At 46.9% G+C, this 72,089-nt stretch overlaps 1 protein-coding gene and 1 long non-coding RNA gene across 5 annotated transcripts; one reads left to right on the top strand and one right to left on the bottom strand.

Moving 5' to 3' along the window:
- Positions 1–15,416: 15,416 nt before the first annotated feature.
- Positions 15,417–21,715, bottom strand: LOC132834527 (endogenous retrovirus group 3 member 1 Env polyprotein-like). The gene is made up of 2 exons (XM_060853446.1): positions 20,876–21,715; positions 15,417–18,633 (listed from the first exon to the last, which is right to left on the bottom strand). The coding sequence occupies exon 2, from the start codon at positions 17,292–17,294 to the stop codon at positions 16,071–16,073; it is 1,224 nt and encodes a 407-aa protein (XP_060709429.1). The 5' UTR covers positions 17,295–18,633; positions 20,876–21,715; the 3' UTR covers positions 15,417–16,070.
- Positions 21,716–29,512: 7,797 nt separating this feature from the next.
- LOC132834528 (uncharacterized) lies at positions 29,513–61,022 on the top strand. 4 transcript variants are annotated; one of them, XR_009647196.1, is made up of 7 exons: positions 29,513–29,716; positions 44,442–45,416; positions 48,631–48,725; positions 53,027–53,197; positions 53,989–54,146; positions 54,269–54,354; positions 59,769–61,022. It is a non-coding gene; the product is annotated as an uncharacterized LOC132834528 (long non-coding RNA). The 4 variants fall into 4 exon arrangements; XR_009647195.1 differs by having other exon boundaries at positions 45,234–45,416; positions 54,269–61,022; XR_009647194.1 differs by having other exon boundaries at positions 54,269–61,022.
- Positions 61,023–72,089: the final 11,067 nt, after the last annotated feature.

Genomic DNA, 72,089 nt, shown 5'->3' with positions numbered 1-72,089 from the left:
ACTTTGAGCTGAGAAAGCTTTACTTTCATTTTTATCATTTTTGTCATTTCTTTTAGTTCCTGTAAGACCCTGGAACTGAGTGGATGTATAAAGCTGTGCTCATGCGAAGGAAGTAAGAGTTTCAGTAAACTACATCGCCTTGGAATGAAAATGTTGTGTTGGTCCCAGACAGAGGTGTTGGGACAAAATAAAATCTCTGAAGAGATTGTTTAAAGCTTAGGTATGTGGTAGCTGCAGGAGGAAATTGACTGCAGTTCCAGTTCAGAAGTGGCAGTCACAAGTCATTTTCCCAAGTGTTCGAGTCAGGGATTCTGGGGTGAATATTATATGAGAGTTATTTCGTTTTGAATGGCACTTGGAGTCGGGTGTTATATTATGTATAAAAGTTGTGTCCTTTCATTTCATTTATGCATTGTTTTGAGGTTAATGAGATTTATACATTTTCTGTGTGTTCATTGCCTGTGAAGCTGCAGTATAAGTATGGAGTTTGGTTTATTCTATTGTATCATTTCTTTTGCAATAAACTTCTGTTTTGTTGTGGAAGCAATATTTGCAGGGATTTGCTTTGTTAAATCAAAACAAATAAGGTTATGATCCATCAAGCTGGATTTCTGTCCAGTATCTGGCTTGTTCAGTAATTAATCAGCCTGTGTCAACAGACGTGTGGCTATTAAACATTTAGACTGACTCCTGAAACTGATAAAGTAACCCCCCACTTCAAACAGATTGCACCCCAACTACATCCGTCCAGATCCATTAGATGCCCTAGACCCTGATCAGCCATCCACACTGAGATGTAATTCCATATTACCTCTCCCAAAGTTACTACTCTATCACTCTGCACCCCAGCCAATGACAAACAAATTCCCTCATCCCTTGCCAGACCTGTAACACTGGAACTACATGAGACACTGTGTGGCTCACAGCTACGGTTTTATATACAGACCTGGTTATCACCTGATCGTGAAGACAGACTTGCACTGAGGAAAGTATAGAAGAGAATAACACGAATGGAGTTAGTATGTGGAAATTACTGCAACATTGAGGGAAGTTTCCCTAGAACAGAGGTGATTGAGAGTTGACGTGATCGAGATGTACAAAATAATCAGGGTCTTAGATGGAAACCTGTCTCCCCAAATGCAGGACCATTCACCAGGAGACACAGAGTGAGAAAAACTGATGGAAGGATTATCGAGGACATGAGGCCTACCCTTTCATTCAGAAGGTGATGGTGTGTCTGGAATTCACTGTCCAGTTGGGGTGGGTGTCTTCAGGTGGCAGCCCTCAACTCATTTAAAGGGAACTTGGATCTGCACCTGAGGTAGAGAAACCTTCAACTCTGTGGACCAGGTGCTGGAAAGTGGGTTCAGAGCAGATAGCTAGTTTATTCAGTTGTTGCTGACATGAATGACCTCGTTCAGAGTCATAACCTTCCTGCGGTTCATTGGGCTTGTAGAACAACTGAGGAACGTTAAGGTGAATTCACTTGGTGGGCGGAATGGCCTGTTTCTGTGTTGTCTGTTTCCAACATTGGAACACTGTGGATTTTAAAAGTAAATTCCAGAGGGCTGTGGCTACCTTCCAGTTGTTCCCTGAAGAAGTGTTTGTAGCTTCATAGTTTTACAATGCATAAAAATATTTAAATGGGGAGGAATAATGTTGACTAAGTTTAGAACATAAGAACTTATCAATTCATTAGGTTAATATTGCTTGCCTTGTTTAGCTGTTCTCTTCACAAAATATAGTGTTTATTTTAAAAAAGAAGGATTGAGGAACCTTGTACTGCCTATGAACTGCTGAGTATTCGGATTATCGCTTTAAACGTCAATTGCCCCAACATGATCAGAACACAACAGAGAGTCAGACAGACCTGATTTTTATCATATCACCTTTTGTTAACAATGGATTGGAGCTGTCACATTCAGTAATTGCAGTAGTGAACTGCATGTTTTACTTTGCAGGGTGTAGCTTATTCATAAAATACCATCAAGCACATTCTAGAATCATTTCAGTCAGAGAATGCAGAGAATGTGAGAAAAAAAAGTCACATCGCATTTTGCATTATTTGTTGACTGAATGTACAAGCAAAATTAAAACATGGCAAGGAATTGTTCACTTTCCAAAATAAACTATGTGGAGTTCAGTGAGTTAACAGATCATCAGTTTACCTTCACAGAGAAGGCTTAGATCATGTTTTAATGAGGAAACAAAGCTCTCACAGCTCCGTTAACATTCTCCATCAAATAATTACATTTTCTCAAATGCAACAACTCATGCTTTTATAATATAGTGCGCAAGCGATTCTCAATAATCCTAATTGGAAGATCAGAAAAGATTGTAGCTGCTAGAGCTGATTTTGCAGTATTTTAGGTATCAGAGTTGATTTCCATTAATTCCTGGAAGAGTAATCATTGTTTTATAAACTGTGCATCGTTTTGGAAATTTGGGGAAAAGAAAGATCAAAGCAACAACAGTTTAAAAAGGAGGAAGAGAGAATGTTAGAGAACACATGGTCAGTGAGACAGAGAGAAGAGAAAGAAACTGACACTGCTGTCGGACACACCCATGAATCTGCACAGCCACTGCTTTTGCTGTTTGAGTTCATGTATTTCTGGGCATCGGTGTGCACCTGAGAAAAACTAACAAACAGCAAAAATCACAGCTGACCCTGGAGGAACCTGTGTGGGAGAGTCCACAGCACAGAGCAGATAAGTGCATGGTTTTTTAAGTATAACCTTGCTCACATGTTTTGTGTAAATCTACAATAGTGAGTAGAGTGAGTCCTTTTTGGTTATAGGTTTTATTGAGATCTGTCTCTTGATTAAAATGTAAAAATATAAAGCGCAGGCACTACATTAGCCTGGAGCTGTGTCTTTTAGAGCAGTAAAACAATGGTATTTTCTGTGCCTGTAGATAATTCATGCGCAAAAATAGCCTTCAGTAGAGTGATGTCCTCTTCCAGTCGGATGTGGGAGATTAGTGAGAGCTTCCATGTTACTGATGATTATGTTTGCAGTAAGTCTGTTTGGCTGCAAATCCTATCACATTGCATGGATCAGTTGGAGCAACAGTGACAGGCAATGAGGGATTTACAGGAGCTGGAGGGTGTGATGGATACCAGCTATAGTAAGAGAGAAAAATCTCAGATATGGTTAGGTTACCTCCAAGAAAGGCTGATACTGAAGGAGTCTCTTGTGGCTATTCCCATCTCAAACAAATATGCTGGTTTGGAAAATGTAAGGGGTGATGGACTCTCAGGGGAACATGGCAGGAACAGCCAAGTTTCTGGTACCAGGTTTTGCTTGAATGCATTGAGGTTATGTCAGGCTCCGAATGATCAGTTCTGATACAGGACTTTCTTGTCAAAGGCACAGGCAGGTGTGTCTGCGGCCAACAGCAAGAAATCAGAATGAGGTGTTGCCTCCATGGTGACAGGATCAAGGATATCTCAGACAGAGTGTAGAATATTCTCAAAGGGGTGTGGGACCAGCAGGAAGTCATAGTACATATCTGAATGAACAACATTGAAAGGGAAAAGAATGAGATTCTAAAGGGAGGAAGCAGGGAGTTAGATAGAAAAGTAAGAGGAGGTCCTCGAGGATAGTAATATCTGGATTACTCCAGGAGCTCCGAGCTAGTCAGGATAGGGATAGGAAGATAGAGCAGATGAATGCATGGCCTAGGAGCTGATGCAGGGCAGAATGATTCACATTTTTGGATCATTGGAATCCAAACGTGAAAGCAGCAGGTCAAACAGTCAGGAGAGTCAGGAACAAAGCAGAGAATGAGTCAAGAGTGACAATTTAGATTGCATTTATTCTATTTTAAGAGGACTAACAGGGAAGGCAGATAAACTGAGGGCATAGTTAGGAACATGGGACTGGCATATCATGGCAATTACACAGATGTGGCTCAGGGAATAGACAGGACTGGCAGCTTAAAGTTGCAGGATTGAAATGCTGTTGGGAGGAAAGAAAGGGGACGAGAGAAGAGGGGGAGTTGAGTTTTTGATCAGGGAAAAAAATTATGGCTAAACGTAGGGAGGATATTCCTGGGAATAGATCCAGGGAAGTCATTTGGGTGGAACTGAGAATTAAGAAAGGGATGATTACCTCACTGGGATTGCACTCTCGACCTCTCAATAGTCAGTGGGAAATTGAGAAACAAGTTTGTCAGGGGATCTCAGTTATTTGTAAGATTAATAGGGTGGTAATGGTAGGGGATTTTAACTTTCCAAGCACAAACAGGGTCTGCCACATTATGAAGGGTTTAGATGGAGAGGAATTTGTTAAATGTGCATGTGGTAATTTTCTGATTCAGTATGTGGATACACCTACAATAGCACGTGCAAAACATGACTTCATCTTAGGAAATAATGCAGGACAACTGACTGAGGTGGAGGTGGGAGCCAGAGATGAGAATACTGCTAGTTTAAAATAGTGACGAAAAAGTAGAGACTGACCTAAATGTTAAAGATCTAAATTGGATGAAGTCCAATTTTGATAATATGAGCAAGAACGTTCAAGAGTTGATTGGGGGGGCAGATGTTTACAGGGAAAGTGACAGCTGGAACGGGTTCAGAAAAGACTTACAAGGACCTTGCCAGGGTTGGAGGGTTTGAGCTATAGGGACAGGCTAAACCGGCTGGGTCTGGTTTTAGGCAGAAGTGGGAACTGCAGACTCTGGGTCTGTTTTTAATGGAGCGTTGGAGACTGAGGGGGTGACATTACGGAGGTTATAAAATCATGAGGGGCATGGACAGGATAAATAAACAAGGTTTTTGCCCTGGGTGGTGGTGGAGCCCAGCAATAGAGAGCATAAGCTTACAGTGAGAGGGGAAAGTTTTAAAAGGGACCTAAGGTAATACTTTATTCACACAAAGGATGGCGAATGTTAGGAATGAACGGCCAGAGGAAATGATGGAGCCTCATACAATTACAACATTTAAAAGGCATCTGGATGGATAAATGAAGAGTAAAGGTTTGGAGGGATATGGGAACAAATGGGAAGAGATTAGGTTAGAATATCTGGTCATTTGGATGATTTGGATCAATGGGTCTGTTTCTGTGCTCTACATCTCTATGACTAACTACTCCCATTATGCTAAGAGCAGTCGAACAAATGTTCCATTGTCGGGTAATATCAACATTTTCAATCTCAATTCCCTTTTAGAAGTCAATCCCTGTCCTTTGTTTTCAATGACAGGGCCATGTGCAAGGTGAAAACTGAGTTAATGTTTTGAGTTCCTTGACAAGTGTTCATACAAAGGTGGTCTGATGAAGAATGGTTGCATTAACTCTGTTTCTCTTTCCACAGATACTACGATACCTGTTGAATTTCACCAGCTATTTCTGTTTCTGTTTCATATTTCCAGTATCCCCAGCCTTTGATGTATCACATGAAAATGTTTCACTTCCCAACCTACCTCCCAGAAGTAATTCATAGAAGCATGGAACCTGAATGTCCAGAAGAGGACTTTCGGTCCATCAAACTTGTGCTGTCAAGACTAGACAAAATCTAATCTCTTCCCAAGTATTTTTTAAAGGTTGTGAGGTTTCCTGCCTCAACTACTGTCCCAAGCACTGAATTAGCAGAACCCCCACCACACTCTGGGTGAAAGCCTTTTCCTCAAATCCCCTCCAAACTTCTAACCTTCCACCTTAAAAAGTATGCCTCCTTGCCATCTGTCAATTCCAGGCCCAATGTGAATATGAAGATCTTCCATTGCTGTATGGGCAGATTCAGAGAATGTTTGATCAGTAATTTCTGATTTGTATTTTACCTCCTGTCTCTTTCAGTTAATTTCCTGATGATTTTGGTTCTCTCACGGGGAAAGTGCGGCCTCTCTAACTGCACAACGCGCTGCCTATTGGCTATGGCAGTGGCGGATGTACTGTTCTTTATCATGCACATCATGCTGTGGCGACTCAAAGACCTTTACTACCAATGGAATTATCTGGACCGAACCCCTGCATGCAGTGCTATTTTTGTCGTGGTTAGTGCAGCCACTGACTGTTCCGTCTGGTTCACTGTCCTTTTCTCCTTTGATCGTTTTGTGGCCATTTGCTGCCTGAAAGTGAAGAGAAAATATTGGACAGAGAAGACCTTGGCTGTGACTCTGGCTACAACTGGCATTCTGCTCTGTTCAAAAAACATTCCTTTCTATTTTCGGTTTGAACCGAGGAGGATAATTGGCAATATTCGGTGGTTCTGCCAAATAAGGTCAAGTTATTTTACTGATCCCAGGTGGCTCGGGTTTAAATGGTTTGGTATCATTTTAACCCCTTTCATCCCATTCGTGTTAATCCTGTTGATGAACACTCTGACGGTCAGGTACATTTTAGTGAGCAGCCGAGTCCTCAAGAGCCTGAGGGGTCAGAGGAAAGGAGAGAGTCACAAAGACGCAAAGATGGAGAGCCGGAAGAAGTCGGTAATTTCCCTCTTCACTATATCCATCAGCTTTATACTTCTGTGGATAATGCACGGTGCAAACATCTTGTATTTTAGCATTAAGGGAGCAGATCGTTGGAGGAGCTGGTCGCTAACCCAATTTACATGGGCCGGAGAAATGCTCAAGGATTTCAGCTGCAGCACAAATACAGTATTTTATGCAGTAACTCTGTCAAAATTCAGAGCGAAGGTGAAGAGTGCGGTGCACCAACTGGTCATGTAAATTCTTCACTTAATGACTCAGCAAAACAACTGAGAGAGCACCAGAGGCAGCCGCGGTGTTCCCAGTGCAGGGATTGCACATGTACGGCCAGGATTCCATCAGCACAATCCCATGGATCTGAGGATAACACCCAGTGATGGATGGGGAGGTGGGAACAGGATGGGTCACCATTCACCAAGCTCAGGAACACACTGCTATCCCTGATTGAGTGATGGATTGAGACACACGGGGACACACAGACAATAAGCAGCCGGAGGCCATTCAGCCCTTCGAGTCTGGCCCTCCTGCCAGCCCAGATGATCGCAGCTCATCTAACTGTAACACCAAACCCGCATTTCTGTGTGCACTTGAGGACCATCTACATGCAACTCACACACCCACTACCAAAAATCTGAAAAAGAATTTATCCAGCTCCACTTTCAACAATACTGAAGGACGTGACAAAGGGACAGCGGGTAAGGGAGAAAGAGGTCAGGATGGCAGGGCAGGATGGAAAGAGGCTGCAGGAGTGATTCGAAATGACAGATTGGCTGTGAGTGATGGGTTCAGCTGGAACATTGGGACTTCACTGACTGCCCTGTGGATGAGTGTTAAAGTCCGGCAGGAGGGGTCCCTGCATTTCCCCTGCAGCGGAGGAGGGGGACGGTCAGAAACAGTCCCTCCTGAACCATGATGATTGTCAGACTCTCTCTGTTCAGCTCACAATAAACACTTTATTCCAACAAGAGAAAGTCTCTCGGTGCTGGTGATCCCCTCATCTGAGTTGGTTATTATTCCGTTCACTTTCCTTTATTTTTGAGAGAGTTTCTTGAGCCCAGCTCCTGGCTCCTCCCACCACAAGGATGTTGCCCTCTCTCTATTCCTCTGCCTCTTTCTGTGTGTCTTTGTCTCTGTCCCTCCCTTCCTCTCTTTCTCTGTCTCTGTATCTCTCTCTCTCCCCATCTCTGATTTTTTGTCTCTTTGTGTGCCTCACTATCTCTTTCTCTCTCACTCTGTCCCTCTCTCATTCACTTTGTCTGCCTGTCTTTCTCTTGCTCTCCTCTTCCTCTGTCTCTTTCTTTCTCTCTGTCTACCTCTGTCTCTCTCTCTCTATGTCTCTGTGCCTCTCTATGGGTGTGTCTCTGTGTTTGTTGAAGTGTGTTGCTCTCATCCACTATGTCAGACACTTGTATATGTTCATGTGCATTGGTTCAAATCCATTCCTGATCCTTACATTCACTAATTTTTACCCCAGGATGTAATTTTGCTAAAAAACACAAAATGCTCGGACCCTGCCAGCAATATCTTGTCACAATACTCATTACAGTTCTGTGAGTGCACTGTCCCTCCATCTCCTGCACTTTGATTGTTTACATCTGTGTGTGTGTGTGTGTGTGTGTGTGTGTGTGTGTGTGTGTGTGTGTGTGTGTGTGTGTGTGTGTGTCTGTGCATTTCTCTTTCATTGTGTGAGGGTGTGTGTGTCTGTCTGTGTGTGGGTATGTTTCATTGCCTTTGTGGGGATGTCACTTTGTGTGCATGTTCCTCAGTTTTTTATCTTCAGTTATGTTGTTGTGTGTATTATGTGTGTTTTGCATATGGTGTATGTTGCATTTCTACCTGTGCACAGTATCTGCTGTATTTGCTTGTGTGTGTCAGAGTGTCATACTGGTTCGCTTCCTCGATGTGTGCCTGTCGTTGAGTGCAGGTGCATTATTGCGTGAACGCAGGGTGTGTGTCTGCCTGGCTGTGCACCTGTTTCTGTAGGTACATGTATTTTTCAGACTGTATTTGGCTTTTGCTTTGCATGTCAAGACCTTTTTGTGCCTCTGGCAGGATCACTCTGTGCCTCTCTGTGGGGGTGCCTCTGTGTTTGTTTAAAAGTGTTGCTGTCTGTCTGTATCTGACAGTGTGTATGATTCTGTGACTGTGTCTGTGTGCTCATGTGTGCGTACAGGAATGCTTCTGTGAGTTATTGCAGGTAGGTGTGTCATGTATCGTAGTATATATGTTTTATATGTGAGTGAGGATCTGTGTGTGATTCAGTGTCTGTGAATAAATGTGCTCCTATAATAGAGGATGACTGTCTTTTATGTGTGAGTGTGTGTGTGTGGGTGTGTTACCAGTCTGTGTGCACATCTGTTCCTATATCTCAGTATAACTGTGTTTCTCTGTATGTGAGTGTGAAGGTGTGGGTGCGTTAATGTGTGTCTGTGTGTTGTTGTGTTCGCATTCTGCAGTATGTTTGTATTCCTCTGTGTGTCTGTGGGAGCGTGGGGCGTGTTTCTATGTTAGTGTGTTCCCATATCTGTGTGTGTGTGGGGGGGGGGAGGTGGGGTGGTGGTTGGGTGGCTTCCTGTTTCATGGTATATTCCTATGTCTCAATCTGATTGTATTTCTGTGTGTGGGTGTGTTTCTGTGTCTGTTTGAATCCATATCTCAGTTTGTCTGTGTGTGTGTGTGCTCGCATGCAAGTGTGGGGATGGAAGGGGGTAGTTTCGGAGGGGTGTGTTTTTTTATGAGTTTGTGTAGGTTTGGGGGGGGGAATGGCACGCACGTTTGGGGGTATTTCTGTTGTCAGTATGTTCCTATATCTCAGTCTGAGTGTATTTCTCTGTGTGGGTGTGTTTCTATGCCCTTCAGGCTGTGGCTATGTCTCTGTCTCATAATGGCACTTCCTGTCCTGAAAGTAGCTGAGTGAACCGTACATCAATTCATGGTGCACAGATCGCTTTCAATGGAGTATTTCTGAGAACCTGGAAAAGACCTAAATATCAGTACATTTACCCCAGAAACCCTGAAAATTGAACCATTACCTTGGTTCAAAGACCCAAGCCAAGCAAACTAAACACAACAAGGAAATATTGAATGAAAAGCAGGGCATGAGGAAGCTCAGAGCAACAGTGGGATCTTGGGATGCTTGCCCACAGATCCCTGAAGGTGGCATGACAGTTTAGTAGAATAGAATAGATTAGATTACTTACAGTGTGGAAACAGGCCCTTCGGCCCAACAAGTCCACACCGACGCGCAACCCACCCATGCCCCTACATTTACGCCCTACCTAACACTACGGGCAATTTAGCATGGCCAATTCACCTGACCCGCACATCTTTGGAGTGTGGGAGGAGACCGGAGCAAACCCACGCAGACACGGGGAGAACGTGCAAACACAGTCAGTCGCCTGAGGCGGGAACTGAACCCGGATCTCTGGCGCTGTGAGGCAGTAGTGCTAACCACTGTGCCACCGTGCCGCCCAAAAGGCACACGGGACACATGCTATATCAGTCATGGTGCTGATTATAGAAGGTCATGTTGGAGCTTTCCAGGACTTTAGTGAGGATACAGCCAGTGTACTGTGTGCAACACATGATTGTAATATATATACTCATATACACACATCAAACCTCAAAATGCTGCTGAGACGTGGGAACAGTCACAGAGTTTAATGTGGAAAGTAGGTGAATGTGGTACTCTTGTAAACATCCTCTGCACCACCTCCAATGCCAGCACAGACTTACTTCGATACAGGGTACAAAACTGCTCACAATATTCCAAACACGGTCTGGCCAGAGCCTTATCTAGCCTCAGCAGTGTGTTTCTACTCTTGTATTCTAGCTATCTTTAAATGAAAGCTAACATTGCATTTGCTGCCTATTATGAAGTTGTGTAGAGTACTCCTGAATTTGAAGGCAGGAAGCTAGAATTTGGTTGTAAAAATGACAGGAGGAAAGAGTGTGTGGCCCCTTTAAGAGGTCAAGTGCTTTTCTAGGCTTAGAGATTAATACAGGAAAATGCAAATTACAGAGTAAAAAATGAGGTCTGCAGATGCTGGAGATCACAGCTGAAAATGTGTTGCTGGTCAAAGCACAGCAGGCCAGGCAGCATCTCAGGAATAGAGGATTCGACGTTTCGAGCATAAGCCCTTCATCAGGAATGAGAGAGAGTAGCCAAGCGTGGGGGCGGGGTTACACGTAGTGACGAAAGACGGCGTGGGGGCGGGGAAACCTGAGGATTTGTGCTCCTGCAGGTTAGTGATGTCAGTGGGGGCGGAAGTGGCTGCGCCGACGGCAACCGGAGGGGCGGAAATGGTTGCGGCGACGGAGGAATGGTGGTCATTCCCGGTGGCCGCGTGGGCCGCGGGTCCGTCGGCGATCGTGGAAGCGGTTGTGTGTGCGCCCCTCTTAACTCCGCCCCTACTTCGATCTCTGTCCCCGCCCCCTAACCCCGCCCCCAGCCCCAGCTCCAGTCCCACACCAGGTCCTAGCTCCCAGCCTTGCCGGATCTTCACCATCCCTCCAGACCTTCCCCTCTCTGAGGATGAAAGATCAGTCCCTCAGCAGAGGCCTCACCTTCATTCCCCTACGCCCTCGGATCAATGAGTTCAACACGCGGCTAGATATTGAACAATTCTTCCGCCGCCTTCGCCTCCGTGCCTACTTTTATAACCAAGACTCCCGCCCACCCTCTGACGACCCCTTCTCCCACCCTCCAACACACCCCATCCACCTGGACACCCCACCCTCCAACACACCCCACCCTCCAACACACCCCACCCTCCAACACACCCCATCCACCTGGACACCCCACCCTCCAACACACCTCACCCTCCAACACACCCCATCCACCTGGACACCCCACCCTCCAACACACCCCATCCTCCAACACACCCCATCCACCTGGACACCCCACCCTCCAACACACCCCACCATCCAACACACCCCACCCTCCAACACACCCCATCCACCTGGACACCCCACCCTCCAACACACCCCACCCTCCAACGCACCCCACCCTCCAACGCACCCCATCCACCTGGACACTCCACCCTCCAACACACCCCACCCTCCAACACACCCCATCCACCTGGACACACCCATCCACCTGGACACCCCGTGCTGGCCTCCTACCCGCCCTCGACCTCTTTATAGCCAACTGCCGCCGTGACATTAACCGACTCAACCTGTCCACCCCTCTCACCCACTCCAACCTCTCACCCTCAGAACGTGCAGCCCTCCACTCCCTCCGCTCCAATCCCAACCTCACCATCAAACCCGCAGACAAGGGAGGCGCGGTGATAGTTTGGCGCACTGACCTTTATACGGCTGAAGCCAAACGCCAGCTCGCGGACGCCTCCTCTTATCGCCCCCTTGACCACGACCCCACCTCCCACCACCAAACCATCATCTCCCAGACCATCCATGACCTCATCACCTCAGGGGATCTCCCATCCACCGCCTCCAACCTCATAGTCCCACAACCCCGCACCGCCCGTTTCTACCTCCTGCCCAACATCCACAAACCTGACTGCCCCGGCCCACCCATTGTCTCAGCCTGCTCCTGCCCCACCGAACTCATCTCCCAATACCTCGACACGGTTCTGTCCCCTTTAGTCCAAGAACTCCCCACCTACGTTCGGGACACCACCCACGCCCTCCACCTCCTCCAGGATTTTCGCTTCCCCGGTCCCCAACGCCTTATTTTCACTATGGACATCCAGTCCCTGTACACCTCCATCCCCCATCACGAAGGACTCGAAGCCCTCCGCTTCTTCCTTTCCCGCCGCACCAACCAGTACCCTTCCACTGACACCCTCCTTCGACTGACTGAACTGGTCCTCACCCTGAATAACTTCTCTTTTCAATCCTCACACTTCCTCCAAACTAAAGGAGTTGCCATGGGCACCCGCATGGGCCCCAGCTATGCCTGCCTCTTCGTAGGATATGTGGAACAGTCCATCTTCCGCAACTACACTGGCACCACCCCCCACCTTTTCCTCCGCTACATCGATGACTGTATCGGCGCTGCCTCGTGCTCCCACGAGGAGGTTGAACAGTTCATCAACTTTACTAACACCTTCCATCCCGACCTGAAATTCACCTGGACTGTCTCAGACTCCTCCCTCCCCTTCCTAGACCTTTCCATCTCTATCTCGGGCGACCGACTTAACACAGACATCTATTATAAACCGACTGACTCCCACAGCTACCTGGACTACACCTCCTCCCACCCTGCCCCCTGCAAAAACGCCATCCCATATTCCCAATTCCTTCGTCTCCGCCGCATCTGCTCCCAGGAGGACCAGTTCCAACACCGCACAGCCCAGATGGCCTCCTTCTTCAAGGACCGCAGATTCCCCCCAGACGTGATCGACGATGCCCTCCACCGCATCTCCTCCACTTCCCGCTCCTCCGCCCTTGAGCCCCGCTCCTCCAACCGCCACCAAGACAGAACCCCACTGGTTCTCACCTCCGCATACAACATATCATCCGCCGTCATTTCCGCCACCTCCAAACGGACCCCACCACCAAGGATATATTTCCCTCCCCTCCCCTATCAGCGTTCCGCAAGGACCACTCCCTTAGTGACTCCCTCGTCAGATCCACACCCCCCACAAACCCAACCTCCACTCCCGGCACCTTCCCCTGCAAACGCAGGAAATGTAAAACTTGCGCCCACACCTCCACACTCACTTCCCTCCAAGGCCCCAAGGGATCCTTCCATATCCGCCACAAGTTCACCTGTACCTCCACACACATCATCTATTGCATCCGCTGCACCCGATGTGGCCTCCTCTATATTGGTGAGACAGGCCGCTTACTTGCGGAACGCTTCAGAGAACACCTCAGGGACGCCCGGACCAACCAACCCAACCACCCCGTGGCTCAACACTTTAACTCTCCCTCCCGCTCCACCGAGGACATGCAGGTCCTTGGACTCCTCCACCAGCAGAACATAACAACACGACGGCTGGAGGAGGAGCGCCTCATCTTCCGCCTGGGAACCCTCCAACCACAAGGTATGAACTCAGATTTCTCCAGTTTCCTCATTTCCCCTCCCCCCACCTTGTCTCAGTCGGTTCCCTCAACTCAGCACCGCCCTCCTAACCTGCAATCTTCTTCCTGACCTCTCCGCCCTCACCCCACTCTGGCCTATCACCCTCACCTTGACCTCCTTCCACCTATCCCACCTCCATCGCCCCAAGTCCCTCCTCCCTACCTTTTATCTTAGCCTGCTTGGCTACTCTCTCTCATTCCTGGTGAAGGGCTTATGCTCGAAACGTCGAATTCTCTATTCCTGAGACGCTACCTGGCCTGCTGTGCTTTGACCAGCAACACATTTTCAAATGCAAATTACAGACAGTTCTGACATTGAAACATGGATTATTTGGTTGTGTGATTGGAAACCTTAAGCTTGTTTTGATGTTACAGCAACCAGCTTGAATATTAGCAATTAATTTAAACTAGGTCCTCAATTCCAAAACCCAATTAAATTTAAATCTGATGGCTTTGACTGCCTCAAACCAATCAGATTGTAAAGAATTAGTAGATCGTCAAGGATATAAAAACGAGGATATTTGGAATATTGTGGAGAGCCAACTGCCATCTGAAGAGGTAACAACTTTCACCTCTGAGAGAAAGCAACATCAACCCATAAAAAGTACCATGGCAAGTTTATCTAATACTCCAGACAAAACATCCCTGAAAGCAGGGTCAGCTGAAGAAAGTCATTTGTGACTTGAGATCAGAGGAGATGCTGAGAGACTGTGGAGAAGGCAGAGTAATCTGAAAACCCATTCTGGCTGAACTTTGAGAGACAAAGTTTTAATTTATTGTTTTATTATTACTTAGGTTTATGATTGCGCGACCTGTGTTTATTGGAACAGCATGCTCAGTTAGGGAAGAGTTATAAGTTTGGGGGAATTGTTCAGATGGTTTGTCATTCTGTTGATTTGTTCACTGTTAGGCTTAAATAAATAAACTACTTATAAACTGACTGTCAGGGAATCCTTTCAGTCAACCACACTTTTAACAGATTACGAGAGGCAAAGTGAGCTTCTCTGGCTGTTTCAGTTTTAATTATTAGAAGGAAACCTCTCCTTCCAGCAAAGCAGATTGGGACTTGTTTGGTTTAATTATCAGAAGTGACCCATCTGTTCCCTTTTGCAACACTTCCTAACTGCCAACTGAAACGGCACATTAACCTGAAGAGAATCCTGGACATGGTCTCCTAAATCACTTGTGAGCTTCAGGTTTCCAAAGACTTCCCCTTGTTAAAAAATAGTCTGCACCTCTATTCTTCTGACCCAAGTTCGTGAACTCTCACTTGCAACATTGTATTCCATTTGCCGGTTATTTGCCCACTCTCCTAATCTGTCTGCGTCCTTTTTCAGCTGCTGTGCTCCCTCAACACTAACTGTTATCCACCAATCCTTAAATCTTGTGCAAATTTTGTGAAAATGACCTCCATCATCCAGATCATTAATGTATAACTTGAATATTTATGGTCCAAAACTAACCCCTGCGGAACTCCACTCGTAGCCAATTGCCAACCTGAAAAAGATACCTTTATTGCTGCTCTCTGCCTTCTGCTAGTCAGCCAATCCTCTATCCATGATAGTACCTTGCCAGTAATACCACGGGCTTTTATCTTATTTAGCAACCTCCTATAAGGGCCTTCATGATTACCTGCTGTACCTGTGTCTTGCATTTTCTGTGCTTTGTGCACAACTACTGCGAGTCCCTTTGTGTTGCAGTTTTCCCCAGCTTTTCCTTTTTTAAATAATGCTCTGCTGTTTTATCCTCCCTTCCAAAACGAACAACTTCATAATTTCCCAAATTCAATTGACAACTTTTTGCTCACTTACGTAACCTGTCAAGATGGCGGCAATCTGAAAGGTCTGCTGTGTTGGGGTCTGTGCCATACCCCATGCAAGGTGGGTACCTGTTAGAAATGAAAATTCACTTCTAAATAATCGCTCTGGACAAATTCAAGAGAACAAAGATTTTATTAACAAATTCTGCAGAATCGGACGCCTTCCAAAAGAAGAGCGTACCCAAGCATTACAGCGATCTTTCTTATATAGCAATTTAGAGCCTCCCCTATGGCCCCTAGAGGTCACGAGGGTCATTGCTTTACAATGATCTCATTTCTTACAGAGAAAGCATATGATCATGTCCTCATTGTCTCAAACTCCAGCTGCATAACCCACTTCCCTGTCTAATGATATTTTCAGCCCTTGAACTTAGCAACCGTCTCGCACCTTGTACTCTTAGCTGGTTGTTTTTGCACCATATTAGCAGAAGTATTGTCTCGCTCAAGGTTTCGTTATTTTTCAAAGCTGACCCCTTGCCCCCAGCTAGCTTGTTTTTCTTACTAACTGCTTACATTGCAATACTGATCGTTAGAAGATCAATCTTTACGTAAATTAGCCCAAACATTAACATTTCCTTAAAATAAAACAGCCAGTATATATAAAATAAAGTAGCAAGACATACCACATATTTAGTTTGGTTATATATTAAATGTCTAGGGTACCATGCACATCTTAATAGCTTCTTGTTGCATAATAAAGCAAATCTAAATCTCACAACTCCACCCTTTTTCTTTTTAAGATGTGCATGCGTAACAGAATAGGCTGAATTACGGCTCAGGGAGGTCCTTCTGTCTTTTCAATAGTAAAACTTTAAGTTCATGAGTACCATGTTGGGGTATGGCAATGGCTTGCATCTGGGCGATATGGCGTTGGATCAATACCCTAACACAAGGAACCAGACAGGGAATAACGAGGAACAGGGCCCCGACACCCACCATCATTATTAATGCCATGCGCCACCAGCCACCCCCAAAAAGCGTGTTCCACCAACTAGCGTCCCCTATAGGTCGCCACGTCTGGACACGTACATGGGCTATTTTACGGATGTCCCGGGTGATTTTTAGGACAGCCTCGTAGTTATCGTCTATCTCCAGACAACAATTTGTCGTGTTAAACTTCCCGCAGACACCCCCTTCAGAGGCAAGCAGGTAGTCTAAAGCAAGACGATTCTGATATATTGCAGCCCTCATTTGAGACTGCTGTCTAGCCAGTAATTCCAATGCGAAGGCGGTTTTGTTGGTGATTATTTCCATCACCGCCTGCAAGCGAATGATGCGATTAAGCATATAAATTGGAGTTCTGTAACCCCAAGGGCCATCCTGAGCCCAACTTGCCGGCCCATAATACTCAATGATACGGGACGGTGGCCAATCTGCGCCCCACTTGGCCAAGTGGATGTCTCCGTACTGGTGGACATTCCACTGACTAGCACTCCTACGCTTCCGTGCTAGCTTTCCGGACCTCCGTTGCAGGGAGTCGAACAACTTAACCCCCAGGTCAGCCCCTTGATCACGTGAGAGGAGAAAGAACTCTGGTCTGACTATACCGAGGAAGCATAAGCCACCCCATTTCTCGGGCAACCTGGATATAGGACCCCCTCCACTGTCCCTGGCAACACCGTCCCAGGCCTCCCTAATTCCCGGCATTCCCGCATAAGGGCCAGAACCACTGCAATTCCAGGAATCAGAGGTGGGATGCAACCGCCTGCAGGTGAGATCCCCTTGTTGGGTGATAGACAACCCAAGGGGTTGTTTGGTGAGAAACCAACCCAAGGGTCGGGGCCACCAAGTGTCTGTGGTGAGATTCAAGACCCGCTGACAGGGGCTGTCACCAACTGGGCGGGACCCTTGTTTCCCAACGCAGAAGTGGCCCGCCGGGGTATTCTGCAATTTCCAGACTTGATAAATTCTGTTCTTGGAGTAAGTCCAATTGTATTCGAGGATTTCCTGAACATCCAAACTCTCCCCCGTCCATGGCCACTGCTCGGTCATATGCGGACCCCCACAAACCCAACAGCTCGTCACATTTAAAATTTTGGCAATTTGAGACGTGAAGTCAATAAAGAGATTTTTCACAACATCAGGAAGAGTAAGCCGTTTCTTAATGTCCTCATAGAGGGAGGAAACCTTGGCTGAGGTGGCTATTCTGGCATCGTAATTTGGAATAGATTTCTCTAACCCGGGATATATTTCCTTAACCCGGTCAAAGTGGTCCGCTGCCGAGCCAGTAAAACTGATACAGAGCCATTATTCCATAAGTGGACAGTCTATATTTCCACTCGTGTAATATCCCAGGCTGAATACCTGGTAGTAATGTTCCCCATCCTCCCAACATGGTATCATTTTCTCCCGGTTGTAACAGGCATCACTTATTTTAGTGTGAAACACAAAAGACCCCGGAAAGACATGGTCTCCCCATTTCACAGTTTGGCGGCATTTGTCGCACGGCCTGTTAGCCTTATCCCAACTGTCTTTTTTTTTAATGCAGACCCATTCGTGTTCTTCCCAAATACATTCATGGACCCTCCCCTCAGGCCATCCAATATATCCCTTATTTAACATTTGATAATACAATTTCCCATCCTCCCAACATTCCTCCCGGGACTCCTCATCATGGCAAAGGGAGAAGAAATTAGGATCTCCCAATTGAATTATAGCGCCGCATTTGGCACATTCCCTTTTAGTTCTACTTTTGTCTGTTTCCAGTAATTCAGCATGTCCCTGTAAACTGTCTGTTGACATACACAACCATTCGTAATTTATAAAGGGGCAACGATAGACCCTAGCCTTAGATAGACCGAGATATCCCCTGTTTTTTTACTTGATAGTATAGTTTTCCCTTTTTCCCAGCACTTTTGTTGTGGGTACATATCATAACAGCGAGTATTATTAGCATAAGAGGAGTGGGATACAAAGGATCCGCGTAACTCTAACTCAATGTCCCACACCCGAACCCTAGAGCGGCATTTATCACAGTTACCAGTCAATTTCCCCACTAAAAGGAAGGCAAATAATAATACAGTATGTAGCAAAAGAGTCCCAAGAGAGTTCATTTTTGATGTTTCTTTGACTTCACCACCAACGGTTCATCACCGGCCTCACACGACCAAGAGTCCTCTTTGGGCGGCGACACCGGGCCTTTTAGTCTGGCGGCGTGAGTCCACCCTTTTTCTTTTGTTCGTATGGCAACTTCGGTGGTGAGTAACACCTGAAACGGTCCCTCCCAGAGTGATTGGAGTTTCTCCGGTTTCCAGGATTTTATCAAAACCCAGTCTCCCGGTTCCACTTTGTGGAGGTGGATATCGAGTGGAGGGGTCTGAGTCAGGAATCCCTGGTGGAGTAAACGAGAAACAGCGAAGCCACATATCTCATGACTCACGCTCTAGGTGACAAACACTCAAACATTCATGCACTAACAAACAGATGAATTCAAGCCAGACCACAAAGTGTTAAACTGCTTGTGAGCTGAGAAGCCCTTTTTTATATAAAAAAAAATCCATACACAAACACAAATTCTCACATCCACAGAGACTATTTTTTTTTACAATCAAATTTGCACACACAAAGACACACATAAATCTTCACCAACACAAAATTCCTACGGGGGGGGCGGCCGACACAGACATAAATATTCAGGTTTAGATAAACACCGTATTTATCCAACTCCTTTTGTCTTTCATACAGTCCTCCCATACTACTGCTACCAGTATCTTAGCCTTCCGTTCCTCCGCCATTATGCCTCTCTATACAAATACCTTCTGAACCTCCTGTAACAACTCCGACTCATTTCTAACGCTCCCGTCCTCTATCTTCTGTAACTTCTTCTGGATATCAGGCCATGCCTTTGTACTCATTTCTACCGCTCCCTTAATCTGTGTAAGAATGGACAGGGAGACTCGTCCTTTCCCTGCCTCAGGTCGAAAACCTTGGCTAACTTTCGCTGTTTGGGGATGCAAGTTTGTATCCCTCGGATTATCAAATTTTGCATGTCTAGTATATTATTTCACTTTTCTATATTATGGTTGTCTCAGTTAGGGTTCTGAAGGGGATATTTGTCCTCACCCCTAACCATCCCCCTCCCATGCCAAATTGTCCGGCAAGCTTAATACCGGCGCTGTTACTAGTTTTTTTTTAAAAATCTCAATTAACACTTTCCCTATTCAGTATCCCCATATAAGTCTCCTTTCTCCCCCAGTAAATAGTATATTCAAAAATAGACATTAACTCAGCCCACATATATAGACTGGGCCTCAAACATTAATTAATTTGTTCTGACAATCCTATCGGATTCTCATCCAGGACCGTCATTTCCTTTTAAATGTTCCGACCTCCCCACTGGTGAGGGGGTCACACACAAACCCAATTTCCTTGTCCCCTATCGGCACTTTTTAAGAAATATTGTAATGTTCCAAACTTCTCATATCCTCAAACACCAATTTAATAATTCATGCTTGACTAACTTTAAAGCCTGTTCCTAAACTGTAAACATATATATATATCCATTTATTTAGTATTTAATATTTAAAATATAAAATACATACAGTTCCCAAATTTTAAAACCCACTGTAATCACCCAAATTTAGTATCCTAATTTAGATCCAAAATTAGTTTTCTTGTGTACTCCTAACTATTTCTCAATTACAATACTTTAGGTCATAAAATAATCATAACTGTCTTACAATAATTTGTCATTTCAAGTTTAAAAAAAATTCTAATAGCCGAATCCAAGGTCTCAGATAATAACTATGGAAGTCCTAACTACAACTGTCCTTCACATAGTGAAAATAAATCATGTTAAGTATTCATAAAAATCACATTTAAAACAATCCTGGAACTCAAGTTCCAGTGAATAAAACTTCCTCATTCAATCACCAACAAACAAATGTGCATTCAACCCGAATCACAGAGAGTTAAATGTTTTGCAAGCAGTTCTCTCTCTCTCTCTCTCTCTCTGTTTCTCTCTGTTTTAGTCTTGGATTATATTTATTCTTTAAATGATCATTTAAAATTTGACAAACCCAATCCTCGTCCGATCCAAATTTGGGCCACCAAACAGAACCCCCTTGAATAGGTTGTTGTGACCATTTTTCGCAAAATTTAACCATTTTTCGTCTAGACTTCCCCTTTCCTTTTTCCATGAGCCCAGTTACGTAACATTCGTCCTAACGGGCTATCATCCGGCACCCCCTTGTATTCTTCATCAGGCAACGGTTTAGGCACTCTTGCGCCCCCGTTTCCCATGCCGAAGATAAATACAAGCAAATAAACCGTCCGTGCGAGAAACAAGAATATCCCACACTCACCGGATTTCCTTATGATCGACCGGGTAGCGGCAACAGGTAATCAACCCTTGGTAACTGACTGAACGCAGAGTCTCCGGTACGTAAACAACACCAAACAAGGCAAGGTGTCCTTGAGTCCTGTGCATCAAGCAGAGACCAAACCCTGGTAACTGATTGAGCGCAGAGACTCCGGTACATAAACAACACCTGACAAGACAAGGTGTCCTTGAGTTTCGCGCATCAATCAGAGACCAAACCTGTCCGAACGCAACAGAAGAAATCTGTGCCTACCTGGCTTCAGTGCACCAAAATTACTCGATCCCCTGCCCGTTTTTCCCTTTATGACTGGCCAGTCTCCTCCCTCTTTGTTCTCCTGAGCCTCCCGGATACCACTCGCTCAAGCCGCGAAGCGGGACGGCGAGTAAGGAATCGGGGACTACCGAACTCGGTAGGGTGCACCGTCTCCGATGTCCTTCCTCGAGCCCACCGCAGCCGGAGTGTGGAGCCGGACGAGCCCCCAAGTTGTTAGAAATGAAAATTCACTTCTAAATAATCGCTCTGGACAAATTCAAGAGAACAAAGATTTTATTAACAAATTCTGCAGAATCGGACGCCTTCCAAAAGAAGAGCGTACCCAAGCATTACAGCGATCTTTCTTATATAGCAATTTAGAGCCTCCCCTATGGCCCCTAGAGGTCACGAGGGTCATTGCTTTACAATGATCTCATTTCTTACAGAGAAAGCATATGATCATGTCCTCATTGTCTCAAACTCCAGCTGCATAACCCACTTCCCTGTCTAATGATATTTTCAGCCCTTGAACTTAGCAACCGTCTCGCACCTTGTACTCTTAGCTGGTTGTTTTTGCACCATATTAGCAGAAGTATTGTCTCGCTCAAGGTTTCGTTATTTTTCAAAGCTGACCCCTTGCCCCCAGCTAGCTTGTTTTTCTTACTAACTGCTTACATTGCAATACTGATCGTTAGAAGATCAATCTTTACGTAAATTAGCCCAAACATTAACATTTCCTTAAAATAAAACAGCCAGTATATATAAAATAAAGTAGCAAGACATACCACATATTTAGTTTGGTTATATATTAAATGTCTAGGGTACCATGCACATCTTAATAGCTTCTTGTTGCATAATAAAGCAAATCTAAATCTCACAGTACCTATCTCACCACACACCCCCAACCCCATTAGCCAGCCCTGAGGAAGATTTTCTGTATAAATCAGGCAGAGCAACTAGAACCTAATAAATTTCGATTTGGAGGAATAAAGGGAAGGGAGCTAGGGCTGTGCAGGCAGGCAGAGAACTCCCCTGCTGTGTAAGGCACACCCATAGCCACTGCTTCAACTCCCATGAGGGCGCCTTTAAGCTCAGTAGAGCAGCAGCACCTACTCACAGAGTTTGCAAAAAATCGAAACAGCGCTGGAACCGGTTATTGACAAAGCATGAGAGCTAGACTCAGGCGTTGGATCAATGCGTGAAAGCGGTCGAACGAAGGACCGCAGCCTCGGCGATTGCGACAGAGAACTCCGAGGGGCTGGTCCGGACCTTGGAAGGCCAGTTTAGGACTTGCTGACGTGTCATGGGTCATCCGGAGCATGAGGACGGCGAGAACCTGGCTGAGTTCCTTGACAAGTGTTGCTGGAGCTGGAGATCAAGTCGGGCCGTGTGAGTGTGATGTAGGCCCACTGGATTGCAATGTTCAGGTCCGGCTCAGATCAGTGTTCCAGCGCGGTCCTTGCGCGATTCCAGCACTAAAAGAAAACCAGTTAATAATAGAAACATCCAGAAGACTGGGAAGAGATCCACAGTTTCTGGTATACAAAGGTTCAAGAGTAATATTTTTTCAAGACTTTTCTGGGTGCATAATTAAGAAGAGGAAAACTTTTGATGATGCTAAGAAAATATTAAGAAACTTAAATATTCAAGATTCTCCAAGGTACCCAGTAGTACTACAGTTTAATTATGGGGGGGGGTTAGTATTGAGTACAGGAGTTGGGAGGTCACGTTGCAGCTTTACAGGGCATTGGTGAGGCCACTGTTGGATTATTGCATGCAATTCTGGTCTCCTTCCTATCGGAAAGATGTTGTGAAACTAGAAAGGGTTCAGAAAAGATTTACAAGGATGTTGCCAGGGTTGGAGGATTTGACCTATAGGGAGAGGCTGAACAGAGTAGGGCCGTTTTCCCTGGAGCGTCGGAGGCTGAGGAGTGACTAGAGATTTACAAAATTATGAGGAGCATGGATAGGATAAATAGGCAAAGTCTTTTCCCTGGGGTCGAGGAGTCCAGAAATAGAGGGCATAGGTTCAGGGTGAGAGGGGAAGATATAAAAGTGACCTACGGGGCAACCTTTTCACACAGAGGGTGATACGTGTATGGGATGAGCTGCCAGAGGAAATGGTGGAGGTTGGTACAATTGCAATATTTAAGAGGCATTTGGATGGGTATATGAATAGGAAGGGTTTGGAGGGATATGGGCCGGGTGCTGGCAGGTGGGACTAGATTGGGTTGGGATATCTGGTCGGCGCATAGATGGGTCTGTTTCCATGCTGTACATCTCTATGACTCTACGACTCTATAACTTCAACTAGGCAGAAAAAGCAAAAGAATTTGTGAACTCGCTGAGATAATAGACTTGGAGCAAGGGGGAAAGAGGAAATAATGTAAGTGGAAAATGGCATAATTTTTTTTCATCTTGTCTTTCTTTGTACTTTTCACTTTCATGGTCTTGGGCCTTCTAGGCTTGGTATTGCTTTGATGTAAAATTGGGTTTGTTTCATATTATACCCAGTTGGTAGTTATCTGTTATTTTACTGTTCTGCTTTTCTGGGTGAGGGGTGGTTCCCTCTTTGATGTAAAAATGTGTGAGGTTGAGATATAGAGGGGGAAGAGAGGGCATCCATTGTTACATTGCAGGAGTGTAAATAACATGTTTTTATTCGATTGCCTGGGTTTTGGGCACGGCATTATCTGGAAGGTGCCAGAATGGCTATAAGGCTGGGCGTGAATGCCTTTAAGGGCGAGGGGGGGAGATGTCTGGAGATTTATGGGTTTTGTGTTTATTTGTTCAAGTTAGGAGTAGTAGTTAGTTTCTTAGTTTTAGTAGTTTTAATAGTGTTTGGAGGAATAGTTTTCAGATTTGATAAAGTCTGTGCTTTTTCCACTTGCCACACATTGAATGGGCTTCTTCCTCTCAGTGGGTCATGGGCTGTAGTGTGCGGTCATGGCTCGCGATCTGTTCAGGTGGGGCACCTGGAATATAAAGGGGAGGCATTCACCCATTAAAAGGAAGAAGGTGCTTTCAAATCATAAGAAAGAAAGGGTTGACATCGCTCTGTTCCAAGTGACACATTTAACTGATGGGGAACATCTGAAGTTACAGCAGGGCAGATACGAGAGGGTATTCTTCTCCTCCTTCAACTCCAAAAGCAGAAGAGTGGCCATACTGGTACAAAGGAAGCTCCTATTTCAGGTGACAGATCAAATCAAAAATCAGTATTGTTGGGATGCTTTCACTAGTACGATGTTTAATTTAGATCCAGGGAGGGTGAGATAATTGTACCTGTTACAAACAAGTGTTTTTAGCACCAGGCCTGAATGGGTTAAACTACAGCTGGACTAAAAGCTGCAGCCATTCTCACCAAACCACAGAAAAGGCTAGCTGATAAACATTATGCAAATCATTCCATTAAAACATTGAAACTTGTAACTGCCGGACATTACTCATGAAGGAAGTCACTGCTATCTTGCTAATGGTTCCATTGACATGTGTAATTGAGTAACTGTTAGACTAGCTGCAAATTGGCTTACTTAAGTGACCCATCGAAACTGCAGGGTAACGAGACGTATAGAAATGACAAATGGAATGTTGAGTTTGTAAGCCAACAATGTATTTATTGATTAAGTAAACGGGACGGCTGGCCCCGGAATGTCGGAACTATTGTTCAGCACAGCAGGAACCGAACAGACACCTTGACACAGCCAGGAATCTGAGCAGTTAGTGAGGAGTATAACTGGAGCAAGCCCGAACAGAAGAGCAGAAGGCGCCTTCTCCAGCAAGCCAGACAGCTTGCTGTATCTCGGACGATTCTCTCTCTCTCCCCCAAATAAAGCGGGTTGTATTCTGAATCTGGTCGGGTGTCTCTCTCTCTCTCTCTCTCCAAAACGAACACCGGGACGGTAATTTCCGTCCTAACAGTATGGCCAGTTCATCATGCTCAAGACTCTGATACACAGAGAAGACTGTGGCATTCTGAACGTCTACTGCCCCCGGTACATCCTCTCAAATCTTTAGTTGGCGTGGTCTCTAAATTAATGGCTCTTGAGGTGCACCATACGATGATAGGAGGAGACTTTAATGGTCTTGTGGACCCTGGGGTAGACTGGATGCCAAGAGGTCTGTCAGGTTGAGGTTGGAGCTCATGGATGTATGGAGGTGTCTCCACCTTAATGGGATGGATTTTGCATTTTACTCCAACCTGCACAAGTGCCACACACAAATTGATATGTTCTTTGTTCCATCGGTTTGTTTGGACTTGGTGTTGGCCTGCAGGATTGGGAACATAAATTGGGAACATGCGGCAGTGTACTTGGATGTTAAGATCAAAGATAGTGGAACAGACACACGACACTGGGACATGGATCCATTTCTGTTGAGGGATGGCAACTTTGTACAGTACATTACAAGGGAGTTCAGGGCTTTTTGGGACGTCAGTTGGGGTACGGCCAGTCATCCATCGGTGCTGTGGGAGACATCAAGGTGTATTTAAGGGATCTGATTATTTCATACTCAACAATGAGAAAAAGGCAGAGAGGAGAGCAGCAGCAGATGCTTGAGGCCTGGCTGAAAGCAGCTGAGTCAGCATATTATAACTGGCCATCTGTGGTTAAGTTACAATGGGTCGCAGCTCTCTGGGCTTCTCTGGACTCAGTGCTCACACAAGCGGCGAAGAGAGGGGTCTCATTTGCAAAGCAAAGGCTGTTCAAAAGTGAGGATAAGTCAGGTAGATAGCTGGCTTACCTGGTTAGGAAGAAAAGTGCTCCGAAGTCTATTGTGTCTCTTTGGGAGAGAATTGGCAACATCAATCGCCAGCTGAAAAAGATTAATGCCAGATTTCGGAAATCCTATGCAGAGTGATGCCGGTCGGAATGCTATGGGGAAGGAGTAGCGAGAATGGAATCCTGTTTGAAAACCTGGATCTCCCCAGTATAAATGCAGATCAGGCCTCCCTTTTAAGCGCACCTCTGAGGTACAGGATGTGCAAGAGGCAGTAAGGCAGCTCCAAAGTGGCAAGGCACCCAGTCCAAATGGGTTCCTGAGTGAGTTTTACAAGGAGCTTGTATACACATTAGCTGAACTAATTCTGGAGATGCATCGTCATTCATATAGCCAGAACTGCCTTCCACCTTCTCTTAGGGAGGCCATTATCTCTTTAATTTTAAAGAAAGGAAAAGACCCCGAGGATTGCACATCATACAGATCCATCTCGTTGAATGGAGACTTCAAAAATTTATCAAAGCTGCTGGCTCTGAAGTTGGAAAAGGTGGTGCCGGGTTTTACAAGTGAGGACCAGATGGGTTTTATCAAGGGACGCAGCTCTTCCAATAATATCAGGAGGTTATTGAGCATAGTGCAAATGTCAGCAGAGATTGATTCTGGGTGTGGTTCTCTCCCCAGATACAGAAAATACTTTTGATCAGGTGGAATGGTCGTATCTCTTTGATGTTCTTGACCGCTTTGTTTTAGCTTTGGTCTCGGGGGGCCTTCGCTAGGTGTGTGGCAGTGTTCTATAGAGGCCCCAAGGAATGATTATCACAAATGGTGTCAATTCGAGCAATTTTAGTGTGGGGAGAGGCAGCCGACAGGGATGTCCTCCCTCACCCCTGCTATTTGCCTTGGTAATTGAGCTAATGGGGGAGGTCATACAAAAGGATCCTGAAACAGTGGCACCAAAAGTGAGAATTGAGGAACACAAAATTCCTCTTAATGTGGATGATGTCCTTCTATTTCTGGCGAACCCGGCTAATACACAAGGTTAAGTTATTCAACAGTTTATTGGATACAGGATAAATTTTGCAAAGTCGGAAGTCATGCCCGTGGGGGGATTGGTGGAAGTACCAAAGCTGGAGGATGGAATTCGGTTTTCTTTTAGGTCATCACAGAAAGGTTTTCTCTATCCGGGAGTTTTATTACCCCTGTCTTCCATCAGCGGCATAGAGCCATCGTTGTGCAACTGTTTGATAAGATAAAGCAGGACTTGCAGCGGTGGGAGGTGCTATCACTATCGTGGCTAGGCCGTATAGCTCTGATTAAAATGAATGTTCTTCCTCAGTTGTTATATCCTATCAGGATGCTCCTGCTGTTGTTACCCAGACAGTTGCTGTGGAGGTTTATCAGTTGGCTTGGAACCTTTATTTAGTGCCGTAGGCACCCCCTAATTAAGTTTACCAAGCTGCAACTTTCGCAGGATATGGGGTGGGGGGAGTGGGGTGGACCTCCTAGATCTGAAGAGACAGCAAATAGGAACCCTGCTGTCATATGTTGGTGACTGGATTCGAGGTCGATATGGCTTAATGTTGAGGCCTCGCAGGTGAGATGTTCCCTCATCAACTTACTGTTTATGAACAAGATGTGGATCTGTAGCTGAGTACTGTGAGAGCCCAATTATCTTAAATACGGTGGATGCATGAAGGATAATATGGGAGGTTGAGGGCAATCTACTTAAGGCTTCACCCTTCATCCTATTAGTGGGAGTCCCAGGGTTTAGGCCGGGGTCAATGGACTCCAGCTTTAGAGTATGGGAGGGTAAGGGAATCTCCTGTTTAGGAGATTTATTAGAGTGAGAGGTCTTGTATTTCAACCAATTAAGTCAGAAATACGGGATTCCTAATAGGGGTGTTTTCCGATACTTCCAGGTTAGGGGTTATATACAGAAGAAGATCCCACTCTTGGCTTAGCCTAACAAGTCGGATATAGAGAGAAGAGTGCTCCGATGTGGGGGCGCTCACTCGGTTAGTACCATATACCATCTGCAGATAGGGAGTGTCTTGGGGAATATGGAGAGACTCTATGAGATCTGGAATCAGGAGGTCGGGGAAGAAATCTCATCAGAAACATGGCAGGATATATATGGGGATGTAAAGAAAATTTCAGCATGCAGTAAAGCACAAGCTGTGCAATTGAAGATCCTTCACAGCGCACATATGGCACCAGAGAGGTTAGCAAAGTTTAAGGAAGGGTCTTCTCCGAAATGTCCCAAATGTAAAACCAGCACAGGCACCCTCACACGTTGCTTTTCATTCTGCTACAAGATTCACGGATATTGGGGTGTCATAGTAAATGAGCTGGAGAAAATCCTGGGAATTAAAGTTAAGGAGGATCCGATATCCCTTCTTTTGGGATTATCGAGTTTGCCCCCTCTGGGTGAGCACGGGAAGAGGTTATTTAACATTGTTATGCACTGTGCGAGGAAGAATATTCTAATGAACTGGATATCAGAAATACCTCCAGGTCTTGCAGGATGGTGCAGACTTGTGATGGAGCACGTCCCCCAAGATTATCTGACAAGTATGGTGCACCACGGAACAGAGCAATTTTACAAGACATGGTGGCCATTTCTAAGTTACATTGACATGGACCCATCGGCGGTAGAGATTAGGGCCTCGAACTGTTAAGAATTTTTATGGACTCTTGGACTCTTATAGATCAGGGACACCTGATCTCTCATTATATATTCAGGGAACAATAACTGAAGAGCACCGGGGAAGAGAGAGAAAGTTAAATATAGATGGGTAGGGGGTGGTCAAAGATTATAATAGGGAGAGAATTCACTAGAGAATAATATAGAGAGTAATAGGGAGAGGATTAAATAGACAACAGTAAATACAAGGGGAACAAGGAGAGGGTTAAATATGTTAGAAATGGGGTAAAGTGTTGTTTTTGCAAATACAGAAAAGAGGTACAGCAAGAGAACTATTAACTCTGCAGGTGTTTAGGGAAGAGTATCTCTACTTTTCAGTGCATAATTATGGTTAATTAAGTACTAACTTTAATGTAGATGTATTAAAGAAAATAATTCCTTTTACCATAATGTTTAAAACAACAGTTTCAGCAAAAAGCTAAGATTACTGAAACATATCAGCGAAGCACGAAAAAGATACATTGTTAAGATGTATGTACAAGAATGGAATGTACCTATGGATAATGAAAGAAATTACAAAGAGGAACATTGACATAAGAGTTTAGCCTTATGACAGCACGGGCAAGGGGGAAATTGCCAACTTGGAAGGAAGGGGGCAATGGGCATGGAGCATAGATGGGCAGAGGCGAAATAGTAAGAGAGATTGGGTAATTAGGAGTCTGGAGAGATGACCTCACTCAGCTCAAAGGGTATAACTGTACACTAACCTAAGTTCTAATTTGCTTTCATTTGCTTATGCAATTGAAGCCCTTACTTGCAAGTTCATATTAAATTGTCTTGTTTCCAGCTTTGGTGGTCTCGTCTAAATTTTATTGAATTTTATTTCTAACAAATACAAGAACAGAGCATGGGATTTAATACTAAATAACAAGGAGGTGCAAATGGAGAGTAATAGAAAGATGACTGAATGCAGTGGAGCAGGCAAATGGACTTCCTCATGTGGCCTCCCCTCAACCCACCCCAACGTTGGTTGCATTCCAAGTTTGAACCTAAACCCCGCCCTGAACCGCCTCCAAAGGAGGGGTCACTCAGCAGCAGCAGCAGCAGCAACAACAACAAACATGCCCCAGATACACGTGACGCAATAAGCGGTCCAGCTGTCTATTGGCTTAACCGGTCTAAAATTGGCGGTTGAGCCAACAAATCGGGACAGGCCGCACACAAGAAAAACCCGCCCTAAGCATCGCGCGGGCTCGGCGGTTCAACTGTCACCGCGCGAGCCGCCCACGGGAAAACAACGGGGATCTGTTGAAGATCTGGAGGTGGGACTCGGGTGGAGAAAGTTACAAATCTGTGCAGTGCGCATGTCCGCCATCACCCCCTTGGCTGCGCGGTCCCGGAGCGAGTGCGAGTGCGCATGCGGATAACCCACTACCGAGCATGCGCGGTTCCCAGAGAAGAAGTGTTCGTTGGTGATGGTGAGAAATGTATTTAATGTTCACAGTGAGAGCGTCAGTGTGAATGGTTTATTGGATTAACCCTGTGGGGATGTACTGTATTTATGTTCTATACTGTTAGAAACAAAATTCACTAAATTTAGACGAGACCACCACAGCTGGAAACAGGACATTTTATTCTATGATCTTGCAAGGACCCCAATTACAGAAAGCAACTGCAGTGATGATTATTCAAACTATTACATAGTTATACTTTTGAGCTACGTGAGGTCACCTCTTCTGATCCCTACATTACCCAATCTCTCTTACTATTTCCCCTCTGCCCATCTATGCTCCATGCCCATTGCCCCCTTCCTTCCAAGTTGGGGGCAATTTCCCCCTTGCCCGTGCTGTCATAAGGCTAAACTCTGATCTCAATGTTCCCCTTTGTAACTTCTTTCATTATCCATAGGTACATTCCATTCTTGTACATACATCTTAACAATGTATCTTTATCGTGCTTTGCTTATATGTTTCGGTAATCTTAGCTTTTTTGCTGAAACTGTTGTTTTAAACATTATTTAAACAAGGAATTATTTTCTTTAATAAATCTATATTAAGGTAAGTACTTAATTATCCATAATTATGCACTGAAAAGTAGAGATACTCTTCCCTAAATACCTACAGAGTTAATAGTTCTCTTGCTGTCCCCTTTTCTGTATCTGCAAAAACAACACTTTACCCCATTTCGAACAACTACTTAATGCATGAACTGCTAAAGGAGGTCCGGGTGCAGCTTTGGAGCCAAATTATAAACATCCAACAGTTTATAACCTCCCCCCCCCACCTCCCCGAGATCAGACAGTGTGTGATCTCCCCCTCCCCCCACAGTGTGATCGGACAGTGTATGATTTCTCCCATTTCACCCCCCCCATGAGGTGAGTGTGTGATTTCCCCCCCCCCCCACCCCCGTGAGATAAAACACAGTGTGACCCCTGGGGTCAGAGTGACCCACCCACCAGCCCCCACCCCACCCCCGCAGTGAGAAGATGTAGTGTCTGAACGCACCCGCGGTGAGATCAGACAGTGTGATGCTCCCCTGTGAATTAGACAGTGTGACCCCATCCCCAGTGAGATCAGACAGTGTCTGAGCCACCCCCACAGTGTGATCAGACAGTGTGTGACCCTCCTCAGTGTGATCAGACAGTGTGTGATGCTCCCCAGTGAATTAGACAGTGTGTGACCCCCAAAAGTGAGATTAGACAGTGTGTGACCCCCCCCCCACTCCCGAGTGATTTCCCCAGTGTGACCAGTGTGTGACCCCCCTAATGAGATCAGACAGTGTGAGACCCAACCAGTATGATCAGGCAGTGTGTGACCCCCCTCAGTGTGATCAGACTGTGTGATTCCCCTCTCCAGTGAGGCCAGTGTGTGAGCACCCCAGTAAGATCTGACAGTGTGAGACACCACAGTGAGATGAGTGTGTGCCCCCCCCCCCCCCCGTTGCGATCAGACAGTGTGAGAGTGCTTGACCCTCCAAAGAGATCAGCCAGTGTGACCCCCCAGTGAGACCTGACAGTGTGTGACCACGCCCCCCCCAGTGAGATAAGACACTGTGAGACCCCCCCCCATGTGATGAGGTTGTGTGTGATGCCCCCACCCCAGCATGAAATCAGTCTACGACCCCTCCGCCACCCCCGTGTGAAAAGCTGGCGTATGACCCTTTCCCAGTGCAATCACGCAGTGTGTGACCCACAAGTGAGGTCAGACAGTGTGTGCCCCTTCCACCTCCCCTCCCCCAGTGTGAACAGACAGTGTGACCAAACAGTGTGAATCCCCAGTGTGAACAGACAGTGTGTGACCCCGCCAGTGAGATCAAACTGTGTGTGACCTTCTTGCAATATGATCAGATAGTGTGTGATTTCCCCACCCCCGGTGTGGTCAGACAGCGTGTGACCCCCTCAGAGAGACCAGAGCGTGTGTGACCACCCCAGTGAGATCAGTATATGATTCCCCCATGAGACCAGACAGTGTGTGACACTCCCGAGTGTGATCAGACAGTGTGTGATTCCCTCCTCCAGTGAGATCAGTGTGTGACACCCCAGTGTGATCAGACTGTGTGAGATTTCCCCCCCCCCACTGAGATCAGACAGTTTTGTAACCCACCCCCAGTAAGATCAGACAGAGTGTGACCCTCTCGGTGTGATCAGTGTGTGATTTCCCCCCCATCACCGATGAGTTCGGGCTGTGAGAGACCTCACCAGTATGATCAACAGTGTGTGTGACCCCCCCCCAGTGACATAAGTGTGTGACCATCCCCAATGTGATCAGTATGTGACCCCGAGGTCAGACAGTGTGTGACCACGCACCCCCACTGAGATCAGACAGTGAGTGACACCCCTGAATGTGATCACAGTGTGTGATTCCCCCCTCCAGTGATATCAGCCAGTGTGACCACCCCATGTGAGACCAGACAGTGTGTGACCCACCCACCCACAGTGTGTTTAATGTAGTGTGTTAACCCACAAGTAAAATCAGACAATGTATGACCCCCCTCTCAGTGTGATCAGTGTGTGACCATCCCCAGTGTGGTCAGACAGTGGGTGACCCCCAGTGAGATTGGACAGTGTGTGACCACCCCAGTAAGGTCAATGTGTGCCCCCTCATGAGACCAGACAGTGTGACATCCCTAGTGTGTTCAGTGTGTGACCCCTACAAGTGAGATCAGACAGCGTGTAACCCTCCCCAGTGCGATCAGTGTGTGACCCTCCCCCCATGTGAACAGTGTGTGCTCCTTCCCAGTGAGATCAAAGTGTGTGACCCTCTCCCAGTGTGATCAGTCAGTGTGTGACCACCCCTCCCCAGTGAAATCAGACAATGTGTGACCCCCCCCCCCAGTGAGATCAGACAGTGTGTGGTCATCCAAGTGAAATCAGTGTGTGAACTCCCCCATCCCCCATCAGTGTGATGGGACAGTGCGGCGACCCCCAGTGTGATCAGTGTGAGACCCCCCCCCCAGTAAGACCAGACAGTTTGTAACCCTTCCCCGTGAGGTAAGACATTGTGTGACTCCCCAGTGTGATCAAACAGTGTGTGATCCCCCCGGTGAGATCAGACAGTGTGTGACCCCCACATGTATGATCAGACAGTGTGTGACGCTTCTGCCCCCTCCCACTGAGATCAGACAGTTTTGTGATGCCCCTGCCTCCTCTCAGTGAGATCACACAGTTTTATGACCCACCCCCAGTGAGATCAGACAGTGTGTGACCCCCTAGTAAGATCAGACAGTGTGTGACACTCCCAGGGACATCAGACAGTGTGTGATGCTCCCCAGCAAATTAGACAGTACTTGACCCTTCAGTGAGATCAGACAATGTGTGACCACCCCAGTGAGAACACTGTGTGACCCCCCACCCCCTCCCAGTAAGAACATTGTGTGACCTCCTCAGTAAGATCAGACAGTGTGAGACCCCTCAGTGTGGTCCTCTGAGTGTGATCAGACAGTGTGTGACCCTGCATTGAGATCAGTCAGTGTGACCCCTCTTTCCCCCCCCCCCCCCACCCAGTCAAACCAGTCAGTGTGACCCCCCATCTCCCCCAGTGTGATCAGACAATGTATAAACCCGCCCCCTCCTCCCCAGTGGATAAGACAGTGTGTGACTTCCCCCCCTATCAGTCAGTTCAGTATGTGACCCTCGACCCCACATTGTGTTCAGTGTGTGACACCTACAAGTGAGGTCAGTGTGTGAACACTCAGTGCGATCAATCAGTTTGTGACCCTCCCCCAGTGCGATCAGGCAGTGTGTGATGCTCCCCAGTGAGATCAGTGTGTGATCCCGCCATGAGATCAGACAGTGTGTGACATCCCTGGGTGTGATCAGACAGTGTGTGCCCCCCCCCCCCCGCCTCAGTGAGATCAAATAGTGTGTGACCCTTCTGCCGAGAGATCAAACAATGTGTGACCCCCCCCAGTGTGATCAAACAATGTGTGACCCCCACATGTGTGATCAGATAGTATGATTCCCCACTGCGGTCAGTGTGTGACCCTCCCCCAGTGACATCAGACAGTGTGTGATGCTCCCCAGCAAATTAGACGGTACGTGACCCTTCAGTGAGATCAGACAATGTGTGACGACCCAGTGAGAACAGTGTGTGACCCACCCCCACAGTGAGAACAGTGTGTGACCCCCCCAGTAAGGTCAGACAGTTTGAGACACCCCAGTGTGATCAGTGTGGCCCCCTGAATGTGATCAGACAGTGTGTGATCCTGCAGTGAGATCAGTCAGTGTGACCCCCCCCCAGTCAAATCAGACAGTGTGACCCCCACCTCCCCCAGTGTGATCAGACAGGGTGTAACCTCCCCCACCCCCCCACAGTGGCTTAGACAGTGAGTGACACCCCCTCAGTGAGATCAGTGTGTTACCTCCCCAGAGAGTTCAGTGTGTGACACCTACAAGTGTGATCAGACAGCATGTAACCCTCCCAGTGTGATCAGACAGTGTGCGACCCTTGCCCAGTGCGAACAGACAGTGTGTGCCCTTCCCCCCCAATGAGATCAAACTGTGTCTAACCCCCCCCAATGAAATCAGACAATGTGTGACCTTCCCCAGTGTGATCAGTGTGTTAACCCCCCCAATGAGATCAGAAAGTGTGTGACCCCCCCACACTGAGATCAGTGTGTGACCCCCCTCCCATGAGATCAGGCAGTGTGTGACACCCCTGAGCATGATCAGACAGTGTGTGATTTCCCCCCTGCAGTGAGATCAGTGTGTGACCACCCCAGTAAAATTGGACAGTCTAAGACACCAGTGTGATCAGACAGTGTGTGACCCCCCCCCCGAGTGACATCAGTGTGTGACCTCCTAGTGTATTCAGCATATGACTCCCATGTGAGATCAGTGTGTGACCTCCCCCAGTGAGATCAGTGTGTGACCTCCCCCAGTGAGATCAGTGAGTGACCCCACCAGTGAAATCAGATAATATGATCCTTCCCCAGTGTGATCAGACAGTGTGCGATTCCCCCTCCAGTGAGATCAGTGTGACCGCCCCAGTAAACTCAGAATGTGTGTGACCACCCAGTGTGATCAGTGTGTGACCCACACAAGTGAGATCAGACAGTGTGTGACCCTCCCACTGCGATCAGACAGTGTGTGATGCTCACCAGTGAGATCAGTGTGTGACCCCCGCAGTGAGATCAGACCGTGTGTGACCCTCCCCCAGTGTGAACAGGCAGTATGTGACCCACCCCGCCAGTGCGATCAGGCACTGTGTGATGCTGCCAGTGAATTAGACAGTGTGTGCTCACCCCAATGAGATGAGTGTGTGACTCCCTCCCTGTGAGACCAGACGGTGTGTGACAAGCCCCAGTGAGATAAGACACTGTGTGACCCACCCCCACAGTTTGATCAGGCCGTATGTGACACCCCGCCCCCTCCACCGTGAGATCAGTCTGTGACCCTCCCCTGCATGTGATCAGGTAGTGTGTGACCTTCCTCCCAGTGAATTAGACAGTGTGTGACCCCCCCCCAATGAGATCAGACTGTGTGTGTGTGTGTGTGTGTGTGTGTGTGTGTGTGTGTGTGTGTGTGTCTCCCAGTGAGATCAGACAGTGTCTGAGCCACCCCCCCAGTGAGATCAGACTGTGTGTGACCCACCCAAGTGTGATCAGACAGTGTGTGATGCTCCCCAGTGAATTAGACAGTGTGTGACCCCCCCCAGTGTGATCAGTGTGTGACCCCCCCTAATGAGATCAGACAGTGTGAGACCCAACCAGTATGATCAGCCAGTGTGTGACCCCCCCTCCGTGTGATCAGCCAGTGTGTGACCCCCCCTCCATGTGATCAGACAGTGTGATTCCCCTCTCCAGTGAGGTCAGTGTGTGAGCACCCCAGTAAGATCTGACAGTGAGACACCACAGTGAGATGAGTGTGTGCCCCCCCCCCCCGGTTGCCATCAGACAGTGTGAGAGTGCTTGACCCTCCAATAAGATCGGGCAGTGTGACCCCCCAATGAGACCTGACAGTGTGTGACCACCCCCCCCCCAGTGAGATAAGACACTGTGTGACACCCCCCCCATGTGATGAGGTAGTGTGTGATGCCCCCACCCCAGCATGAGATCAGTCTACGACGCCCCCCCCCACCCCCGTGTGAACAGCTGGTGTATGACCCTTTCCCAGTGCAATCACGCAGTGTGTGCCCCTTCCACCTCCCCTCCCCCAGTGTGAACAGACAGTGTGACCAAACAGTGTGAATCCCCAGTGTGAACAGACAGTGTGTGACCCCGCCAGTGAGATCAAACTGTGTGTGACCTTCTTGCAATGTGATCAGATAGTGTGTGATCCCCCCCCCCCCCCCGGTGTGATCAGTGTGTGACCGTCCCCAGTGTGGTCAGACAGTGTGTGACCCCCTCAGAGAGACCAGAGCGTGTGTGACCACCCCAGTGAGATCAGTATATGATTCCCCCATGAGACCAGGCAGTGTGTGACACTCCTGAGTGTGATCAGACAGTGTGTGATTCCCTCCTCCAGTGAGATCAGTGTGTGACACCCCAGTGTGATCAGACTGTGTGTGATTTCCCCCCACTGAGATCAGACAGTTTTGTAACCCACCCCCAGTAAGATCAGACAGAGTGTGACCCTCTCGGTGTGATCAGTGTGTGATTTTCCCCCCCTCCCCCATCACCAATGAGATCGGGCTGTGTGAGACCCCACCAGTATGATCAACAGTGTGTGACCCCCCCCAGTGACATAAGTGTGTGACCATCCCCAATGTGATCAGTATGTGACCCCGAGGTCAGACAGTGTGTGACCACGCACCCCCACTGAGATCAGACACTGAGTGACACCTCTGAATGTGATCAGTGTGTGATTCCCCCCTCCAGTGATATCAGCGAGTGTAACCACCCCATGTGAGCCCAGACAGTGTGTGACCCCACCAACAGTGTGTTTAATGTAGTGTGTTAACCCACAAGTAAAATCAGACAATGTATGACCCCCCCCTCTCAGTGTGATCAGTGTGTGACCGTCCCCAGTGTGGTCAGACAGTGGGTGACCCCCAGTGAGATTGGACAGTGTGTGACCACCCCAGTAAGATCAATGTGTGCCCCCCCCATGAGACCAGACAGTGTGTGACATCCCTAGTGTGTTCAGTGTGTGACCCCCTACAAGTGTGATCAGACAGCGTGTAACCCTCCCCAGTGCGATCAGTGTGTGACCCTCCCCCCATGTGAACAATGTGTGCCCCCTCCCAGTGAGATCAAAGTGTGTGACCCTCTCCCGGTGTGATCAGTCAGTGTGTGACCACCACGCCCAGTGAAATCAGACAATGTGTGACACCCCCCCCCCAGTGAGATCAGACAGTGTGTGATCATCCCAAGTGAAATCAGTGTGTGAACTCCCCCCATCGAGTAAAAAATGAGGTCTGCAGATGCTGGAGATCACAGCTGCAAATGTGTTGCTGGTCAAAGCACAGCAGGCCAGGCAGCATCTCAGGAATAGAGAATTCGACGTTTCGAGCATAAGCCCTTCATCTGATGAAGGGCTTATGCTCGAAACGTCGAATTCTCTATTCCTGAGAACTCCCCCCATCCCCCATCAGTGTGATGGGACAGTGCGGCCCCGCCCAGTGTGATCAGACACTGTGTGACCCCCAGTGTGATCAGTGTGTGACCACCCCAGTGAGATCAGACAGTGTGTGACTCCCACATGTATGATCAGACAGTGTGTGACGCCCCCGTCCCCTCCCACTGAGATCAGACAGTTTTGTGATGCCCCTGCCCCTCCCACTGAGATCACATAGTTTTATGACCCACCCCCAGTGAGATCAGACCGTGTGTGACACTCCCAGTGACATCAGACAGTGTGTGTTGCTCCCCAGCAAATTAAACAGAACTTGACCCTTCAGTGAGATCAGACAATGTGTGACCACCCCAGTGAGAACACTGTGTGACCCCCCACCCCCTCCCAGTAACAACATTGTGTGACCTCCCCAGTAAGATCAGACAGTGTGAGACCCCCCAGTGTGATCAGTGTGGTCCTCTGAGTGTGATCAGACAGTGTGTGACCCTGCAGTGAGATCAATCAGTGTGACCCCTCCCCCTAGTCAAACCAGTCAGTGTGACCCCCCACCTCCCCCAGTGTGATCAGACAATGTATAAACCCACCCCCCCTCCCCCCAGTGGATAAGACAGTGTGTGATTCCCCCGCCCATCAGTCAGATCAGTATGTGACCCTCGCCCCCCACATTGTGTGCAGTGTGTGACGCCTACAAGTGAGGTCAGTGTGTGAACCCCCAGTGCGATCAATCAGTTTGTGACTCTTACCCAGTGCGATCAGGCAGTGTGTGATGCCGCCCAGTGAGATCAGTGTGTGATCCCGCCATGAGATCAGACAGTGTGTGACATCCCTGGGTGTGATCAGACAGTGTGTGCCCCACCCACCCCCCCCCCGCCTCAGTGAGATCAAACAGTGTGTGACCCTCCCTCCAAGAGATAAGACATTGTGTGACCTCCCAGTTGATCAAACAATGTGTGACCCCCACATGTGCGATCAGTGTGTGACCCTACCCCAGTGACATCAGACAGTGTGTGATGCTCCCCAGCAAATTAGACGGTACGTGACCCTTCAGTGAGATCAGACAATGTGTGACCACCCCAGTGAGAACAGTGTGTGACCCCCCCCCCCAGTGAGAATAGTGTGTGACCCCCCAGTAAGGTCAGACAGTGTGAGACACCCCAGTGTGATCAGTGTGGCCCCCTGAATGTGATCAGACAGTGTGTGACCCTGCAGTGAGATCAGTCAGTGTGACGACCCCCCCATCTCTCCCAGTGAAATCAGACAATGTGTGACCCCTCAGTGTGATCAGTGCGTGACCTTCCTCAATGTGATCAGCACGTGGCCTTCCCCAGTGTGATAGTGTGTTAACCCCCCAGTGAGATCAGATAGTGTGTGACACCCCCCCCCCCCCATGAGATCAGGCAGTGTCTGACACCCTTGAGCATGATCAGACAGTGTGTGATTTCCCCCCTGCAATGAGATCAGTGTGTGACCACCCCAGTAAAATCAGATGGCCTGAGACACCAGTGTGATCAGACAACGTGTGACCCCCTCCCCCCCCCCCCCCCCCCCCACCCCAGGGAGTTCATTATGTGACCCCCTAGTGTGTTCAGCATATGACTTCCATGTGAGATCAGTGTGTGACCTCCCCCAGTGAGATCAGTGAGTGACCCTGCCAGTGAGATCAGATAATATGATCCTTCCCCAGTGTGATCAAATAGTGTATGACCCTTCTGCAGTGTATGAACCCCCCCCCCCAGCATGATCAGTGTGTGACCTTCCCCAGTGTGATCAGACAGTGTGCGATTGCCCCTCAAGTGAGATCAGTGTGACCACCCCAGTAAACTCAGACTGTGTGTGACCACCCAGTGTGATCAGTGTGTGACCCACACAAGTGTGATCAGACAGTGTGTGACCTTCCCACTACGATCAGACAGTGTGTGATGCTCACCAGTGAGATCAGTGTGTGACCCCCCCAGTGAAATCAGACAGTGTAAACCTCCCCAGTGTGATCAATGTGTGACCCCCGCAGTGAGATCAGACCGTGTGTCACCCTCCCCCAGTGTGAACAGGCAGTGTGACCCACCCCGCCAGTGCGATCAGGCACTGTGTGATGCTACCAGTGAATTAGACAGTGTGTGCTCACCCCAATGAGATGAGTGTGTGACCCGTCTCCCTGTGAGACCAGACAGTGTGTGACAACCCCCAGTGAGATAAGACACTGTGTGACCCACCCCCACAGTTTGATCAGGCCGTGTGTGACACCCCGCCCCCGCCACCGTGAGATCAGTCTGTGACCCTCCCCTGCATGTGATCAGGTAGTGTGTGACCTTCCTCCCAGTGCAATCAGACAGTGTCCCCCTTCCAATGAGATCAGACAGTGTATGAAACTCCCCAGTGAATTAGACAGTGTGTGACCCCCCAATGAGATCAGACTGTGTGTGTGTGTGTGTGTGTGTGTGTGTCCGTGTCCCAGTAAGATCAGACAGTGTCTGACCCCCCCCCCCCCCCCCCCCCCCGCCACCACACAGTGTGATCAGTGTGTGACCTTCTCCAGTGTGATCAGACGGTGTGTGACCACCCCCATGAGATCAGGCAGTGTATGATACGCTGAGTGTGATCGGAGGTGTGTGATTCCCCCCTCCAGTGAGATCAGTGTGTGACCACCCGCAGTGTGATAACAGCGTGTAACCACCCAGTATGATCAGTGTGTGACCCCCACAAGTGAGATCAAACAGTGTGTGAACCCCCCCCCCCCCAGTGTGATCAGTGTGTGATCTTCCACAGTGTGATCAGACAGTATGTGGATTCCCCAGTGAAATCAGTGTGTGACCCTCCATAGGATCAGGCAGTGTGTGACACCCCTGAGTGTGATCAGAGTGTGTGATTCCCCCATCCAGTGAGATCAGTGTGTGACCACCACAGTAAGATCAGACTATGTTATCACACTGTGGGGTGTCACACACTGTGTGATCCCCTTGTGAGATCTATGTGTGACCACCACAGTGTGATCAGACAGTGTGTGATCCTGCCCCCATGAGATAACACACTGTGTGACCCCTCCCAGTGTGATCAAACAGTGTGACCCCCCGTGAGATCAGTGTGTGACCCCCCAGTGTGATAGCAGTGTGTGCTCCCCCTGTGAGATCAAACAGGGTGTGACCACTCCAGTGTGATCATTGTGTTAACCCCCCCAGTGAGATCCGACAGTGTGTGACCGCCCCCCCAGTGAGATCCGACAGTGTGTGACCCCCCCCAGTGAGATCAGACAGTGTGTGACCCCCCCAGTGAGATCAGACAGTGTGTGACCCCCCCCATTGTGATCATATAGTTTGTGACCCCCACACTTTACCCAGTGTGATCAGAATGGGTGTGACCCTTCCACAGTGGATTAACAGTGTGTGACACCCCCTCAGTGGGATCAGTGTGAAACCCCCCCCAAGTGTGTGACCCTCTACACGTGAGATCCAGACAGTGTGTGAATTCCCAGTGCAACCAGCTAGTGTAGGCTCCCAAGTGTGACCAGGCAGTGTGTAACCACCTTGTGTGATCAATGTGTGACCCCCCTGCCAGTGAGATCAGACAGTATCTCTGTCCACCCCCCCCCCCGTGTGATCAGACAGTGTGACCCCTGCAGTGAGATCAGACTGTGTGACCTCCCAGTGTGCTTTGTGTGTGACTTACCCCAGTGAGATCAGACAGGGTGTGACCCCCTCCCACAGCCCATTTGACAGTGTGTGACCCCCCCCCCAGTGTGTTCAGTATGTGACCCCTACAAGTGAGATCAGACAGTGTGTGAATCCCCAGTGCGATCAATTAGTGTGTGACCCTCCCCAAGCGTGTACAGACAGTGTGTGACCTTCCCCCAGTGAGATAAGACACTGTATGACCCTCCCCCACCCACAGTGTCACCAGCCCGTGTGTGACCCCTGCGAGATCCGTCTGTGACCCCCGACAGTGATCTCCGACAGTGTGTGAACACCCCCCAGTGAGATGAGACGGTGTGTGACCCCCCCACCCCACAGTGAAATCAGACAGTGTGTGACCCCCTCGGTGAGATGTAACAGTGTTTGACCCCTCCCCCACCCCGAGATCAGACAGTATGCGACACCCCCAAGTGTGATCAGTGTGCGATCCCTTCCCTCAGTGAGATCACAAAATGTTGTGTGTGACCCCCCCCCAATGAGATCAGACAGCGTGTGACCCCCACCCCCCAATATGATGAGACAGAATGTGACCCCCTCGGTGAGGTCAAAAAATGTTTGACACCCCCCCGCCGCACCGAGATCAAACAGTGTGTGACACCACCCCAGTGTGATCAGTGTGCAATCCCTACCTCCAGTGAGATCAGACAGTGTTGTGTGACCCCCCTATTGTGATCAGATAGTGTGTGACACCCCCTGAGATTAGTGTGAGACCCCCCCCAGAGAGATCAGACAGTGTGACGCCTCCAGTGTGATCAAACAGTGTGTCACCCAACTCTCCCCCTCAGGGAGATCAGACAGCGTGTGACCCCCTCCCCAGTGTGATCAGCGTGTGTCCCTCCCTCAGTGAGATCAGACAGTGTGTGAACTCCACAGTGAGATCAGACAGAGTGTGACCCCCCCCCCCCCCCCCCCATGAGATCAGGTGGTGTGCGACCCCCTCCCCAGTTAGATTAGACTGTATGTGACCCCACCTCGGGGAGATCAGACCGTATAAGACACCCACCCCCAGTGAGATCAGTGTGCAATCTCTCCCCCCAGTGAGGTCAGAGTGTGTGACCCACCCCCCCAGTGAGATCAGATACCCCCTGAGATCAGTGTGAGACGCCTCCAGAGAGATCAGACCATGTGTGACCCCCCCCAGTGAGATTAGATAGTACGTGTGTGTGTGTGTGTGTGTGACTCCCTGTGTAATAAGATAATGTGTGACCCCCCCCTCCATTGGGATTAGATAGTGACCCCCACCCCAGTGAGATCTGTGTGTGACCTCCTCCCAGTGCGATCGGTCAGTGTGTGACTCTCCCCAATAAGATCAACCAGTGTGTGACCTCCCCCCAGTGCGATCAGACATGTGTAACACCCAAGTTAGATCAGATGGTATGTGACCCCCCCCCCCCCCAGTGACATCAGATGCTGAGTGACCCCCCCCCAGTGTGATCAGACAGTGTGTGACCCCCCCCACCCCCTGAGATCAGACAGTGTGTGACACTCCCCAGTGTGATCAGTGTACGATCCCTCCCCCCAGTGAGATCAGATAATATGATGTGTGACCCCCCCCCTCCAGTAAGATCAGTGTGTGATGCTCTCGTGTGGTAAGACAGTGTGTGACTCCACCCAGTGAGATTCGATAGTGACCCCCACCCCAGTGAGATCAGACAGAGTGTGACCCCTCCCAATGAGATCAGACAGTGTGACTCCCCCACCCCCCAAGAGATTAGACGGTGTGACCCCCCCCCCCAGTGAGATTAAACAGTGTGTGACCCACCCTCTGCCCAAAGAGATCAGACAGTGTGTGACACCCCCCAGTGCGATCAGTGTGCGACACCCTCAGTGAGCTCCGACATTGTGTGTGTGACCCACTCGTGAGATCACACAGTGTGTGACGCCCCCCCCCAGTTAGAAGAGAGTCTGATCTCACTCTGTGGGGTGAGACCCGCTAGTGAGATCAGACAGTGTGTGACACCCCCTGAGATCAGAGTGTGTGTGACCCACTTCCCCAGAGAGATCAGACAATGTGTGACCCCCCCCTCAGTGAGATCAGACAGTGAGTGAGTGTGTGACCCCCCAGTGTGTGACTCCCTGTGTGATAAGATAATGTGTGACCTACTCCATTGAGATTAGACAATGACTACCACCCCAGTGAGATCAATGTGTTACCCTCCCCCAATGTGATCAGACATTGTGTGACCCCCTCCCAGTGCGATCAGTCAGTGTGTGCCCCCCCCCCCCAGCCCGCTGAGATTAGACAGTGAGTGAGTAGGTGACCCCCCCCCCCCCCCGAGTGAGATTAGGCAGTGTGTGACCCTCCCCAGTGAGATCAGGCAGTGTGTGGACCCCCCCCCCCCCCCCCACACCCTCAAATGAGAGCAGACAGTGTATGACCCCCCCCAACCCGAGATCAGGCAGTGTTTGACGCCCTGCCAGAGACACCTGGCAGGGTGTGACACCCCACAGTGTGATCAGTGTGCGATCCCTCCTCCCAGTGAGATCAGACACCCCACCTCGGTGAGATCAGGCAGTGTGACCCCTCCCCAGTGTGATCCAACAGGGTGTGACACCCCACAGTGTGATCAGTGTGCGATCCCTCCTCCCAGTGAGATCAGAGTGTTGTGTGTGACCCCCCCCCATTGAGTTCAGACTGTGTGTGCCCCCCCCAGTGAGATTGGACAGTGTGTGCCCCCCCCCAGGGTGATCAATGTGCGACCCCCTCAGTGAACTCCAACACTGAGAGTGGGTGACCCACTAGTGAGATCAAACAGAGTGTGACCCCTCCAGTGAGATCCGAATATGACACCCCACCCAGTGAGATCAGACAGTGTGTGACCACCCCAGTAGAATCAGACATCAGACAGTGTGTGAAACCCCAATGTGTTCAGACAATGTCCCCCCCACCATGAAATCAGAGTTTGACACTGCCCCCGTGAGATCAAACACTGTGTGATCCCTCCAGTGAGATCAGACTGTGACACCCCACAGAGTGAGATCAGACAGTGAGTGATCAGCCCCCCAATGAGATTAGACAGTGTGTGACCCCCCCACCCAGTAAGAATGACAGTGTGTGACACCCCTTCCACCCCATACAATGAGATCAGACAGTGTGTGACCCTCCCTCAATGTGATCAGTGTATGATCCCCGCAGTGAGTTCAGACGTTTTGTGACCTCCTTCCCAGTGCGATCAGTGTGTGACCCCCTTCCCAATGCGATCAGTGTGTGACCCTCTGTGAGATCAGAATTTATAGCCTTAAAAGTTATCCTTAAGCATTTAGACTGAAATAATTTTGAATTATAGAAAACATCTGCACACTAAAAACTAGGATGGCAAGGGAAGATAAGATAATTAAGAACATTTGCCTTAACATCAGCGAAGCTGTATAAACGATACCGAGTGATAACATTCACAGCTATTTCTTTGTGAAATTAATAAACAATGTTTATGTCTGATCTTGTAAAAACTCGATATCAAATTAACTTCTCTCCTAAATTATTGTCCTTTGCTATTATCTGTCTAGTTCAGAATTTTCTTTAGATTCCGGAAGAAGGGCTCATGCCCGAAACGTCGATTCTCCTACTCCTTGGATGCTGCCTGACCTGCTGCGCTTTTCCAGCAACACATTTTCAACTGTGTATAAAAATAGTCTGTTTTTGACAGTAGGACAGAGTAGCTGGTCAGGACTCCTGAAAAAAGTGATTTCAGGAAAAGGGGTTCATTAAAATAAAACTGATCAGACGGTGTGTGACTCCCGCCATTGTGATCAGACAGTGTGTGACCACCCTCTCCCCCCACCACACAGTGAGACCAGACAATGGGTGACCTGTGGGAGGATGGAGCCCCAGCCCTGCTCAATGAATTCAGACAGTATGTGACATAGGTAACTACAATGACTGCAGATGCTAGGGCAGGTTGGGTAGAGAGTACCATGTCACCATAAAATGGTTACTCTACAGATTGAGACTATTCAGTGGATTTTGTCTGGGATATCACACCCGCAGTCATTTCAAATCCCAATGCAGCACTGGCATGTGACAATCATTGTTACGATCATTGCACTTCCAGTGCTGATCCAAGATCCGTTTAAACAAGTTGAGGTTCTCTTCCACCAAACTGGTCAGCAGCTTCCAGATCACCACCATCCACGAGGTGAAAATGGTTTCACTGCATGTCACCTTCAGATAGGCATTTCTTTTCTGGCAATTTTCCGGAAACACGGGTTGTTGAGTCGGGGATCCCAGGAGAATGAAATTCCACTTCACACCGTCAACTGTTGTAACATTTCCTGACCTGCCCTAATTTGATCTCCCAGTGAATTGTAATGTGAAAGAGCTGGAATAGGAAATCAACTGGGGACTGTCAGCAGCTGAACCATCACAGGATTGGGGAGAGCAGCAACCAGGGAGAGCTCAAAGCTTCCATAGATCGACTTGGGTGAAAAGTAGGAGAAAGTTCCACATTGAAGGACACTGGCTTTGACCACGAGACTGTCAAGGTAAGGCAAGAGATGGGGAACTTCAGTGAATTGATCCCTGGGAGAGTCTGGCAATGAAACCAAGTTACCCAGTTTGAGACAGCATCATGAAATATGAATTCAGAACAGTTTTTGTCACAAGACACACAATCACAATGGAATCTGGTGTGTATTCTGGTGCAATATGATTTGAACTGAGGCGCTAACCCAATCTAAGGCAGAGTCTAACCAATGTACATATGTGGCTTCTTGTTCGCCCTCGTGTTTGATAAGGAGATGATTGATTCATCTTGACCAGATTTGCATCCCATTTCTAACGACACCTTAGTCTCTCCTGGCATGCGATCCTCGACACTTCATTGTACGAGTGTTGGTCCCACAGTTGAGTGGCCAGTGACATGACAGATTATAGCGAGTTTGGAAAAGATTTGTAGCTCGGGTTGAGATTCTGGATGTAGATTTGCTCACTAAGCTGGAACGTTCATTTTCTGACATTTCGACACTGTGTACTCGGTAACATCTTCAGTGGATCCCCCAGACCAAGCCTTCGTCCAGAGGCCCACTGAAGATGTTACCTAGTATGGTGATGAAACATCTGAAAATGAACTTTCCAGCTCAGCGAGCAAACCTACATCAATGACAGATTATAGTTGAGTGCCAATCCTTCTGTTAGTAGCCCACAGGCCATCATGATTGATCAGACTTGATTTGCTGGATCTGATCTCCGTGCAATCTACTTCACACGATGGTAGTGCCACACAGCACAATGGAGCGTATCTCCAAAGTGAAGACAAGACTTTATCTCTGCAAGGACTGTGTGGTGGACAAAGGCATCTATGATAGATGAGGGTAATGTCAGCACCTATTTCTGCACAGTCAGACACACATGCCCTTCTGGATTTGGCTAGCTTAATCAGGAGTGGAGCCCAGTTTTGGTGGGACACATTGGAGTTCCCCATTCTGAGCACCTTTGTGCTCATGTCACCCTCAGTGCTTCTTCCAAGTGGTGTCCTATGTGGAGGTATTCCCCAGCTGAGAGAGAGCATTGAGATGGTGCTGATGACATGGGACTTGGTGCATACCCTCCCAGCCATTTGCTGCCACCTTCAGTGTGGGACAGGGCAGAAGCGAGGATGGTGATGGTTATATCTGTGATATTTGTTGCAATGTGTGACTCAGTGAGAATGGCTCTGTCAGGCTGTTCCTTAATTGGCTTGTGACACAGTGCCCCTAATGTTGCCAGTTCCCAGATTCCAGTGAAGTGGACTTTGCAGAGTGGACTGGGCAGCTTATGTCATTGTCATTTCCAGGGTCCAGGTGGATGCCTGGTGTTCCATCCTATTTTTATTTCCTCTATCTTCTTCAGTCATACAGCTGAGTGGTGTTCTCAGCCTTGTCAGAGCCAGTTAACAATCCCTCATGTCGGCTGGATTTCCCTGCGAAATATTTCGCAGTCAGGAATGTGTCAGTGAATACTACGAGTTGAGTTTGGGCTGATGGGAGTCCATCTAGGTTGTGCAGATCAGTGGGACTGATAGGGCATTACTCGGCTGAGAAAGTCTATAGCCTTAAAACTTGTGTTTAAACATTTAGACTAAAATGTAATGCTGGATTATAGAACGCATTTGCTGCACACTAGAAAATAGACAGGACAGGCCGGGAGGCTCAGAAAAAGGTGGGGAATTCAAGGTATGCAGAAGGTAAAAACATCTGTGCTCACCAAGTGACAACAGGATGCCCTCAGGCAATGAAGAACATTTGCCTTAGCATCAGTGAATGTGTGTAAACAGGGCACTGAGTGATAACATTCACGGCTGTTCCCTTGTGAAATGAATGAGTGTTTGATTCTGACCCTGAAACAAAACTGGGTACTATCAAAAGCTTTGTAATTGACAGTCAGGTCCTGTCAATTATAATAGATTCTTCTTTACCCCTTGCAAGCTGGGCAGACTGAAAAGAGAGAAAAAAAACTTTGCTGTTAGAAGACCCTGACTTGAGAGTTCAAAAGGACACCAGAGAGAGAGAGAGAGAGAGAGACCGTTTTAGTGCTGAGGCTGTTGAAGCCAGTAGAAAATTATGAGTGCTCACCTGCTATGGATTGAATTGAATTGCATATTGGGACTTCATCATGATATTGAATAGCCATCCCGGTTATTAAATACAACCTCTGTAAAAGGTAATACTGATGAAGCTTGAACTTACTTGCTGTTCTGACAGACCATTCGACAGACCTTACAGATTGCTCCACTCTCAACCCCAACTCATCAGATCTTATGTCTTATTTGAATTTGAATCACAACCCTGAAAAGAAAGCATGTTTAATTCAAAGACTAATGAATCCGTTTAAATGCAACCTTGCGGTAACATCTCACCCTCAGCTACAGAATGATTGAGTGCTTAACAAGTAGGAGTCTGCTTCTAGCTTAGAAATTATTCTAGACCTAACATTGAAGTGGTTTTGGCACAATCTGTCGAGAAGCCATTTTGTGGTCAGAAGTTTGCCCTCCTTCCTAAGAAGCCATTTTGTAAAACAATTGTGTCTGACATGTGAGTTGTGCAAGGTTACCTTATAAACTCTCCAATTGGCTCAGACTGGTACCTCTTTATGTTCAGAGTTTACCTCACTAGCAGGCACCAAACTCGGCTGGGTATGGTATTCCCACCTGATGAATGGCTTAGGGCCTGTAGGAGTGATTAGTCAAGCATACACAGACCTGTCAACTACCTTTTTCTTCCTTTTGAATTATTGTCTTTCACTGTTATCTGTCTCGTTAAGAACATGTAATGTTTTTGTAAACGTCTGTATAAAGGAAGCCATTTTGTATCAGTACATCAGAGTAGCTGCTGGGGCTACTCTCCTAGGTTACTAGAACCGAGTGAGTTTAGCTGATAGGTATCGGTGTTATGCTGTAATAGTGATGCTATTGGTCAATAAAGGAGATGACTAAAATTAAACTAATCTATCTATCCCAGACTTCCAAAGACTACAATCTCTGGGATGAACCAAGAGAGAGGCTTACAGGTCTGAGTTCATAAGGGATTCCCTGGGCAGTCTCAAGTCTGTATTTTAACAAGGTAGCCGTCTGTGTCGCAATTGATTGGGATAGTTCAACATATTCTTACAATGCTTTACTGATCGGGGAAAGTAGGGAATGCTATTATGTTTAACAAAACAATGATCTCCTCACTATAGTATTTCTGTCTACCTCTCATATTGATATTGTATCTATTACAGAACATCAGAATCTGGGAATACCTATCACCAGCATTGCTGAAGGATTCAACAGGGAAGAAGATCCAGTGTCTCACAAAGCGTTAGAATGGACACAGGTTAGTTGAGAAGTTGATGTAAAATATAATCTGAAAAGGGCCGCTGAATGTACAGAGGCAGAGCTGCAGTCACACACAACCAGTCACTGACTCCCGCCCCCTACTTCTCTCCCTTTCCCCTCGTTCAACCTCTCTCTTATCCCTCTCTTTTGCTCACCTCCTCACTCTCTCTCTGTCACACCCTCTCCCTCAGTCACCATCACTGTCTTTCTCACTTACCCTTTCTCTTACTAGCCCTCTAACTCTGTTGCTTCTCTCTCTCTCTCTCTCTCTCTCTCTCTCTCTCTCTCTCTCTCTCTCTCTCTCTCTGTCACCCCCCCCCCCCCCCTGTCTCCCCCCACACCCGCACTCTCACACGCATACTGTTGCAAATGTAGCACTAAAGTTCTGTAAAATTCTAAGAGTTTGAGTCAGAAGATGTTGGCCCTCAAATGATACTGGTGGGGCTGGAGTTCATTCATAAGCTACTGTTCTTGACAAGAAAGTGAACTGGGAGTTGACAGGGACATGCTGACACGGGCACACAGATACAACATGGCTGCTGAGTCTTAAGTTGGTTACTTTGCACACAACATGGCTGCTGAGCCATTACATGGAAAAATACAGCAAAGCATACACAGATACTGCCTGAGGCCAACAGGATACCAGCACAATAGACACAGACATAGATAATCAGTTTAAGGTGGGTGGAAGAGAGAATACACATCAGTAACGTCTACTGCCCACCGAAGTGTCTGAGTCCAGCCACCATTCTCAATAAAAATGTTAACGACCTGAGACTGCTTGTATACAAGTGTTAATACTTCAAATTTTCAGTCATGTAAAACAATCTTTCTTCTCAGGAAGAATGATCATAACCAATTAGTACAGCAATAAACATTTGCGTGGCTGCTGAAACTGTCAATGACTCTAATGTTTTCTGTAAACAAACTTTGCTGTAAAAAACAAAGACTCGATACTTGAACTATTCTACCATGAAATGTGTGAAATACCATGACATGTGCTCCGAGGGTGAGAGAAGGCTCGCAGCTGACAGCTGTGCTGGTGGACGTTTCTCTCTCCCTGGAGCTCCGGTTGCCTTGTACAATAAACTCCATCATTGAATCCCGATTCTGACTCAGAGGCTGGTGATTTTCCCCGCAACAAAAGTGTCTGCTGCCTGGTCAAATACATTCAGAAATGGAGAGTTGCTTTTCCCACCTCTGTAGACATGGTGCATTTCAAGACATCTGATCTGTCAGTGAGTTAGGCTCCGAGATTAGGAATCTGCACTTTCTTTGTTCCAATGTTGTCACTGTCTCTGATGAGTTTTGAAAGCTGTTCAGGAATTATTGTCAGTTGGATAAAGAGGATGCTTTGTCAGGAACCTCTGGAATTTGTAATTCAATATCAATGTAATCGAGAGTTAGCAGTGGAGGGGATGATCAAGGGTTGATGGCACAGGGAAGTCACGTTTGACAAATATGGCCAATTTTGAAGAGTAGGAACAGGCAGATTGTACAGATTTGAAGACCATGCTGATAAAGTGCAGGAACTTGATCGACCACTGGAGACTGAGTACAGGATTACAGTTGTTTTAATCAAGCAACATAGAGACAGCATCACTAGTTCGACCAGAGTAAGACACTGGAGAATAAAGAAACTGAGGACCTTTCTCCCAGAAGCATCTGATCTTGCTTCTTACAATCAGAAGAAAACAGATTTCAGTTGCAGGTCATACATTAATGACATGCATGTCTCTTTCACTCAGTCAAGGATCATTGACACCACTATCGATGTGCCTCATTTCTTATCAGTGTCCTTCATCTCCCTGTGTCTAAACCTTTTCGGGCCCCAAGGCCTCTCTGCAATGGTTTGATGGAACAAACTGTTGTTTATGAAATCCTGCTCGAGGCTGCATCAGTTCATTTGGCACAAGGTTAATTAATTATAGCCTATTCTTTAATTTACCGATCATAATCTCTGTTGAACCTTCACTGTGTCAATTCACTCTAACCCCAGTCTCATTTAAAAATGAATGTAAATGCGTTAGAGGTGGTTCAGGGGAGATTTACTAGATTAATACTTTGAACGAGTAGCTTATCTTACAAAGATAACGTGGACAGACTGGGTTTGTTTCCACTGGAGTTTAGATGGGTTTGTGGGTGACTTGAACAAAATATATAAAGTCCTTCAGGGCCTTGATGAGGTGAATGTTAAATGGATGGTGGTTCTTGTGAAGGGCTTTTACCCGAAACATTGATTTTCCTGCTCCTCGGATGCTGCCTGACCTGATGTGTTTTTCCAGTGCCACATTTTTCATCTCTGCTCCAGTTACGCCTGTCGATATCTGGATCTCTGAATGTTTATATCATTATTATTATTATTATTATTATTATTATTATAATTAATAAGTATTACAGAGGAGGACGGGCTGGATGTCTTGAAACGGTTAAAAGTGGATAAATCCCCAGGCCCTGATCTTGGGTATACCCGAGAACTCTGTGGGAAGCTAGAGAAGTGATTGCTGGGCCTCTTGCTGAGATATTTGTATCATCGATAGTCACAGGTGAGGTGCTGAAAGACTGGCGGTAGGCAAACGTGGTGCCACTGTTTAAGATGGGCAGTAATTACAAGCCAGGGAACTATAGACCGATGAGCCTGACCTCGGTGGTGGGCACGTTGTTGGAGGGAATCCTGGTGGGACAGGATGTACATGTATTTGGAAAGGCAAGGACTGATTCGGGATAGTCAACATGGCTTTGTGCGTGGGAAATCATGTCTCACAAACTTGATTGAGTTTATTGAAGAAGTAACAAAGAAGATTGATGAGGGCAGAGCAGTAGATGTGATCTATATGGACTTCAGTAAGGCGTTCGACAAGATTCCCCATGGGAGATTGATTATCAAGGTTAGATCTCACGGAAAACAGGGAGAACTAGCCATTTGGATACAGAACTGGCTCAAAGGTAGAAGACAGAGGGTGATGGTGGAGGGTTGTTTTTCAGACTTGGAAGCCTGTGACCAGTGGAGTGCCACAATGATTGGTGCTTGGCCCTCTACTTTTTGTGATTTACATAAATGATTTGGATGCGAGCATTAGAGGTACAGTTAGTAACTTTTCAGATGACACCAAAATTGGAGGTGTAGTGGACAACGAAGAGTGTTACCTCAGATTACAACAGGATCTGGACCAGATGGGCCAATAGGCTGAGAAGTGGCAGATGGAGTTCAATTCAGATAAATGCGAGGTGCTGCATTTTGGGAAAGCAAATCCTAGCAGGACGTATACACTCCTTGGTAAGGTCTTAGGGAGTGTTGCTGAACAAAGAGACCTTGGAGTGCAGGTTCATAGCTCCTTGAAAGTGGAGTCGCAGGTAGATAGCATAGTGAAGAAGGTGTTTGGTATGCTTTCCTTTATTGGTCAGATTATTGAGTACAGGAGTTGGGAGGTCATTTTGCAGCTGTACAGTACATTGGTTAGGCCACTGTTGGAATATTGCATGCAATTCTGGTCTCCTTCCTATCGGAATGATGTTGTGAAAATTGAAAGGATCAGAAGAGATTTACAATGATGTTGCCAGGGTTGGAGGATTTGAGCTATAGGGAGAGGCTGAACAGACTGGGGCTGTTTTCCCTGGAGCATTAAATGCTGAGGGGTTACCTGATAGAGGTTTACAAAATTGAGGGCATGGCTAGGATAAATGTCTTTTCCCTGGGGTCGGAGAGTCCAGAACGAGATGGTATAGGTTTAGGCTGAGAGGGGAAAGATATAAAAGAGACCTAAGGGGCAATTTTTTTCACGCAGAGGGTGGTACATGTACGGAATGAGCTGCCAGAGGCTGGTACAGTTGCAACATTTAAGAGGCATTTGGATGGGTATATGAATAGGAAGGGTTTGGCGGGATATGGGCTGTGTGCTGGCAGGTGGGAATAGATTGGGTGGGATATCTCGTCAGCATGGACGGGTTGGACCAAAGGGTCTGTTTCCATGCTGTACATCTCTATGACTCTATAATAGTGTTAATACTAAATCCCTGTTTTTATTTTCTTTGTTTCTCTTAACCTCGCACGCTGTCTACTCCCTGATGTGCGCTGCCGCTCTCTCTGACCTTCTGGCTCTCTTGCACATGTTCCCTCTCTGTCTGTCTGTCTCTCGCTCTCACTATCTCTCTCTGTCTTTCTGTTTGGCTCTCTTGCATGCACTATCCCTATGTCTGGCTCTCTTGCACTCTTTCTCTCTCTCTGGCTCTCTTACATTCTTTCTCTCTCTCTTGTGTGCACTCTGTCTCTCTCCCTCCCCCTATCTCTCTGATCCCCAGTCTCAACAATAACATGCTCACAGATTCTTGTGCCGACGATCTCAGCTCCAGTCTACGTACAGGTCGCTCACTGACTGTTGTGAACCTGAATGATAATAAATTGGGGGATTCAGGAGTGAAACTGCTGCCAGCAGCTCTAAGGAACCCAAACTGTAAAATACAGAAACTGGAGTAAGTACCCGAGTAGTTTAAATTGTGTTCCTAATAACTACATGCCCAACACTTTATTATTAGCCCAAATAAGGATGAAAACTGGGTAATTCCTCTGATTGTAATCGCCAGGCTTCGTGACAACTGTCTCTCAGAATCTTGTGCTGAGGATCTCGCCTCCATACTCAACACAAACCAATCTCTGGCCGAACTAAACCTCAGAAATAATAAGGTGAAACATTTAGGAGTGAAACTACAGTCATTGGCTCTGATGAATCCTCATTGCAAAATACAGAAGTTGTTGTGAGTTTCCCACACTTTGGGAGACTGTGTTTATAATTAAGTTATTGTTTGGGTAAGTAATGAGCAGCACCGGGGATTTACTCTGATTCCTGGTGTGTCCTTTTTCTCTCATCCTAAGGGTGTACAGAAATGGTCTGACAAAATCTTGTGTCCAGGTTCTCAGTTCTGCTCTCAGTAAAAACCAGTTTTTAATGAAACTGAACGTGAGTAATAACAGTTTGGGAGATTCGGGGTGAACCTACTGTGTGCAGTTCTGGGGAACTCTGACTGTAAACTGCAGTAAGTACCAGACTCTGTGAGATTGTGTTTCTATGAATTGATGTCATACTGTCCATGCTTATTCTGATCAAGAATTGATTTAAATATATACTTCGAATCGACACTTTAAATAGACATTGTTTTACTAACAAACACTGCACATTAGTGCCACAAACATTGTTAGTGTTTTTAATGAACAGTGGTGGTTTTGTTTGATTGATTCTTTTCATTTCTCTTTCCGTTCTGCCCAGTTTGTATGACGTCGGTCTCACAGATTTTTGTGCTCAGGAGCTGTCAGTAGAAACCAGTCATTGAAAGTTCTAGATCTGGGATCCAATTCCTTCTCAGACCAGTTCATCCCCACTGTCAGCTCCCTCGTACAGACCTGCAGAGGTTTGGAGCTGATTGGGTGAGAGTTTGTCTTCACTTTTCTGGGTAGCATTTGTCAATGATTATTGAAAGATTGCCTCCATTTTAATTATGGCTGTATTTAATCTGTTTGTTTCCTGTTTACTCTTCAATCTGTTTCAGGCTGTGGGGAAATGGTTTCAGTCCAAATGGAAAGAGATGTCTAAAGTCACTGCAGGACTCTCGAGCCGGACTGACTGTTTCATTAGGTGACTCTTTCAATCTCTAAAGATTACTGCTGTCACTATATTTGGACAATCCTCTCTCCTTCCCCTTCAAAAAACAAATGATCTGTATGGACTTGCTGGCCCCTCTCTCCCTTGACAACATTTTGCACCCTCTCTGAGACATCCTTGATCCTAACACCAAGGAAGCAGCACACCATTCTGCTTTTTCGCTGCTGGTCACAGGAACGTCTGTCTGTACCTTGGAATCCCCGAACACAATTGCTCTCATTGTCCATGTTGGAACCAACGACATAGGAAGGGAAAAGGTTGAGATTCTGAAGGGAGATTACAGGGAGTTAGGCAGAAATTTGAAAAGGAGGTCCTCGAGAGTACGAATATCTGGATTACACCCGGTGCTACGAGCTAGTGAGGGCAGGAATAGGAGGATAGAGCAGATGAATGCGTGGCTGAGGAGCAGGTGTATGGGAGAAGGATTCACATTTTTGGATCATTGGAATCTCTTTTGGGGTAGAAGTGACCTGTACACGAAGGACGGATTGATCCTAAATTGGAAGGGGACTAACGTACTGGCAGGGAAATTTGCTAGAGCTGCTCAGAAGGATTTAAACTAGTAAGGTGGGGGGTGGGGGTGCCGTGTGGTGTGACCCAGGGAGATAGTGAGGAAAGAGATCAATCTGAGACTGGTCCAGTTGAGAACAGAAGTGAGTCAAACAGTCAGGGCAGGCAGGGACAAGGTGGGCCTAATAAATTAAACTGCATTTATTTCAACACAAAGGGCTTAACAGGGAAGGCAGATGAACTCAGAGCATGGTTAGGAACATGGGACTGGGATATCATAGCAATTACAGAAACATGGCTCAGGGATGGGCAGGACTGGCAGCTTAATGTTCCAGGATACAAATGTTACAGGAAGGATAGAAAGGGAGGCAAGCAGGGGGCTGGCATTTTTGGCTCAGGGATAGCATTCCTGCTGTGCTGAGGGAGTATATTCCTGGAAATACATCCAGGGAAATTAGTTAGGTGGAACTGAGAAATAAGAAAGGGATGATAACCTAATACTCAGAGGGAAATTGAGAAACAAACTTGTAAGGAGATCTCAGCTATCTGTAAGAATAATAGGGTAGTTATGGTAGGGGGTTTTAACTTTCCAAATGTAGACTGGGACTGCCATAGTATTAAGATGGAGAGGAATTTGTTAAGTGTGTACCAGACAATTTTCTGATTCCGTCTGTGATGTTCCGACTAGAGAAGGTGCAAAACTTGACGTACTCTTGGGAAGTAAGGCAGGGCAGGTGAATGAAGTGTCAGTGGGGGAGCACTTTGGGGCCAGCAACCATAATTCTATTAGATTTAAAATAGTGATGGAAAAGGATAGACCAGATCTAAAAGTTGAAGTTCTAAATTGGAGGAAGGCCAATTTTGACGGTATTAGGCAAGAACTTTGGAAAGCTGAATTAGGGGCAGATGAAGGGATGGCTGGAAAATGGGAAGCCTTCAGAAATGAGATAACGACAATCCAGAGAAAATATATTCCTGTTAGGGTGAAAGGAAAGCTGGTAGGTATAGGGAATGCTGGATGACGAAAGAAATTGAGGGTTTGGTTAAGAAAAAGAAGGTATATGTAAGGTATAGACAGGATAGATCGAGTGAATCCTTAGAAGAGTATAAAGGAAGTAGGAGTATACTTCAGAGCGAAATCAGGAGGGCAAAAAGAGGACATGAGATAGCTTGGGCAAATAGAATTAAGGAGAATCCAAAGAGTTTTTACAAATACATTAAGGCAAAAAGGGTAACTAGGGAGAGAATTGGGTCCCTCAAAGATCAGCAAGGCGCCCTTTGTGTGGAGCCGCAGAAAATGGAGGAGATACTAAATGAATATTTTGCATCAGTATTTAGTGTGGAAAAGGATATGGAAGATAAAGACTGCAAGGAAATAGATGGTGACATCTTGCAAAATGTCCATATTACAGAGGTGGAAGTGCTGGATGTCTTGAAAAGGGTAAAGGTGGATAAATCCCCAGGACCTGATCAGGTGTACCCTAGAACTCTGTGGGTAGATAGAGAAGTGATTGCTGGGCCTCCTGCTGTGATATTTGTATCATCATTAGTCACAGGTGAGGTGCCGGAAGACTGGAGGTTGCAAAACATGGTGCCACTGTTTAAGAAGGGTGGTAAGGACAAGCCAGGGAACTATAGACCGGTGAGCCTGACGTCAGTGGTGGGCATGTTGTTGGAAGGAATTCTGAGGGACAGGATGTACATGTATTTGGAAAGGCAAGGACTGATTAGGGGTAGTCAACATGGCTTTGTGCTTGGGAAATCATGTCTCTCAAACTTGATTGGGTTTTTTGAGGATTGATGAGGGCAGAGCAGGAGATGTGATCGATACGGACTTCAGTAAGGCATTTGACAAGGTTCCCCATGGGAGATTGATTATCAAGGTTAGATCTCACAGAAAACAGGGGGAACTAGCCATTTGGATACAGAACTGGCACAAAGGTAGAAGACAGAAAGTGATGGTGGAGGGCTGATTTTCAGACTTGGACGCCTGTGACCAATGGATCAGCCACAAGTATCGGTGCTGGGTCCTGTACTTTTTGTCATTTACATAAATGATTTAGATGCGAGCATAAGAGGTACAGTCAGTAAGTTTGCAGATAACACCAAAACTGGAGGCGTAGTGGACAGCAAAGAGGGTTACCTCAGATTTAAAACAGGAACTGGACCAGATGGGCCAATGGGCTGGGAAGTGGCAGATGGAGTTTAATTCAGATAAATGTGAGGTGCTGCATTTTGGGAAAACAAATCTGAGCAGGACTTATACACTTAATGGTAAGGTTCTAGGGAGTGTTGCTGAACAAAGAGACCTTGGAGTGCAGATTCATAGCTCCTTGAAAGTGGAGTCGCAGGTAGATAGCATAGTGAAGAAGGTGTTTGGTATGCTTTCCTTTATTGCTCAGAGTATTGAGTACAGGAGTTGGGAGGTCATGTTGCGGCTGTACAGGACATTGGTTAGGCCACTGTTGGAATATTGCATGCAATTCTGGTCTCCTTCCTATCGGAATGATGTTGTGAAACTTGAAAGCATTCAGAAGACATTTACAATGATGTTGCCAGGGTTGGAGGATTTGAGCTATAGGGAGAGGCTGAACAGGCTGGGGCTGTTTTCCCTGGAGCATTAAAGGCTGAGGGATTACCTGATAGAGGTTTACAAAATTATGAGGGGCATGAGTAGGATAAATAGGCAAAGTCTTTTCCCTGGGGTCGGAGAGTCCAGAACTAGATGGTATAGGTTTAGGGTGAGAGAGGAAAGATATAAAAGAGACCTAAGGGGCAACTTTTTCACGCAGAGGGTGGTCCGTGGATGGAATGAGCTGCCAGAGGATGTGGTGGAGGGTGGAACAATTGCAATATTTCAGAGGCATTTGGATGGGTATATGAATAGGAAGGGTTTGGAGGGGTATGGGCCGGGTGCTGGCAGATGGGAATAGATTGGGTTGGGATATCTGGTCGGGTTGGATCGAAGGGTCTGTTTCCATGTTGTACCTTTCTTTGACTCTATGACCTCACTCAGGCATTCGTCAAGGTTCCTCTTGGGAGACTGGTGAGCGAGGTTAGACCTCATGGAATACAGGAAGAACTAGCCATTTGGACACAGAACTGGCTTGGAAGTAGAAGACAGAGGGTGGTGATGGCGGCTTACCTTTCAGACTGGAGGCCTGTGAACAGTGGTGTGCTACAAGGATCAACACTGGGTCCGCTGCTTTTTGTCATTATATAAATGATCTCTATGTGAATGTAGGAGGTATAGTTAGTAAGTTTCGGATGACAACAAAGTTGGAGTGGACAGTGAAAAAGGCTACCTCAGAGGACAATGGGATCTTGATCAGATGGGCCAATGGGCTGAGATGTTCAGATGGAATTTAATTTAGATAAATGCGAGGTGCTGCATTTTGGAAAGGCAAATCAGAGCAGGACCTCTCCACTTTAATAGAAAGGTCCTGGGGTGTGTTGCTAAATGAAGAGACCTTGGAGTGCATGTTCATAGTTCCTTGAAAGAGGAGTCAAAGGTAGATAGGATTCTGAAGAAGGCATTTGGTATGCTTTCCTTTATTGTTCAGAGTATTGAGTACAGGAGTTGGGAGGTCATGTTGCAGCTATACAGGATATTGGTGAGGCCATTTTTGGAATGTTGTATGCAATTCTGGTCTCCTTCTTATTGGAAAGATGTTGTGAAACTTGAAAGGGTTCAGAAATGATCTACAAGGATGTTGCCAGGGTTGGAGGATTTGAGCTATAGGGAGAGGCTGAACAGACTGGGGCTGTTTTCCCTGGAGCATCAGAGGCTGGGGCAGTGACCTTTATAGAGGTTTATAAAATTATAAGGAGCATCGATAGGATAAATAGACAAAATCTTTTCAGGGGCTGCTGAGCTGGGATAGATATCCAGTGTCAAATAGGGACCAGCATTCATTGTCTGGGGTGTACGGTCTGGGTTCACCCAGGGAGAGGATCAGATTGAGTTAGATCCAGGCTATTGAGCACAAGAGAAATCACTGATTTTCTGCTTGCTCAAAGGAAGTTGCTGAAACCATGTATGTAATAAACACTCTGCATTATTAATGTGTCTGCCATTCACTCACAGCCAGAATAACTAGCAGAGATTAAGGTTTGTCAAATGACGCAGTTGATCCATGATGCATGTTGCTGCTCAACATTAAACAGGTTTGAAATGCTGAGTGATGCAGCAGAAATTATAGGCTGAATCTTTGGGGTTTGTGTTGAATTAAGTCCATGTTGAATTGGGTTTCTGGCAGCGTATCACTCAGTGAGGGCTAGTGAGATCTCTTGCCACCCCTTAGCCCAACATGCATCATTAACGATACAGATTGCATCTTTTTCTTGTGTGATTTCCGCCCTTCTGACCATGTACTATTCCTGGAACAGCTCACCACTAACTGCCCAAAGCCCAGCGTCCCTTGCAGCCACACTCCCTTTGAAAGGCGGCGGTACACCCCAGGGAAGAGTTGGTAATCTGGCTTCGAGCCTCAGCAGCAACAGCCACAAAGATACACTGCTCTTGTTACACAGTCAGCGTGGCTGACACTCCCCTTAGGGTACAACCCCATTCTCTCACCGTAGTCACTGCTTATCCAGTGTTCCCGACTGGAACTGGCCAGGCTTGCAGGGCCTGATCCAACAGAGCTCCATCCTGGACAAGCTGAGCTTCCTCACTGGGAGACTGCTCCGACCTGCCCCAGTTCCTCAGCGTCTATCACATCCCAGTCTGTCTGCTGCACAGCACAGCAAGGCCGGATGCCTATGCACATTGTGGCAGCCATATTGGCTCCTCCTTTGGCTGTTGTCCACCTCTTTTCATTCATTCCCCCCCCCCCGGGTCTCCATGTGTCCTGACCTAATTGTGTTCCCTTCAGCCCCTTTCCCCAGTCCACGCTCAACTACATTGGAGACTCACCGCATGTTTGAAAACTGAGCTGATTTTCTTTGAGGCATATAAACGTCTGACAAAGCTCAACAGGATCGCTGCAGGAAGGATGCTGCTCTTGGCTGGGGGGGGCCTCCAAAGCGCAGGAAGATAGTATCAGAATGCGACGTTGGCCATTTCAGACTGAGAGAAGAGACTGAGCGGGGAGAAGGCTGAAATGTCAATGTTAACCTGCTTCCTTTGTTGGTTCTTCACTTCCTTGACTGTCGGTGGGAAGAGAGAAAGTTTTCAAACAATTCCATAATATTGAGAAAGAAAGTCAATTAGTCCAATTTCCCCAATGATTGCACGCCATTTTAAAGATTTCAAGAACCGAACTCTCACCTTTGTCAACATTTTTAATCATTTCTTCCTTGAGCCATATCCTATCCACCCACCAGGTTTTATTCAAACCGGTTTTTTGTCTTTGAGCACTTTTTTTTAGCAACAGACTAACAAATAGAGGTGAAAGATCACAAATGAATGGAATAGCTAAATGGTGAAATAAAGAAAGAATAAGAGAAAGTCAGAAGATGCTGATTCCAAGGCCTCTTTTGTTACATAAACTGGGAAAGTTTGAATGTTTGGACACTGCTGTGTTGCAAAGAAAGTGAGGGTTTTTTTTTCACAGCTCCAAGGTTGAAAGTGGAACTCTAAGCTATTCCCATCCAAGTTACACAAAGGCATGTCATTTTTGGAGAAGCTGGACTTTGATCCTCTATTGAGGCAAGCTGACACCAGGTGTTTTAACAATCTTTGGGGTTTGAAGTTGCAGTGTGTTGCAAAGTTGAGAAATGGGGGTGGCATACAAATTTTTGAAAACCTTGTAAACATAGATCTTTGACTCTCCCTCTCGTGAGTAATGATCAAACACTCGAAAGACTCAGGAAACAAGAATTTCTATCTCGAGCAATGACCTAGGTCCAACTGACCAGCTACGGAATTGATGATCTCCTGCTCTCACTGCAGTCAACATCTCCGTGGTATTTCCTGTGGTTTTCGCCGACAATTTGAGGAAGTTACTTCATTCCACTTCTGTAGTCTGGACCCTTGATCCACAGAAATTGTTCCTTTCTGCCTCAGTTTTTCATTGTTAATGTTGTGGCCAAACTGTCGACCTAGTCTGTCCTAATTATGGGTATATTTGGGATTAAGGAGGAAACCGCTTAAATTTCATTATGTTTATTGTTCATCTGTTTTGTCACCTGTCAAAGTTTGTTTATTTTATATCAGTTATTATTGATACAATCTATTTATTTTGTCCTCTGTAGAGTTGGAAAATTTACCATTTTGTGATTGAATTGATTGTCTATGAAAGATGCATTTACATATGTATATGATGTATGTCGTATATTTAAGCATTTGCAATAGCTCATGGATAGTGGGGACAGAATATTTTTCAAGTGGAGATGGTTTCTTACCTAGAAGAGAGTCAAATGTGATCAGGAATGGCCATAATGCCACCAGCTCCAGTGTACAAATATGCGTGACTGTGAGCACATTCTTAGCTGAATAATTCATGACAAAGTTTTGGAGACTCTGTGATGAATTTCTGAATGCGGATTGGATGTGGGGTAAGAGTAATTCACGAGGAAGCAGAACAGAGCCCAGTATTAAAGGCTGCACTAAAACATCAGATGGCAATGGAGGTAGCTCCAACCATGCAGTAGAGACAGGAGCTAACACTGACTGATGTACAAGCCTTAACCAAGGCTGAACTGACAACTGCCAAATGATTGACAGGTGCAACTGCCTGTCAGAGCCAAGAAAAAAGGAGGGAATTGAAGTTTTGTCAAAGCATTTGAAATGTGTGGAATATGAGGGATCACTCCAATACGTGAGTCATTGGAATTGTCTGTAAAAAAGTTACTGAGAACAGTTTGAGCGTGAAGAAGCAATAAAGCAGTTAGAAACAGCATTCCAAAGACCCAATAAAAGGGAAAACATGAAGGAAGTATTGGAATTTGAAAGGATGGAGATAATGATGAAGTTTGAGAACCCCCAAAACCAAAAAAAAATTGATTTTACTGGCTTATCATATTGTTTTGAAACATTGGGATTTCAAGGGTTAAAGATCCCTTATTCGAGTGACTCACTGTATGTTCGATTGTGTACCTGTCCTCTCCAGGCTGAGACTGGAAATCCCAGGGCTGTCTGGCTGCCTCGAAGCAGCCAAAATGACCTGGAGCCATATATGTGTATTTTACTCTCAGCCCCAGGCAAAGATATTTGTTTCCCTGAATAAGACTGTCAGCCCTGGTTATAGATCTTACTAACTGCCTCCTGTTCCTGTTAACATGCTTCCTTACCTATTAGCAAGGGAACATGAAGACCAACAGTGAGAACAATGCAAAACTTCTATCATCTACCTCCTTACCTATTAACATAAGATTGTGAATGATACAATAACAAGTTCCTGTGTACAATTCGGTATTTATCACAGGAAGGTAGCAATCACTAGTCATTGTAAGATTGAGAAATACCTGTTTGAACAACATAACAGCAATCAGCCACTTGACAAGATTTCGCCCTGGGCAGGACTTGGGATATGGGCTCCTGTGAGCAGGTGGTGAAACTGATTTGGGAAAAAAAATCGTGTGGAAAATTGGAAATCCATTATTAAGGAATGGAAGATGAGAGCCAGCAGTAAATGGCAGGGACACCTTACTAGTCAGCTGGGGAAATAATGCTGTGACAAGAGATATTAACAGCGGCTGGGAGTTGGGAGGCATTGAAGGTTAAGTGAGAATGGCTGGATGGTCGGCACAAAAGGGAATAGGAGAAACAGCATAAAGAGGCTAAAGCTGAGGGAGATATCCAAGAGGGGTTAAAGCGACAATGCTGTCGAGAGAACCTCAGCACTTCTGAGCTCATGTCTGGCATACTGACCCTGTGCGAGGAGGAATGGGATGTTACCTGAGTGCACCAGTGCCTCCTGTTGAGCCACCTATGACTCCATCCCCGCCACCATACCCAAGCCCCGGGAAAACTTATACAGCAGATCGGGTTAAGATGTGCTCTGAGGAACCAGCGACACCCTGTGACCTTTGCATTGGAGTTCACCATCTACATGTCACCCGCAAAACTATGCTCCCCACAAGGCAGCTCCCAAACCCCAAAGCAGATGGGGAGGATGAGCCACCAACAATCGGGGTCTATGTCCCTTGGAACGCCCAAGAGATGATCTTGATAATGAATCTGGCTCTGGACTGTACAGATAAACCTATCCAATACCTCCGACGCACAATTCAAATGTAAAATGCAACATCTGTTAGTCCTCTGTTATATGATCTTGTCATCAAAAGAAGTTACTAAGTGACAAGAACAAATGGGCGAGGGTGACAGAAAGGGGCCTGTCCACACTTGCAATGATTTAAACAACTGATTCAAAGAGGACACTCAAGCGAACCAAATTGTCCAGTCGTTAGAGCGCGCCCTGCAACAGCCTATCAACATTACTCAGGTCCTGGACTGCAAACGTAAGTCTGAAGAGCCAGAGGGGGCTTTTGGGGAATATTTGTTGCCTACTATGGGACTTATGCTGGGGATCAAGCTTTTCATGGCAGAAAGGACACACCATCGTATAACTCTATGATTTTACAATGTGTCTCCTGGAGTGTCTCGGACATGGTCTGCACAAACAATGTGGTTTGGTCTCAACAGCAGATCCCAGATGAGGAGGGCCCTTATTTATTACAGGGTACGGCCAGAACCAACTCAAGTCGTGCTCTAAATGTCACACAAAAACTGAGTTTGTTCAGCTGCTCCATGATCACAACGTGCCTTCAGTCAGTACTGATGGGTTTCATTGGGAGTGGGATATCCCATGGGCACACACTCTTTCCCCAGATGTCGGCCCCTACCAAGTGACCCTTCGTCAAGGGGACCCTGGAAAAGGGGAACCAGGGGTGTTCCCTAATGTACCTTGGAAGAAGGGGAGATGGTGTCGATACCCAGTTACACAGATAGGTCTGTGTTTTAGCTGTGGGAAGCCCTGACACTGGAGGACCGAATGTCTCTTTCACACAGAATCCCAGAATCTGCCACCCCGGACTCCTTTCACCTCCAACAACTTCTGAGCCGGAACCTCCCAGTTGTCAGTACTTTCCCCCCCACACCTCCCACCCCCCCAGCAGAAGCCTCACCCTAGTGGTTGCTGAAAATCCAATCCTGTTTATGATTGATATGTGGAGGGCCGGGGGGCAACCAAATCCACCCTCGATCGGGAGATTGTGAGGGATCAGCGAGAGTGTGTGTAAGTGTGTGCCACCAGGGCTCCGCATTATTGGATCAAATATGACTTCACCCCAGGACTTATTAGATATTCAATAATATATTCCAGATCCTTGCTCTCAAATCGCAGAAAGCCAATGTGATTGTGTCACCAAATTTAAAAAGTGCTTTTGAGACATTTTCCCCCCTCCTTGCTGACAGAATTCCAGATTCACAACTGAAGTCTTCTCTGGTTTTGCCCCCCAGATTAACATTGTACCATTTAGTCTGTATTGTCCCTAAGTCTAACATCCAAACACTATCGCTCCCCTCATCCCTCACATGCCTATTTCACTGGAATTCAGTGCTTCATGCTCATTGGCCAACAGCAGGAAGGAAGTTTCTCTGTGAGTCTTTTACTGAGATAACATCAGCAATCCTGTGGACCACTCTCATCCTCAGATATCTTCCCAATGACTGTAAACAATGTCTGCATGTTTCCTCCTAAAGTCTACTGCTCTTCCCTGTTTAACTCACTGGCAATTTGTGCATCATCTGTACATTCCTATGATTTATCCTGTTTAATGGAGGGAGATACCGAGTAAAGCTCTCTACACTGTCCGCATTAATGACTCCTGGGACAGGTACAGCACAGGGAGAGCTCTCCATGATGTCGCTGTCAAATACCTGAAGGACAGGCATTCCCCAAGCAGAGTTGCAGCGGGAAACTGAGTTGAACTGTCTTCATACCACACACACACTCATTCCTGAACTCTCGACCGTGGTACAACAGGGTCAATATATCACTGGCTCAACATTCTCAACAGGAACAACTCTTCCACAAATTCAACACCAAGTTCTTTGTTCGATTCTCTCTGTTCTGTTGTCATTCTCTGCTAGATTCCGGGTTGTGAACATCCGCATGAACAGATATCTGATTTCCAGGGACCATGTACTGTTTGCAAATATACTATCCAATTTCATTCTGGTGTGATACTGCAACCCCTCAGTGTCAGGGGGAAGGTGAATCTCTCTCATGTACAAACTCTCTCTCTCATTCTGGCTCATGCACAACCTCACTGTTTCCTCTATCTCTAATGTAAAATCTCTCAATTTCCTTCTCCCTCCCAAGAACAATCTCACTATCTCCCCCTCTGTCAACATCTATCTCATACATAATGTTAGTGTCTCTTCCTCTCTGAAACACAATCTCAAACGTAGTCCCGACAACACTCTCCCATACACCATTAGAGTGTCACTCTCTTTCTATCATACACCATCTCAACTATCTGTCTCTCTGACAACTCAACAACTCTCTCTCTCATACACAATCTCTTTCTCTCTCTGATACAGGATCTCGGTTTGGTTCGTGTGTCTAAATGAACAAAGGTGACCTGGGGGGAGGATAGGATTAGGAAATTGAGCTCGAAGATCAGTCTTTATCATCTTGAATGACAGAGCATGCTCGAGGGTCTGAATGGCTTACTCCTGCTCCTATCTTCTATGTTTCTATGTAATATCTCCAGGGTCACTGACAAGATCCACGTTGGGTGGGAGAGAAAGCTTTGGTGATAACCAAAGAGATTGTGATCCGATATGGCCAGCTTCACTGAGTTGGCAAGTCATTGGCCGATGGAATATAATGTGGAGAAATGTCCATGTGCAGCACAGATTTCCAAAATAACTCAGTGACAGATTAAAATACCCGTTCCCTGCACAGTCCACACTTCCAGACCCAGGAAGGTTTTGTCCCTGAGGGGAGGACAGGTTTCTGACTGGATATTATTACTTTGCAACATGAAGATACTGAGTGTATCAGAGTTTGCTGCATCCCATCATATCGTCAACTTTGCACTCACTGTTGTGTGAATTATATTTAAAATATTTGAAGGTGGAATATAATGTATTGGCATGTGATTTGCAGGAAGATTAGAAAAAGCAGAATGTTTCTGTTTAAAATGGTGAGAAATTCTGAAACACCATTGTCCATGAGGTTTGTTTGATCTTGTACAGAAATATCAGATAGGATAGTGCCAGCAGATAGGAGGATAAGTGATACATTGGATGTTGTTGCTGGAGATTGTTATAGAAATGTGAGCTTATCATGATAGGGAGTGAGTTACAGACTGGAAGGTGGAAGTTTCCACGTGTTCTGAAAACAGGGAGAGAAACAGACACTCACACAGTGACTGAGGGAGATTTAGATCGGGCCTAACCAGACAGGATTCTCAGTCGGTGACAGATTCTGATCCAAGGCTGCAGATCTACAATTCAACGGCTGAGCTATGTCAGGTTTTGTATATTTGTGTATCTCAGATATTTGGAGCTTGGGAAGTAAGGCAGACCTTGATGTAATCTGACATTGTCTGAGGCATTCATTATAAACAGGTTCTGGAATTTGCATTTTAATCACCTTCAGAGAGCTGCCTCTATTTCCGATTTGAACATGTCAGTGTTGGACTGGGGTGTACAAAGTTAAAAAAAATCACACAACACCAGGTTATAGTCCAACAGGTTTAATTGGAAAAGCTAGTTTTTGGAGCGCTGCTCCTTCATCAGGTGGTTGCATTTCCTCCCTCTACAAGGATCTATGAATGGAAATGGCTTTTGACACATTCTCCCCTCTCCCTTGCTGACAAATGAATCGAGTCAGACAGATTTGTTCACAGCCACCATTTTATATTAGCACAGCACTGACATTGACTTTATACATCGATAATAACAAGAGAGACTGGCAACATCAATATAGTTTGAAAATATTGAACATTGGTGCCACACTAACATCTAAGATTCTCTGACCAAAAATGGAATTTTTCTGCTCTCAGTGTGACTCCCAGTAAAAACTCTCTCTCTCTCTCTCTGACTTATATTTCTCTATTTCCATCATGTGTGTCTGTTTTGTGTGTGTGTGTGTGTGTTGTGGTTTTGACTGTGAGTGAGCATATCTATGTGAGTGAGAGATCGTGCCTTTGTGTGTCCAACTTGGGTGTCAATGATTCCATGATCGAGCTCTTAATACTCTCGTATATACAGACACAGACACCATCAAAGTACTGTCTCCATTTCCGATCTCTGTAAAGGAATTCACATTTTGATGATGCAGGACAGAAAATAGATTTTGAGACATTCCCCATTGTGACAGTAATTCAGCCCCAATCTGAAACTTGGGAGATACCTAACAGAACAAAAATTAACCAGCAGCTTTCTGTATTCCTGCTCCCAATTTAACATTTGACCTTTTAGTTTATCTTGTCTTCAGTCTAACATCCAACAAGCATTACTTCACATCTCACATGATTTCAGTTCTCCTGCCATTTCACCAGACTCCCCATATCTAACTGGTCCCATCTAAAACTCCAGGGCTGGTAGAGAGACTGATGTTAGATACAGAGGAAAGCTCCCTCTGCACTGCAGCGTTTCAGATTTCCTGGCCATGTTCAGCATGGGATTACGTTTTGATTGAATTACTCACTTCCCCCATCCTGTCCCCATCAAACACACTCAGGTCAGCTCCTTCACTGGGTTAGATAGAGAGTATGTGTCCCCCTACACTTTCCCATCTGATTCTCCCAGAGTTTGGTGAGAATGGGGTTTAGATACAGAAAAAGCTTCCACTATGTTGACCTGTCATATATTCGCAGGACAGAGACAGCATGGAGTTAGATCCAGGGAAAGATCCCTCTACACTGACCCTTTGGCCACTCCCAGGACACAGACTGCTCAGGGCTAGTTACAGAGTAAAGGTGCCTTGATAGTAAACCCAACAAACACTCCCAAGACAGGGTCAGCACAGGGTTACTTACAGAGTAAAGATCTCAGAGACAATCTCACACTCTCCCGTACGCCTCATTATCTCTCCGTTTCTATCACATACCATCTCAATACCTCCCTCTCTCTCACATATAATCTATCGCTCTCTCTCTCTCATATACATGATTATGGTTTGATTCGTGTGCCTAAATGAACAAAGGTAACTTGATGGGGAGGAAATCGTCAGGTCCACGGCCCCCACCAACCCAACCTCCACTCCTGGCACCTTCCCCTGCAACCGCAAGAAATGCAAAACCTGCTCCCACACCTCCCCCGCTTACATCCCTCCAAGGCCCTACGGGTTCCTTCCATATCCACCACAAATTCACCTGCACCTCCACACACATCATTTACTGCACCCGATGTGGCCTCCTCTATATTGTGCAGACAGGTCGCCTACTTGCGGAACGTTTCAGAGAACACCTCTGGGACACCCGGACCAACCAACCCAACCACCCGGTTCCTCAACACTTCAACTCCCCCTCCCACTCCACCAAGGACATGCAGGTCCTTGGACTCCTCCATCGCCAGACCATAGCAACATGACGGCTGGAGGAAGAGCGCCTCATCTTCCTAGCAACCCTCCAACCACAATGGATGCACGCAGAATTCTCCAGATTCCTCATTTCCCTTCCCCCACATTGACTCAACACTCAAACTCCACACCATCTTCCTAACCTGCAATCTTCTTCCTGACCTCTCCGGCCCCACCCCCACTCCGGCCTATCACCCTCACCTTAACCTCCTTCCACCTACCGCATTCCCCAATGCCCTACCCCCAAGTCCCTCCTCCCTACCTTTTATCTTAGCCTGCTTGGCACACTTTCCTCATTCCTGAAGAAGGGCTCCTGCCTGAAATGTCGATTCTCCTGCTCCTTGGATGCTGCCTGACCTGCTGTGCTTTTTCAGACCTAACAGTCTATTCAACACCAGTTCCTGCCTAATATAAATTCCCTTCAGTTCATCCATTACCCTAATGATGATGGCTGATATCCCAATGGGGGAGGGTTACTATCCCAGTGAGATGGTGGGTAATATCTCAATGAGATGGGGGTGATATCCAAGTGAGGGAGGGTTCCTATCCCAGAAAGATGCCAGGTAATATCCCAATGAGGGAAGGATAATATCCCAGTGAAAAGGTCAGTAATATCCCAATGATGGAGGGTTAATATCCCAGTGAGATGGGGGTAATATCCCAGTATGATGGGGTGGTTAATATCCCAGGGTTGTGAGTGCATGGGAGTTGGACTCAAGAAACCCTTGCAAAAGTAAACAGAACAAGAGAAAATAATTTCAAATTTCAATGAGAGGGGACCATCAGCCCCCGGAGCCTTTCCCCTGTTGGAATAAAGCGTTTATTGTGAGTCTGACAATCATCATGGTGCAGGAGGGACTGTTGCTGCTCCTCCCCCTCCTCCCTTGCAGGAGAAATGCAGGGCCCCCTCCTGCTGGTCTTCAGTTCTCATCCACAGGGCCGTCGGTGAAGATCCGATGTTCCAGCTGAACCCATCACTCACAGCCAGTCAGTCATTTCCAATCAATCTTGCATCCTCTTCCCATCCTCCCCTGCCCTGAACCGTCTCCTCTTGCTTCCATACCTGCTGGCCCTTTGTCATGGCTTTCAACAGTTTCAGTGCAGAGATGGATAGAGTCTTGTTAACCTTGGGGCAGGGAGGAGTGGGGTGGTCCTCAGGGACAGAAGTGAATGCGGATTTGACATTATAATTGGATGAGCTGTGATCTTCTGGGCCAGCAGGAGGGGAAGGGCTGAATGGCCTCCTGCTGCTCACTGTCTGTGTGTCACCGTGTGTGACAACCTGTCAGTCAATCAGGGATAGCAGCGTGTTCCGAGCATGGTGAATGGTGACCCATCCTGTCCCCCTCCCCATCCCGTCCACCACTGGGTGTTATCCTCAGGTCCATGTGGGTTGTGCTGATAGAATTGTTGGCCGTGCATGTGCAATCCCTGCACTGGGGAAACTGTGGCTGCCTCTGGTGCTCCCTCAGTTGTTTTGCTGCGTCATTAACTGAAGAGCTGACGTGACCAGTTGGTGCATGGCATTCCTGAACTTTGCTCTGAACTTGGACAGAGTCACTGCATAAAATAATGTGTTCGTGCTGCAGCTGACATCCTTGACAAGGTATCCGACTGGTGCAAAAACACCAAACGTTGTTCCGTTAATGGCAAAGTATAAGAAATTTGTAACATACACGAACCACAGAAGGATGAAGCTGGTGGATATGGTGAGGAGGGTAATCACTGACTTCCTCCGGCTCTCCATCTCTGCGTCTTTGTGACTCTCTCCCTTGCTCTGACCCCTCAGGCTCTTGCGGACTCGAATGCTCACTAAAATGTACCTGACCGTCAGAGTGTTCATCAACAGGATTAACACGAATGGGATGAAAGGGGTTAAAACGTTGTCAAACCAGTTATATCCCAGCCACCTGGGATCAGTGTAATAGATTGCTTTTGTTCGGCAGCCCCATGGAACATTGTTAACTATCCGCCCAGGTTGAAACCGGAAATAGAAGGGAATGTTTTTTGAACAGAGCAGAATGCCAGTTGCAGCCAGAGCCACAGCCAAGGTTTTGTCTGTCCAATATTTACTCTTCAGTGTCTGACAGCAAATGACCACAAAACGATCAAAGGAGAAAAGGACAGTGAACCAGACGGAGCAGTCTGTGGTTACATGGATCAGAACAAAGACAGCACTGCACACAGGGGTGATGTCCAGGAAATTTCTTGGGAAGTAAAAATTATTGAGTTGCCATAGTATAATGTTCACGAGGAGGAACACGAGATCCGACGTTGCCATGGCCACCAGGCATCGCGTTGTGCAGTTAGAGAGGCCACACTTTCCACGCGCAAGAACCAAAATCACCAGGAAATTAACTGAAAGAGACAGGGGGGAAGATGTAAATTGGAAATTATTGATCAAACCTTCTCTGCATCTGTCCAGAAAGCAATGGATGGTCTTAGCACTGAAATGAGTTAGCTGGGACAGGTCTGAGCGGAAGTGGGTACTGCAGATGCTGGAGATCAGTCAAGATTAGAGTGGTGCTGGAAAAGCACAGCAGGTCAGGCAGCATCTGAGGAGCAGGAAAATCGCTGTTTCGGGTCCTAATCTGCTCCGGGGATGTTGCCTGGCCTGCTGTGCTTTTCCAGCACCACTCTAATCTGGACTGGGATAGGTCTGAGGATGAATCTAAAAATGACAACTCCGAATCTGTCTCATGTCAAAAATGCTCCCTTCTGAGTTTTGTTTTTGGATTAGGTTAGTTACAGTGTGGAAACAGGCCCTTCAGCCCAACAAGTCCACACCGACCCTCCGAAGAGCAACCCATTCCACTTCCTTTACCCCTTCACCTAACATGGCCAATTCACCTAACCTGCACATTTTTGGACTGTAGCAGAAAACTGGAGCATCCGGAGGAAACCCACCCAGACATGGAGAGAATGTGCAAACTCCACACAGACAGTTGCCTGAAGCAGGTATTGAACCCAGATCTCTAGTGCTGTGAGCCAGTAGTGCTAACCACTGAGCACTGTGCCACCCAACCTTTAACAGGGAGGTTTAACTGGGAGGGTTCAGTCAAGGGTGTACTGTAAAGACAGATGACAAGGTCGTATAATTAAAGGTGAAAGGCTTGAGTTTAGAGGTGAAGACTTTCACCAGAGGATAGTGGGTACCTGGAATGCACTGCTTTGGAGGGGAGTTGAAGGAGGAAACCTAAAAACTTTAACAGCTCCTTGGCTGAGCATTCAGGATAACTCTTCAGGGCATCTTCAACTGAAGAGGGATTCCCGGACTCCAAACGTGAACGATGCTTTCCCCCCGCAGATGCTACCAGACTAGCCAGCTTTTGGCAGCAGTTTTTGTTTTTCTTTGAAACGTTTCATTAAGGCGGTAAATCTTTGTCTTAACCTGCTTTTTCAGTTGAGCTCTGACTGTCTCGGGTGCAAGAATTGGGAGAAGGTGAAGTCCATTCAGCCCTTTGAACCTGTCGTGCTATTTGACATTGTGGTGGCAGATTCCCAACAGCAGTGCTTTCTTTCTGTCCCTTCCCCTTGGTGCCCTTAACATCACAGACCGCACCTGTCTCACACACCCCCCGAAAACACACTCAGAGTTTGAGGGAGAGAGAGATGGAACGGTGGAGACTGGAAGCAGTATCTCTTCCTCCTCCACATGACCATCAGGGTCTGGATCAACCTGAGGATCATGAAACTGGAGTCCCATCCCAAGAC

This window comes from Hemiscyllium ocellatum, chromosome 40 (genome assembly GCF_020745735.1).
Source record: "Hemiscyllium ocellatum isolate sHemOce1 chromosome 40, sHemOce1.pat.X.cur, whole genome shotgun sequence".
Lineage (NCBI taxonomy): Eukaryota > Metazoa > Chordata > Chondrichthyes > Orectolobiformes > Hemiscylliidae > Hemiscyllium > Hemiscyllium ocellatum.
The sequence above is the reverse complement of the archived record's forward strand: the minus strand, read 5'-3'. Positions and strand labels throughout refer to the sequence as shown.

Coding starts and splice junctions, on each gene's coding strand:
- LOC132834527 (XM_060853446.1), bottom strand. CDS start 17,294: ATGACCGAGCAGTGGCCATGGACGGGGGAGAGTTTGGATGTTCAGGAA.